This window comes from Bos indicus x Bos taurus, chromosome 11 (assembly GCF_003369695.1).
Source record: "Bos indicus x Bos taurus breed Angus x Brahman F1 hybrid chromosome 11, Bos_hybrid_MaternalHap_v2.0, whole genome shotgun sequence".
In the NCBI taxonomy this organism is placed as follows: Eukaryota; Metazoa; Chordata; class Mammalia; order Artiodactyla; family Bovidae; genus Bos; species Bos indicus x Bos taurus.
In genome coordinates, this window is record NC_040086.1 from 34,071,968 (window position 1) to 34,144,056 (window position 72,089).

Here is a 72,089-nt window from a genome sequence, read left to right on the forward strand (position 1 = left end):
AGCAACCATGATGTCCTTCAAAAGATGAATGCATAAACCGTCCCACATTCATACAAAACAATATTATTCAACAATAAAAGTAAGTAGGTTATCAAGCCAGGAAAAGACATGGATGAATCTGAAATGCACACTGACAAGTAAAAGAAGCCATTCTGAAACAGTCACATACAGTATAATTCCAACTATATGGCATTCTGGAAAAAACTAAAGACATGGTAAAAAAAAAAAATAAATCAATGATTACAGAAAAGGACACAGACTGATAAAGTGAGACATGGGGTATTCCTTAGGGCAGTGTAATTATTCTATATGACACTATAATTCTGGATAAATTACATTGTATTTTCCAAAACATATAACATTTTCCAGCACAGTCAACTTTAATGTTATATATTCATAAAAAATCATTTAGGAACTCAGAGAATCAAGTTGATTCTGTCAAACTGATGGAATGTACTGTATTAAAAATAAGCAACACAATCTTACTGTATACAAATGTATGAAATAACCTCGGTGAAGGTAAAAAGTTAACATACTGATCTAAATAACTTTGGACATGAGTAAAGTCAGTAAGACTAAACAAAGAAGAAGGTCTACACAAGCAATGAGTATACTGAAATACGCTGTACTATCTTCATAATTTGGCAATACGGAGTTCATGATCTGAGCCACAGTCAGCTCCCAGTCTTGTTTTTGATGACTGTATAGAGCTTCTCCATCTTTGGCTGCAAAGAATATAATCAATCTGATTTTGGTGTTGAGCATCTGGTGATGTCAATGTGTAGAGTTTTCTCTTGTGTTGTTGGAAGAGAGTGTTTGCTATGACCAGTGCGTTCTCTTGGCAAAACTCTTTTAGCCTTTGCCTTGCTTCATTCTGTATTCCAAGGCCAAATTTGCCTGTTACTCCAGGCATTTCTTGATTTCCTACTTTTGCATTCCAGTCCTTATAATGAAAAGGACATCTTTTTGGGTGTTAGTTTGGAAGCAGAGAGTGAAGAAGTTGGCTTAAAACTCAACATTCAGAAAACTAAGATCATGGCATCTGGTCCCATCACTTCATGGGAAATAGATGGGGAAAGAGTGGAAACCGTGTCAGACTTTATTTTGGGGCACTCCAAAATCACTGCAGATGGTGATTCCAGCCATGGTGAAATTAAAAGACGCTTACTCCTTGGAAGGAAAGTTATGACCCACCTAGACAGCATATTAAAATGCAGAGACATTACTTTGCCAAAAAAGGACCATCTAGTCAAGGCTATGGTTTTTTCAGTGGTCACGTATGGATGTGAGAGTTGGACTGTGAAGAAAGCTGAGCACTGAAGAATTGATGCTTTTGAACTGTGGTGTTGGAGAAGACTTTTGAGAGTCCCTTGGACTGCACAGAGATCCAACCAGTCCATTCTGAAGGAGATCAGTCCTGGGTGTTCATTGGAAGGACTGATGCTAAAGCTGAAACTCCAATACTTTGGCCACCTCATGCGAAGAGTTGACTCATTGGAAAAGACTCTGATGCTGGGAGGGACTGGGGGCAGGAGGAGAAGGGGACAACAGAGGATGAGATGGCTGGATGGCATCACCGACTCGATGGACATGAGTTTGAGTGAACTCCGGATGTTGGTGGTAGACAAGGAGGCCGGGTGTGCTATGATTCATGGGGTTGCAAAGAGTCAGACACGACTGAGGGACTGAACTGAACTGAACTGATCTTCGTAATTTTTTTCCGTATATCTAACACTGTTCCTCCAAAGGGACCTATAATTAACTATAATATTCTTATAGCTAAGTGACCTTGTAGTGGGTACAGTACATGTAGTGGATTACAAAAATATCTTCTGACAATTATTGGATATAGAAGCTTCATTACTGGATCCTGGGCTGGATTGGCACTGACATTGAAGCACCAAGAAGGTTTGTCATTATTAAAATGAGGGCAGATCATAGACATATAATAAAAATAGTCCAGACCTCATTCCAACTTACAGCAAATTTTCTGGGCTGACAGGCCCACACAGTGGTCATTTCTTTACTTTCCAAATGTATAATTGGATTGGCTAAGCTTTGTACTTAGCAGAACACTCACACTGGTTCTTAAATTTGTGGGATAAGAATCACTGAAGTGGGAAAGCTAAATTAAATTCTCTTCAATTCCTTCACCAAGTTAAGTTGCCATATAAATAATAATATTACCAGGTAAAACTTCTGCCATGATAGAGTTAATAGTAATAAAATAAAGGGGAAAAAAAAAAGCACATGATCATCTAAATAGATTCAAAGTATTTAACAAATTCTACATTAATTTCCAATATTTATGCTCAGACATTCAGTCATATCCAAATCTTTGCAACCCCATAGACTGCTGCCCGCCAGGCTCCTCTGTCCATGGGATTCTTCAGGCAAGAATACCGGAATGGGTTGTCATTTCCTTTTCCAGGGTATCTTCCTAACCCAGTGATCAAACCCATGTCTATTACGTCTCCTGCATTGGCAGGGATTCTTTACCATTAGCATCATTTCCAATGAAACACAGCAAACTCAAAGTAGAATAAAGTTGCCTGAAACTAATAAAGGACATCAATAAAATACCTAATGCTAATATCATAATTAATGGTGACAGACAATGCTTTCCTTAAGTTTAAGATAAAAAAGTACTTCCATTCTCAGTAACTATCTATTTAACATTATAATAGTTTCTAGTTAGTACTATCAGAATGAATAATAAATAAAATTACTCATATTGGAAAAAGGTAAAAATATCTACAGTTATATACACATGACATACTCCTCCATGTATAAAATCTTGAGAAAATCATATGCACACAAACACGTACTTATTTCCATTCGTTGAACTGATAAAAACATTTAGGAAGGTCACATAAGATCAATATACAAAAATCCATTGCATTTCTACTTCTGCTTCATCAACTATGCTAAAGTCTTTGACTGCGTGGGTCACAACAAACTGGAATATTCTTAATAAGGTGGGATTACCAGAGCCCACATTACCTGCCTCCTGAGAAACCTGCATGCAGGACAAGAAGCAACACTTAGAACTGGACATGGAACTGGACTGGTTGAAAAGTGGGAAAGGAGTACCTCAAGGCTGTATATTTTACTTTTATTTGGCTTACAAGCAGAGTACTTCATGCAAAATCCAAGGCCAGATGAACCACAAGCTGGATTCAAGACTGCAGGGAGAAGTATCAACAACCTCAGATATGCAGATGATACCAGTTTAATGGCAGAAAGTAAAGAGGAATGAAAGAGCCTCTTGATGAAGGTGAAAGAGGAGAGTGAAAAGCTGGCTTAAAACTCAGCATTCAAAAAAGCAAAGATCACGGCATCTGGCACTATCACTTCATGGCAAATAGATGGGGAAAGGTGAAAACAGTGTCAGATTTCATTTTCTTGGGCTTCAAAATCACTGCAGATGGTGACTGCACCCATGAAATTAAAAGACACTTGCTCCTTGGAAGAATAGCTATGACATACCTAGATAGTATATTAAAAAGCAGAGATAACACTTTTGTGACAAAGGTCCCCATAGTCAAAGCTAAGGTTTTTCCAATAATCATATGTGGATGTGACAGTTGGACTATAAAGAAAGCTGAATGCTGAAGAATTGATGCTTTTGAACTGTGGTGTTGGAGAAGACTTTTGCGAGTCCCTTGACTGCAAAGAGATCCATCCAGTACATCCTAAAGGAAATCAGTCCTGAATGTTGATTGGAAGGACTGATGCTGAAGTTGAAACTCCAATACTTTGGCCACCTGATGCGAAGAACTGACTCATTAGAAAAGACCCTGATGCTGGGAAAGATTGAAGGTGGGAGGATAAGGGGACGGCAGAGGATGAGATGGTTGGATGGCATTACCGACTCAATGGACATGAGTTTGAGTAAACTCTAGGAGTTGGTGATGGACAGGGAGGCCTGGCATGCTGAAGTCCATGGAGTTGCAAATGGTCAGACATGACTGAGCTATTGAACTGAACTGATACGTTGGAAGGACAGGGTGCTGAAGCTGAAGCTCCAATACTTTGTCCACTTGATTCAAAGAACTGACTCACTGGAAAAGACCCTGATCCTGGTAAAGATTAAGGGCAAGGAGACAAGGAGATGATGGAGGATGAGATGGTTGGAAGGCATCACTGATACAACGGACATGAGTCTGAGCAAACTCCAGGAGATAGTGAAGGACAGGCAAGCCTGTTGTGCTGCAGTTTATGGAGTTGCAAAGAGTTGGACATGACTCAGCAACTGAACAGCAACATACTCACAATGAACATTCTGAAAAAGTAATTTAAAGAAATTTATTCCTAGAAGCATAACCAGAATAGTACTCAGTAATAAATTTAACTAAAGAAATGAAAGGCTTTAATGATGGGATCAAGAGAGCAAAGTAGGAAGATCATGAGATCATCTTCTCCCACAGACACACCCAAATGACAACTACATATAGAACAATTTTCTCTGAGAACAACTGGAAGACCAGCAGAACAGCTCTTCTACAAAGATCTAAAGAAAAAGAAAACCAAACACTGAGATGGATAGGAGGGGAGGAGAAGCAATTTAAATAGGACTCACATACCTTGAGGGCAACTCAAAAGAGGAAAGCATATCATAAGCTCGGTGGTCATCCTTAAGGAGTGAATGGCTCACACCCCAGATTGTGTATCTTAACCCTGGGAACTCACACTGGGAAGACAAACCCCCTTAACTGGTTTTGAATACCAGCAGAGCTTAAGATCAGGAAAACTGAGGGAGTACAGGAAACTGTGACTCCACTTTTAAAGGGCATTGCACAGACTTACTTATTCTGAGTCTTAGTGCAGAGGAGTACATTAAAAAGTACTTGACATCCTAGCTGTCCCAGAATGTGCACCCTGCCCATCTCCTCCCCACCACCCAAAGCCTGCACTCAGCTCTGACTCCATGCCCAAACACCCACCAAGATGGTGGTTCACAATGTACCATGGGAGAAGCCCCAGCCTGTACAAGGCTCCAGTTCTACCTCTCCAGCAAAAGCAGCTGGACATACACTGCCTGCATAAGGACACTTCTACAAAAAAGACATGCCTTCAAGACCAAGAAAGGTAAGTAAATTGTCTAATTCATAAGGACTAACACAGAAAGTCAAACAAAATGAGAAGACAGAGAAATACATTCCAAACCAAAGAACAAGACAAAACTTGAGGAAAAAAACTAGCAAAACAGAGATAAGTAATGCACTTGATAAAAGAGTTCAAAGTAATGGTCATAAAAATGCTCATCAAACTCAGGAAAAGAATATAACACAGTGAAAACTTAAACAACAATGTATTAAAGACCTAAATATAAAAGCTATATAACCCCTAGAAGAAAACACAGAATATTCTTTGACATAAATCACAGCAAGATCCTCTTTGACCCACCTCCTAGAGTAATGGAAATAAAAACAAAAATAAACGAATGGGACTTAAAAGCTTCTGATGAGCAAAGGAAACCATAAATAAGATGAAAAGACAACCGTCAGAATGGGAGAAAATAACTGACAATGAAGCAACTGACAAACTATTAATCTCCAAAATACACAAGCAGCTCATGCAGCCAATATCAGAAAAGCAAACAACCCAACTGAAAAGTGGTGGAAGACTTAAACAGATAATTCTCCAAAGACACACATGAAAAACATGTGAAAAAATGCTCAACATCACACATTAGCAGAGAAATGCAAATCAAAACCTCAATGAGGTATCACCTCATACCAGTCAGGATGTTCATCATCAAAAAATCTACGGACAAAAAATTCTGGAGGATGTGGAGAAAAGGGAACATTCCTGCACCATTGGTGGGAATGTAAATTGATACAACAACTATGGAGAACAGTATGAGGGTTCCTTAAGAGACTAGGAATAAAACTACTATATGACCCAGCAATCCCACCTCTGGGCAAATACCCTGAGGAATGCATAATTCAAAAAGACACATATACATGTAAATGCAGCACTATTTACAACATCCAGGACATGGAAACAACCTAGATATTCATCAACAGATGAACAGCTATAGAAGTTGTGGTACATATATACCAGTGGAATATTAGCCATAAAAAGGAATGACATTGAATCATTTGTAGTGGTACGGATGGACCTAAAGTTTGTCATACAGAGTGAAGTAAGTCAGAAAGAGAAAAACAAATATCATATATTAACACACACATATGTATATATATGGAATCTAGAAAAATGGTACTGATGAACCTACTTTCAGGGCAGGAATAGAGACACAGATGTAGAGAATTGACTTGTAGAAGTAGAGGAAGGACAGGATGGAACAAATTTAGAGAGCAGCACTGACATACGTACATGACCAGGTGTAAAATAGATGGCCAGTGGGAAGTGGCTGTATAACACAAGGTGCTCAGCTCCATGCTCTATGATGACCTAGAGAGGTGGGATGGGAAGTTTGGGAAGGAGGCTCAAGATGGAGGTGATATATGTATACTTATAGCTGATTCATGTTTTCTTTTTTTGAAGCAAAGAGGTTTATTGGCTGTTGTACAGTGCAAGGTTAGCTCAGTAGAGCCAGGCTGCTGAAGCTTTGCTCCTTTCTTCTTTTTTTTAAATATAAATTTATTTATTTTAATTGGAGGCTAATTATTTTACAATATTATATTGGTTTTGCCATACACCAACATGAATCTGCCACGGCTGTACACATATTCCTCATCCTGAAGCCCCCTCCCTCCTTGCTCATCGTACCATCCCTCTGGGTCATCCCAGTGCACCAGCCCCAGGCATCTCGTATCCTGCATCGAAACTGGACTAGTGATTCATTTCATATATGATATTATACATGTTTCAATGCCATTCTCCCAAATCATCTCACCCTCTCCCTCTCCCACAGAGTCCAAGAGACTGTTCTATACATCTGTGTCTCTTTTGCTGTCTCGCATACAGGGTTATCGTTACCGTCTTTCTAAATCCCATATATATGCGTTAGTATACTGTATTGGTGTTTTTCTTTCTGGCTTACTTCACTCTGTATAATAGGCTCCAGTTTCATCCACCTCATTAGAACTGATTCAAATGTATTCTTTTTAATGGCCAAGTAATATTCCATTGTGTATATGTACCACAACTTTCTTACCCATTCATCTGTGATTCATGTTGTTGTAGGGCAGAAACTAACAACTTATAAAGAAATCATCCTCTAATTTTAAAAAATAGCACTTGGAAGAATCTAAAATATATAAAAAATGTTTGCATATGTTATCACATGAAAAATAAAGAATCTACACCTTTTTTAAAAAAAGGAAGGCATACAGATGAACAACAGGCACATGAAGAGGCTCAACATTACTCTCATCAGGGATATGCAAATCAAAACCACAATGAAGTATCTATAACCTTACAGTTATTAGAATGACTATCATCAAACAGACAAGTAGTAACAACTGATGGAAGGATATGAAGAAAAGGAAACCTCCTACATTGTGGGAATGTAAACTGGCATAGCCACTATGGAAAACAATATGAAGTTTCCTCAAAAAATTAAAAATCGAGCTACCATATGACCCAGAAATTCCACTCCTGGGTATTTAATCAAAGAAAATGAAAACAATTAAAAAAGACATAGGCACCAAAATGTTCATTGTTGCTGCTTCTGCAGCTAAAGTTGCTCCAGTTGTGTCTGACTCTGTGCGACCCCACAGACGGCAGCCCACCAGGCTCCCCCGTCCCTGGGATTCTCCAGGCAAGAACACTGGAGTGGGTTGCCATTTCCTTCTCCAATGCATGAAAGGAAAAGTGAAAGTTAAGGTGCTCAGTTGTGTCTGACTCTTAGTGACCCCATGGACTGCAGCCTACCAGGCTCCTCCATCCATGGGATTTTCCAGGCAAGAGTACTGGAGTGGGATGCCATTGTCTTCTCCCCAAAACAAACTAGTGGTTGCCAGATGGGAGGTGGGTGGTGAAATGGGAAAAACAGGTGAACAGGATTAAGAAGTACAAATTACCAGTTATATAATAAACAAATCCCAGGAATGTACTGAACAATACAGGAACTATAGGTAATATAATAACTTTGTATGGTGCATAATCTATAAAAATATTGAATCACTGTTTTGTAAAACTGAAATTAATATAAGTCAAATATACTTCAATCATTAAAAAGAGGAAAATGAAGTCTGTACAATGAAAAGTTCAAAAGATTGCTGAGAGAAATTTTAAAGATCCAAACAAATTAATAAGAATTCCATGTGTATGGATTAGAAGACTCCATGTTTCTTATGACTGCAACTCTCCAAATTGATCTATAAATTCAATACAATCCTCATCAATGTATCAGTAATCATTTTTGGTAGAAATTGACAAGCTGATTATTCAAATTAATATGTAAATGAAATAGCTTTAACAATTTTGAAAAAGAAGAAAAAAGCTTAAGGACATAAACTTAGATTCAGTACCAAAATATGATTCATAAAAGAAAAAAATTGTTTAATTTCAACAACAGTAAAAATTCCTGTGTTTCAAAATAGATTAGTAAAATTGAAAAGACAAGTCATGTCTGAAAACCATGTATGTAATAAAGGATCTGTACCCAGAATACACAAGTAACTCTTTCAAATCAGTATTTAAAAGACAAGAATTCCAACTAAACAGTAAACAAATAATTTGGCATTTCATCAACAAAGTTATATTAATGCCTATTCACATAGTCACATGAAAAGATGCTCAATATCCTTTGTAATTAGGAAAATGCAATTGAAAAATACAATGAGATACCACCACATATGCACAATATGGGTATTATCATAAGACACAAAACAACAAGTGTTGGCAAGGATGTAGAAAAATAAGTAGCATCATACATTTCTTGTGGGGATAAAAATGATTTAGCTGTTTTAGAAAGAGTTTGGCAGTTTCTTTTTTAAAAAAATACATGTGTATTTAAACATATCATATGGCCTTACCTTTCCATTTCTAGATATTTACTCAAATGCTTATGTCCATACAAAGGCTTGTACATGAATGTTCATAACAGAATTATTCATAACATCCCTAAGATGGAAATAATCTAAATGAATATTAATCAGTCAATGGATAAACAAAATGAGTTAAATTCATAGCACATTTTCCAGATGCAAAAATGTATATATTGGATGATTATATTACATGAAATGTCAAGAAGAATGAAAGCTACGGAAACCAAAAGCAGATAATTGATTGTCTAGGATTCATGAGAGTGGGAATTATTTGGAAATGTGTGGGAGACAACTAATGGGCTGATAAAATGTTTTAATATTGAATTGTAGTGATGCTTGAGAGTGAAAGTCAAAGTGTTAGTCGCTCAGTTGTGTCTGACTCTTTGCACACCCATGGACTGTCCTCTGTCTTTGCACACCCAGTCTCCTCTGTCCATGGAATACTTGCGACAAGAATACTGGAATGGGTTGCCATTCCCCTCTCCAAGATATCTTCCCAACCCAGGGATTGAACCCACGTCTCCTGCATTGCAGGCAGAATCTTTACTGTCTGAGTCACCAGGAAAGCCCATAGTGATGCTTACATAGTTCTGTAAATTTTAATTGTAAGCTTATTATATTCTAGTCTACAGTATATAAATGTTAACTCCATTACACTATAAAAAATAGATATCACATCCTGGCAGAAAATGGTAGAGAATAGTGACACTCTTAAAGATTTATAAAGATGGCTCCATTTATAGCTCTATTTTAATTCACCAGTCTAGCAACTATATATAGTGTGTTCCAATCAGATATCTCTCTGGGCATCAATGTACCTGTTATAGGCAGAATATTGATCCCTCAAAAAGGTCTACATCCAAATTTCTAGAACCTGTGATATGTTAGGTTTCACAGCAAAGGAGAATTAAAGTTGCAGATGGAATTAAGAATACCACTCAGCTAATCTTGAAACAGAAAAAATTTTCAGATTATCCGGGTAGGCCCAGTGTACTCACAAGATTCTCATAAAGTGAAGAAAAAAATAGGAATGCCTGTTAGAGTGATGCAGCATAAGACTACACCAGTTTTGAAGTTGGAAGAAGATCTTGAGCCAAGGAATGAAGACAGCCTGCAGAAGTTGAAGAAGGAAGAAAGAAAATGGAATTTTCCCTGGAGTATCTGAAACAGAACACATCCAAGCTGACACTTTGATTCTAGCTCAAAGATATCTGCTTAAGACTTCTGACCTCCAGAAATGTAAGATAATAAAAGTATGTCTAAAGTATGTCTAAAGTATGTCTAAAAGTATGTCTAAAGACATTAAATAAGGTAAATTTCAAACAGCTGTAATAGAAATCTAATGTGGCACTCATCCCCCAGCTGCTGGGAACACTGGCTACTAGTGACTCAGAAATGTCCCTGACTAGAAACTCCTCAATTTTAATAAATTGTCTAGGTAAGGTTTTACTTCCTTCCAGAGTGTGTCAATGATTAGCTAACACAGGGTTGCAAAGACCTTAGTTGCAATTAAACTGTAGGTCAGCATGTTTCTCTGCTTCTTCCTACCTTCGTTGTCTTAAAGTTATATACTCTGAGACCATTTTCCAAAAAAATCTGTATATAACTCTCCATCTTGGAATCTGTTTCTGGTGACACAGCTCCATTAACATAGATTCTGCAAAATGAGACAGCCTCTTTATTGACATTTACAGAAAAATCTCTGTCTCAGAATTTCAGTAGTTTCTAGAAAATCTTAACTTGGTAAATTTTTCTATCATAATTTAAAGTCCCCCCCCCAGATTCCTTCCACATTTTGATTAATAACTACATTTCCAAAGAGTAAACTGCTTCTATCGCACCCTGATTTCACCAAATAAGGCTTTAAAAATAAAGTATTACATTTTTATTCAAAACAGCAATTTTGGTAGGTGATGTGTCAATTCAACATGTGTATAGAAAAGCCAACTTTAAAACAAAGCTCTCTGCTGCTGCTGCTGCTAAGTCGCTTCAGTTGTGTCTGACTCTGTGCAACCCCAGAGATGGCAGCCCACCAGGCTCCCCCATCCCTGGGATTCTCCAGGCAAGAACACTGGAGTGGGTTGCCATTTACTTCTCCAATGCATGAAAGGGAAAAGTGAACGTGAAGTCGCTCAGTCGTGTCCGACTCCTAGCGACCCCATGGACTTCAGCCTACCAGGCTCCTCTATCCATGGGATTTTCCAGGCAAGAGTACTGGAGTGGGTTGCCATTGCCTTCTCCACTTAATATCCTTGCCACAGCACATTATAAAACAAAACAAACATAATAAAACAAACAAGGAATAAACCAAAATGTCACAAAATTAACTTAATGTTTGTTTATAATGTATAGAGAGATTCACACATAATAGAGACATAATATCTTTTTCCTTTGAAAACATTATTTTAGGTTGGTAATTCAGTATTAAATCTAGAAGAGAGCTTTCTATAGAATTGACTGATCATTGTTATGTATTAGGACCTACTCCTTTTTGAGTGACAGCAGTATAATTAATTGCTGTTCCTGACTCACAGATATCAGATATTAGGTTTCACATGAATAAACAGTTAATAAAATTTATAAGTCTTGCAGGGAGGTCAGGAATCTGAGCAGTTCTATTATTTTTGCTTGATTTTTCCCCTTTGTGAAATATAGATAGCTTGAAAAGTACTGATTCACCTTTTTACATTTTTATTCATTTAATGAACTTTTATTGAGAATAATCAGGGAATATTGTTATGTATTTGGAAAAAAGTACATCTTTATTACTGAATTCCTTGTTCAGATGATTTAAAATTAGAACTGAAAGAAACCTTAGAGTGATTCCAATGTGCCAAAAATTTTGTTCAGAGAAAAAGTAGACTTCAGTGTCCTCATTCTATATGTTAGGAAATAAAGACTTGAAAGTATATGAGATGCCCCTCAAGTTTATATATACACATAGTGGTTGCAGAGGCAGGATGGGAAACTAATACATCTAATGGTATTTCTACCAAAAGAGACCTTAAAATATAAGAAGGAAGGGAAAAGGGGGAGATTCAATGTGTGAGAGAGACCTAGCCTCTTACGGCTGACTTGATAAATGAAGGAGGACATGTCAAAAACTTAAGAAGAAAGTAAACTCTGCTGCCAACCAGAGATTTTGGAAGGAGATGCCAAGTCCCAGATAAGAACTGCAACTTCAGCTGACATCTTACTATCAGCCTTATGAAACTCAGAGTACTGAAACCAACTATGTAGGCTGGAAACTTGAACTACAAATGAACATTGTTTCAACCGGGTAAGTATGTGGCAAATTGTTATACAACAGTAGCAAACACTTTATTTACTATTTACTTTTTTTTTTTTTTGCTGTCTGACCAATGAGTAAAAACTTTCTCCTCAGTGTTTTTGTTGTTGTTGTTGTTTGTTTGTTTGTTTCTAAATTCAGAGCAGAAACTAATCCTTTCAACACTTTAATTATGGATATCTGGACTCCAGAACTATAAAGGAAATAAACATCTTTTGTTTTAATCTACTATGCTTGTGGTAATTAGCTAGAGCAGCTCTATGAAACTAATACAGTGTGGTAAATAGCATTAGTGACCCTGATTTTTTGACCCTCTATAGGTACACCTTGGCATGCGACTTCTCACTAAAGTAGGAAAATGTACTTCACTAAATCTTGACTCTGGGCTTGGTCACCTGATTTGTTAGCCTAAAGGAATAAGACAATTGTGATAGTGAATCAGTTCTAAGCTAAGGCTCACAGAAACATTGTGTGTTTCTACTTGTTCTTTTATACTTTGTTTGTTGTTTAGTCATCATGTCTGACTCTTTTGAGATCCCATGGACTGTAGCCTACTAGGCTTCACTGTCCATGGGATTTCCCAGGCAAGAATACAGATGGATTGCCACTTCCTTCTCTAGGGGATCTTCCTGATTCAAGGATCTGACCTGCATCTCCTGTATTGCAGGTGGGTTCTTTACCACAGAGCTACCAGGGAAGCCCTCTTTTATGCTGCAGCCAGGTTCAAAGAAAAAAGGTGCTTGGGCCAGTCCTCTGGGTCTGGAAGAATGATGAACAAAATCACTTCAGCTAAGCCCAATCTAGATCAGTTGGCTCCTGGCCAACATACAAACTGTGAGCAATAAGAAATTGCTGTTTTAAGTCACTATATTTCAATATGGTTTTTACACAGAATTGCTACTAATATAATGAGTAAATAACTCTCTTCACAATACAAAATATTTGCTAAGGACTTTTAAAAGTTAATGATTTATATTTAATGTCCTGTTTAAAGTAGTTTTTACTTGAGAGGTAAAAGAATGCATAAAACATGTAATCTCTTCTCCATATTGGCAGGCCCTGGAATTAGTACTATGTAATCCTTTTGAAATTACCACCAACTGGATTTTGATATTGTAATATATTCATCATCAGTGTTTATATTAAGCACATGATGGCATCTCATGTCCAGAAAAATCCATCAGTTAGTTCAGTTCAGTAGCTCAGTCATGTCCGACTCTTTGCGACCCCATGAACCACAGCATGCCAGGCCTCCATGTTCATCACCAACTCCCAGAGTTCACCCAAACCCATGTCCATTGAGTCTGTGATGCCATACAACCATCTCATCCTCTGTCGTCCCCTTCTCCTCCTGCCCTCAATCTTTCCCAGCATCAGGGTCTTTTCAAATGATTCAGCTCTTCACATCAGCTGGCCAAAGTACTGGAGTTTCATCTTCAGCATCAGTCCTTCCAATGAACACTCAGGATTGATCTCCTTTAGGATGGACTGTTTGGATCTCCTTGCAGTCCAAGGGACTCTCAAGAGTCTTCTCCAACACCACAGTTCAAAAGCATCAATTCTTTGGCGCTCAGCTTTCTTCACAGTCCACCTCTCACATCCATACATGACCACTGGAAAAACCATAGCCTTGACTAGACGGACCTTTGTTGACAAAGTCATGTCTCTGCTTTTCAATATGCTGTCTAGGTTGGTCATAAGTTTCCTTCCAAGGAGTAAGCGTCTTTTAATTTCATGGCTGCAGTCACCATCTGCAGTGATTTTGGAGCCCAGAAAAATAAAGTCTGACACTGTTTCCCCTGTTTCCCCATCTATTATTTGATCATAATAGTCTCTGACTTATACTAGTCTCTGTTCAGTTCATAAACACAAGTAGGTAAATTCCAAGCTCCCTAATAAGATACACAAGGCTTGCATGGTCTAATGCTGCTTATTTACTTGTAGCAGACAAGTTTGTGCCTCATATAACATCTCTGTAGCCCATCTCTGATTTCATATGCAGCTACTGTGGAGAGCTCATATCCACAGTTTATGTTTCCAACTGATCTCTTGATGGCAACATCCCATCTGAAATATACATTGGAAATCCTTAACTTGCCCTCCAGTCCAAGGATTCTCCTCTTGGGGTGGAATACAGTGCCAGGCTGGGAGAGTTCCCACAGAAATATGGAGGAATTAATGCCTTAAGACAAGATCAATTGATAGTAGTGCCTATAAGTAAATATCCCAGCCTTCTTTCCTTTAGGATTGTAAGGTATGGAGTTAGAGTAGGCGAGGTTCAGAAAAAGAATGAGACTGGCACTCTACAGGAACAGATCACCTTTAATGAGGCAAAAAGGGGCAACAGTCAGATTAGTGAGCTGCTGCACTTATCTAAGAAGAGTAAGTATATATACGCATGTGTGTAGAAAGCTGCCGTCTTAAGGGGGCCTGTTCTTCTCCAAGGTTGCTGGGAGTAGTTATCTCTTAAACGGCTGGGGCAAGGAGTTCTGGAGATTGGCCAGAGGCTGGGCCAGCTTGGAGCTGGGCATAATTAACCTAATGTCTATTTTTTTCTTTGGGTGAGAGAGTTCTCTGTCTTGCCAGAATGGTGGGGAGGACCTAGAGGGGAGTTTTAACTCCAGGTTACCTTGAGCCAGGCAACTTTCCTTCATTCTTGACTTTAAGGAATATATATAAAAAGAGAAAGAGATGTGGGTGCCGTTAATGTTCAGGGCTTCTTTGTGCTGATAAATGAGGGTCAGGGGTTTGTAGTCTGGGAGGAAGGAAGTTTAAGGCCCGTAGTGTTGATTTTCTATTCTCGCCATCAGGGTTTCAAACAAAAGAACAGTCTTGACTTGGTCTCAAGAGATGGCCCAAATCCGTTCTTGGAGAAAACTTTGAAAAGATTGAAGAGACAGGGTCCAAATAAAAGGAGTAAAATGATAAGTACCAATGGTCCCAAGAAAGGAAGTAACCAAGGGAGGGCCTGTTGGAACAGGTTTTGGGGAGTGTAAAGGTTTTGTAATTCTTTTTTGTGGCGTTCAATTCTAAGTTCTTTGACTCTGTCCCGGACTATGTCCATTTCATTAACAAAATAGCAGCAGTCTTTTCCTAGAAAAAGGCAGGTCTCTCCCTTTTTTTGTGGTGAGAAGGTCCAGGGCTCGCCTATTTTGTAGGGCCACAGAAGCCAATGAGTTAATTTGTCTTTGGACTGAAATGAATGGTGGGGAGGACCTGGAGGGGAGTTTTAATTTCCTGGTTACCTTGAGCCATGCAACTTTCCTTCAAGGAGGATATCTCAAAGAACTATTATTTATCTTTCTCAGGAGGTGTGATGAAATTGAGCCCCTATTATAAAATAATTATTCTTATTTCAGTTTTTTCTTTTTAATCGAATCACCCTTCCTGTGCTTTCAATCCTGCTTTATGGGATCACCTTTCTAATAAAATACCAACATCAATGTCTACATCACTGGCTTGGGCTCTGCTTTAGAGGGAATCCGAACAAAGACTTCCCCACCCCAATCATCTCTCTGACTTTTTCTCTTATTTCACTTTACTCATTTTCATCATTTTAGCTAAATTGGAACTGCTTGGAACAGTCTCTCTTAAGACCTCTTCTTTTACCTTTATCTTAACTTCATTTAGATTTTCTCACAATTTTAAAGTTATAGCTTAGGTACCAACTTTTTCATGATGTTCCTCCAAAGAAAGCAGGTACACTTTCTCAAGTGCTACTGTGGTGCAGTTGGTAAAGAATCTGCCTGTGAATGCAAGGAAATACAAGAGAAGTGGCTTCGATCCCAGAGTTAGGAAGATCCCTTGGAGAAGAAACTGGCAACTCACTCCAGTATTCTTACCTGGGAAATCCCATGGACAGAGGGGACTTGCAGGCTACAGTCCATGGGGTCTCAGAGTTGGACACAACTGAGCACCTAAGCACACACGGTACCAGAATTCATATATCATTATACTGATAACCTTGAATAATAATAAAATATTACTTCTTATTCTTTTAGTTCCTGCTAGCTTATATACTTTTCATTATTGTAATAAAGGATAGGAAATTTTGCTATCAAGTGTGCCAAAAAGTAAGAGCATTATGTTTGGAGGTGTTAGCTATTCTCCCTTGTTAAACAACATTTCAGACATTTAGCACTGTCCTCAGATACTACATTTGTTACTCAAAACCATCTCTACTGACAGCTTTGCTTTTATCTTTATCTTCTATGAAGGTCTCTAAGTGTAAAATTATGTTTCTGGATCAAACCTAGTAACATTGAAAATGCATTATAATTTAATCCATTTATTCAACAAGCAGTTAATTTCATCTGTATGTCAGGCCATGCAATTAATATTGGTGATACACAGTTAAATAAGACACTCCCTGCTGCTGCTGCTGCTCCTGCTAAGTCACTTCATTTGTATCCGACCCTGTGCGACCCCATAGACAGCAGCCCACCAGGCTCCTCTGTCTCTGGGATTCTCCAGGCAAGAATACTGGAATAGATTGCCATTTCCTTCTCCAATGCATGAAAGTAAAGAGTGAAAGTGAAGTCACCCAATCGTGTCTGACTCTTCACGATGGCATGGACTGTAGGCTACCAGGCTCCTCCATCCATGGGAGTTCCCAGGCAAAAGTACTAGAGTGGGTTGCCATTTCCTTCTCCCTATGCACTTAAAAATCCAGTAGTGAGATTCAAGTGATGAAGTAAGCCTTTGATCTAAACACAATCATTATCTGTTCTGTAATAAAGAGAAATCTGTAGCAAAGACAAATTAGGCAATGTGTGCAAAGTAAAGCAAAAATGTAAGAGTTAGAATTCTAACTCAGATAGTCCGAATCTGTAATTCATATGCTTGTAAACCACATTTCAGATGTAATATGTAAGAAGTTACCAGAGTGTCTGGGTGAATGAGGAAAGAAGGCAGTAGTTAATTGGAAAGTGTTTTTAGTTGTTGATAATTGATACTGTCCATAATTAACCACAAAGGCTTACACGGCACAGTTGTTACAAAATAGAAGTCACAAATCTTACCAAAGTTACTATTTTACTTGAGTCTATTCACACATGCAATCTAAAAATTTTAAAACAGAGTTTTACCTCAGAAGTGTATTTTTAAAACTCACAAATACTATTGCATGACAATAGAGAAATGCCATATATTTCTAGAGAAAACTCATTGTTTTGTCAGAGGCCATTCTTTTGATGTTTTTTATTTGCAGCCCTGGTGGATGCTAGGGTGCACTCCCTGGGCTTTGCTATTTCCCTTGCCTTTAGACAAAGAGAGGCCACCATGCTCAAGAGCAGGCTTCATTTTGGGGGGCAGTCCACATGCAGACACACAGGCCAGATTTTCTTGCCTCCATTTGTTGCATATCTGCTGGGTTATCCCTGATCCATGTTGCATGTCTGCTGGGTTAGCCCTGATCCCAATTTCTTTGCAGCACTGTCTGGGGTCTTTGGTGTGACTGCACCATAGATCGTTTCCTTCTGCCTAGCTTTGCCTCTTTCACGACCCCACAGAAAACACCCTCCCCCCCACACACACACAATTTCTTCATGTATAAGGGTCTGAAATGTGTCTGTATCCTACTTAGAAACTACCAGTTACTCTGTTACCCTTTCAGGAAGGCTAGCAGAAGAAAGGAGATTCCTAGTTCAGAGCTGTGAAAGAAACAGGACTTCTGGTTCAGAGCCAAATGAAGTTATTACTCATAGCAAAGCAAGCAGCATGAGAATAAAGCTTGAATCAGTTCTCCCATGACCCTCAAGCCCAACAATGCAAATGAAAGGTCAGATGGATACCTGCACACACTGTGTATTCCCTTAAAGAGGAACATGTAGCTTAGGGAATCAGGTTCTTTAAAACAAGCCATGGAAGAAGCCGACTCTTCCTCATGAAGGGAGACATCATGGCATGCCTCAAGATTTCTTTGTACATATACAGTCTTGAGAAATGTCTTGTTTAAGAGTAGTCAAGGTCTCATGTTCCAGGCACTCCAGGTAAAACAGTACAGGATTGCTTAGGGTTCTCCCAATACTTTGTACCAGAATTTGCTTCCCAGGGACATCAATCTATCAAAACAATACCTCATGTAAAACGGACACCACCCGTAACTAGTTTTTCAGCTGTTCTCATCATCTTCTGACATATAGCTTGTATATTAGTTATCTGAATATTTCTTTAAAAACTATAGTTGTAGTATAAACTGCTGAGTGTGTTGACAGTCATATCGTGCTTCAGTTCTACAAGAAAAAAAGTATGTGTGTATATATATATATACACACACACATATATATGTGTGTGTATATATATATAAACAAGTTTTGAAAAAAAATTACCTTAGTGTCCTGGATACCAGAGGGCCGCGGTTCCAGAGCTGTTCTCAGGAGTCTCGTACACGTCACATCAAGTAAACCTCAGTCCCCTCAGACTCCTGACCGCTCACAAAACTTGGAGGCATAGTGAGGTCTGGGCTCTCTCAGGAGCACAGTCAGGGGACTAGAAACTGGATCCCGCACAGATGTCGAGCTCTTGCGGGACTGCCCTGACAGGAGCCGGACACCCCAGGCAGCGAGCTGCGCATGCTCGGGCTGCCTCCAGAACCAACGCTCAGGAATCTCCCGGGGCGGCAACACCAACCTGTGAGGTGTAGCTGTGGAGCCACAGTCCGAGTCCGCCAGCTTCTGAGGCCCTGAAACCTAATACCATTCTGACTTGCCCATCCTCCAGGTCAGTTTTTAATTATACAGAATTGTTAAAGTTTCCCAGGGGAAAAGAATTGCCACACATTGTACTTCCAAACTCGTTTGAAAAAAAAAAAAAAATGAAACTTTGAAGTTACTTTGTATCGTTTCAGCACTGAGGTAATTTGCCTAAATGCTTCTGATAAATTAATGAAATTTTAAATCTTAAACCTTGCTGAGGCTTTTATACTTATGACAAGGTCTTTTTCTCTGAAGAAGGGGAGGGAAAACGAGTGAGCTTTGTTTTTGTGTGGATATATGGATTTCTGTTTCTCATATCGAAACCAAGAAAATGGAATACATGTCTTGGATAATGATTGGATACTACCGCTGTGAACAATTCTAAAACTATCTTGAATTTTTCTGTGTATTTCCTTGAAAATATGTAGCTTTCAAATTATTTAAAACTATTTTAGGGAGATAATTATTTTTATATCTAAGATAATTATTTTTATATCCCCCCTTCCCCTGCATTGTAAGAAAAAACTTAGTGATATAAGGAAGTATAACAATTAACAGGAAATATATAGAAAACCAGTAAAGATTTCTCAGTGAGAGAGAAAACGTTCATGTAAAATATACTTTGGTTAGAACAGAGGTGATAGCTGCATTGTATCAACACATACAACCTGTGTGTTATCAAATTTCTTTTTTTTTTTTAACCTAAATAGATCAGGTATTCAATATGTCCTTGCAGGCAAAAAAAAAAAAAAAAAAAAAAAAGGCACTATACTTTTATACATTGATTTCACCAAAATTCAGTATTTTATATATATATATATATTTTTTTTTTTTTTTGAGTTGGAAGAGGGCTTGCAATATTTAATGAGTAGGGTTTAGACCAGGTTTTAGGCTAATGTGTTACTCCGACTTTGTAATATAAAGGTTCAGGATCAAGTTTTGATATAGCAAGAAGAAAATGAGCCTTGAGTGCTTTGACCAAATTCTTGCCATGAATCATAGAATATCCCTGTAACAGAAGGTTGAGTGAAACCATTACTACTTCTACCTTGGGCCTTGTTTCTTACCAGTTGCAGGAGAGTTTATTGAAAGAGAGAGCTGAAAGAACACCTCAAGAGAGGTAAGCCAGGCCAAGGAAGGTAATGGCCAAGGAGGGCTGGGGTGTACAGCTTTTAAGGCAAGGTTTTTTGCATAATCCAGGTGGTTGTTGATTGACAGTCTTAATTAACAGCAGCTGCCAGTTATATAATAAGAGGCCCTATTGAGCAGGCCCTGCCCATGATTCAGTCAGTTATAATTAGATGTATTTATCCATAGAATATTTATGAACATTTTAATAAGCCCAATGGCTGCCAAAGGTTATCTAAGGATAAGGTAATGTGAGACGTGCACATGTTCCTCCACTTGGCTAGTGGGGGATTTTTTCCAGGCCCATGACCATTTTGGAGGGCTGATAGGGGTCTGTTTTGGGCAGGGTGGTAAATAGCAGGATTAGGGACTATTGAATATTCAGCCCATGGGGCTGCCTGTCATATGTGCGTAGCTAACTTCTTATCTAACAGAACTTTTTTTGTTTGTACCAGAACTGACTATTAGGGTCCAGAGCTGGAATCAAAGAGACTCTGATATTTGATAGTAATGTGGCAACAATTATGGAGAAGGAAATAGCAACCCACTCCAGTATTCTTGCCTGGAGAACCCCAGGGACAGAGGAGCTTGGTGGGGTGCTGTCCATAGGGTCGCATGGAGTCAGACATGACTGAAGCGACTGACCATGCATGTATGCATTGGAGAAGGAAATGGTGACCCACTCCAGTATTCTTGCCTGGAGAATCCCAGGGACAGAGGAGCCTGGTGGGTTGCTGTCCATAGGGTCGCATGGAGTTGGACATGACTGAAGTGACTTAGCAGCAGAAGCAGCAGCAGTGGCAACAATTTGATCCAAATTCCCTTATAAAGCCCACTCAGAAATGGAAGATCCTTGTGTGTCCACAATCAAATTGCACTAAATTCTCAGTAACTTTGAGGAAAGTTTTCTTTAACTGTGGGCTTCCAGTATTCTTGCCTGGAGAATCCAATGGATGGAGGAAGAGTCTGACACGACTGAGCGACTTCACTTTCACTTTCACTTTCACTTTCCCTGATAGTTCAGTTGGTAAAGAATCCGCCTGCAATGCAGGAGGCCGCAGTTCGATTCCTGGGTCTGGAAGATCCATTGGAGAAGGGATAGGCTACCCACTCCAGTATTCTTGGGTTTCCCTTGTGACTCAGCTGGTAAAGAATCTGCCTGCAATGTGGGAGACCTGGGTTCAATCCCTGGGTTGGGAAGATCCCCTGAAGAAGGGAAGGGCTACCAACTCCAATATTCTGGCCTGGAGAATTCCATGGGCTGTATAGTCCCTGGGGTCACTAAGAGTCGGACATGACTGAGCAACTTTCACTTTCACTTTTCCTTAACTGCCTATCTCACATGGCAAATCTGTGAGCCTCTACTCCACAGCTGAGGATAGGGACAGTATTCTCCTTTTCCTTGGATGATACCATCCCATTATGAGGGTATTGAGTGAGTATAGTAGACTTCTCAGCTTACATCTCTGAATATGGAACTTTTGCCCAATAAATGAGTTGAGGAAAGGCCAATAAAGACCAGAAAAATCTCAGCCTAGAGTAAATCCTCTGCTCAGTGGAAAGGGTGGGTTGAGGAAGGAAGCCCCTAAGTTGTTTCAACACTCACCAGGAGTTTAGCCTCTGCTGTTTGGGGGTGGAGTGGAGAAGAAAAATTCAAGTGGCCTGCCCCTTATGTTGAAATACCATATCTTTGACTGAGAGGTAAAGGGAGAGGGAAACCCTATTTTACTGGTTGTACTGCCTAGATCAATGTTTCTATTATCATACTTTTTTTTTTTTAACAGTCAAGCCTTATTACTTTAATAGAGATAAACATGCATATCAGTGGTCAGGGCATGAAATTGAGAAGGTAAGCCCAGATTCTAGGCTGCTGATAAGCCTAAAAATGTTGATGAGAGAAACTTGTCAGAGGGACCAGGCATGTTGGGGGCTGTGCTTACCACAGAAGGGTAGGGAGAATAGGGGAATGAGGGAACAGGTCATAGTCAAGTGCCATAGACTTGCAGTGTTCTTACCAAAATTTAGTAAATTTTCTAAAATAAATATTTCTTAATTTTCTCTGTGTCATTAGAATAATTTTCAGAGTCTTTGAATTGTTATCTTTCTTAAACTTTTTACCACTTGTTACCAGTGTTTCCCTGGGACTGGGTCTGCAGAGATACTCAAGTTTCTGCCATCCCAAACATCTAAATTTGATAAGTGCATTCTTAATACAGCCATTGGAGCAGATTCAGATTTTTGAGAGATAGTTGAGATATCAAGTTTATCAACCCACAAGAACTGAGCCAATCAAAGCAAATTATTTTATAGGTTCTCAAAAATTCAAAAATAAATCTTGTTCAGTCCAATAGTTAATTTTTTTGTGAGTCAATTTTGAACACCTCCAAGCATATTTATTTGGCTTAAAATTGTTGATATTAACCATATCCTTCCCTACATGCTAATTTTCTTTAATAAATTATGGTCTATAAAATTTATGAATTTAGTCTAAATTATCAACAAAACAGAAATCATGTATGTGGTATACAACATACAATTTGTAGACTGGAAAATACAGAACTCCTGCATTAGTCTTTGTCCTACCCCTATGATCTAAGTGACTTTGAATGATTATTCTTTCAAGTTATACCCTTATCTGGAACTTGAGATTTGCCTAGATGATCTCCAGGTCAGTTGGAACTTTAACAGTCTTTGATTCTGGAAGATAATAGCCTGACATTCAAATAGAAATATTAAGGAGAGAGTTGGAGATAAGGGATTAGAAGCTTACTGAGAGTTCAGAAGTAGAGCTTTATATTAAAGACTGATTGTTATTGACTTTTTTAAGAGAAACAAGAATAGATTTGCTTTTTGTAGAAAGACAAATGGAGAAAAGAAAATCATCAGAAAGACAGACACAAGTACAATGAAAAATCAGGACATTTAAAAGTCTTTGAACTTAAAGATAGTTTCAAGAAGGAAAACTGTTCAAAATGGTCATGAGACAATCCACAGCATATTTAGAAAAAAGGACTTTTGATCTAACAGTTTTGCAAAGCATATAGCAGTTTTGAGAGTGGGGAGAGAAGTAGTAAGTTTGTCAGAAATAAAGGAAAAACTAAATAAAGAAGAAACTAAAACTTTGATTATATAAGAAAAAGAAGTGATAAGACTGTCCTGGAGCTTTGATTACATATACATTCGCAAGCAGCTAGTAACTATGGCACCCCACTCCAGTACTCTTGCCTGGCAAATCCCATGGACGGAGGAGCCTGGTAGGCTGCAGTCCATGGCGTCACTAGGAGTCGGACACGACTGAGCGACTTCACTTTCACTTTTCACTTTCATGTATTGGAGAAGGAAATGGCAACCCACTCAGTGTTCTTGCCTGGAGAATCCCAGAGACGGGGGAGCCTGGTGGGCTGCGGTTTATGGAGTCGCACAGAGTCGGATAGGACTGAAGTGACTTAGCAGTAGCAGTAACTGCGTCACTTGAAATAAGTTTAAGAATCCTTTTCCTGAATTGTATTTCCTTTATTTTTTCTGAATTAACCTCTTTTTTATGTTAGAGGGAACCTATTTATATAATTATTGGATTTGGTGTATAATTTATTTTTATCATATTCATATCTTCATAGATAAATAGTATTTCTATTATGACTCCTTTATCCTCTGTTTTATGGATTGCATCTTATTTTTGTTTATGTAACTAGTTCAGTTATAATTTATAAATTTAGTTATATTTGAATGACTATATTATATAAAAGAAATCTTGATAAATCAATTTGATTAATTGTTCATCACTAGAAACAGGATATCCAAAACAATATCATGATTTTAAAAGAATATGCTACAGCCTACACAGTTTAATTTTAAAAATTATGTATGTACTTTTATTATTTTTTTCTCAGTCTTCCATTTCTCACTTTGGAATTTACCACACCCCATCTGCTGGTAGGCTGTAACACTCCTACAATTTTCCTCAGCCTCTTTCTTGGCAAGATTTCCTCTAAATGTAAGTATTGATACAAAATTCCAGATTATTTCACTGATTTTTCTTCTTTTCTAGTGAGACATCATCTTACTGATATTGAGAACTTGTTCCATTTTAAGTAGCTTATTGAGAAGAAACTATATTCTTTCATGGTTATAATCTTTACATCTTTTTTTAACCTGGAGAAGAAATTTTGAAGGAAAGATGCAAACCCAACCTTTAAGCATCTGAAGGGCTATCAGATGGACAGGAATACATACTTTTAAAAGGGTAGAACTTGGACAAAGCAGTAGAAGATGCAGTATTTTGACTCAGCATTGGGAGCTTTATGACAATGGAACAGATAGCCTCCAGAGAGAGCAAACTCTCCCTAAGTGATGCTGAGGGGATCAAACATCCTCAAGAAGAAATCACTGGACTAGCAAGAGGCTATATCAGACATATAAAATTTGCAATCAAAAGTCACTTTAGAAATACATAGCTTCTTACATTTATGAATGAGCTAAAGTGAAATGCCCATGATCATTCATCATAATGAACCCTAACTTAACTGATTATTATATTCACCTGCATTTTGTTGTGTGCTTGTGTATGTGCAGTGGGGGCATGGTTGTTGGTAAGCTACAGTTTACTGACTCATCCCAAGACTGCATAATTGGAATTCCTGTGGATGGGTATGGAAATGTAGCTTCCAAATCCACTAAGTTTGGCAACTGCTGATACTGCTAAGGATACCAGGTTCTCAGTCACATCTTCTTTTAACCATTTGGTATTGGTTAAGTCCCTTCCACATAAAATATGACTTTTTTCTTTAAAACAGTATTTCTGTAATCAGTGAAATTTGTGATCTATTCAAGACTCTTGAGAGTCCCTTGGACTGCAAGGAGATCCAACTAGTCCATCCTAAAGGAAATCAGTCCTGAGTGTTCACTGGAAGGACTGATGTTGAGGCTGAAACTCCAATATTTTGGCCACCTCATGCGAAGAGCTGACTCATTTGAAAAGACCCTCATGCTGGGAAAGATTGAAGGCAGGAGAAGGGGATGACAGAGGATGAGATGGTTGGATGGCATCACCGACTCAATGGTCCTGAGTTTGGGTAAATTCTGGGAATTGGTGATGGATAGGGAGGCCTGGTGTGCTGCAGTCCATGGGGTCTCAAAGAATCAGACACAACTGAGCGACAAACTGAACTGAACAATGTTATTTTGGGACTCCCAGGTGGCTTAGTGGTAAAGAATCCATCTGCCAATACAGGAGACATGGGTTCATCCCTTGGTTGGAAAGATCCCCTGGAGGAGGAAATGGCAACCAACTTGAGTATTCTTGCCTGGGAAATCCCATGGATGGAGGAACCTGGTAGGCACAGTTCATAGGGTTGAAAAGAGTCAGAAATGACTGAGCACAGTTATTTTAAACTGGATCAACATAGGTTGTCCAGTTAGGCTGCATTCAACTTTAATTATAAACTGTTCTGTGAAATATAGAACTTAACAAGAAATTATCCTAATATGAGACTAAACAAATGTGAGTGAGGCCAGGAAACCACTCTAAAAATAAATAAAATTAAATCTAAACATACTCTAATCTAAGAGTTGTTAACAGATACAGAGAAGTAGATTACTGATTTATGTCTATTTTTTTGCTGCTGCTGCTGCTGCTGCTAAGTCACTTCAGTCGTGTCCGACTCTGTGTGACCCCATAGATGGCAGCCCACCAGGTTCCCCCATCCCTGGGATTCTCCAGGCAAGAACACTGGAGTGGGTTGCCACTTTCTTCTCCAACGCAAGAAAGTGAGAAGTGAAAATGAAGTCGCTCAGTCGTGTCCAACTCCTAGCTAGTTCCTACAATTTGTTTTGATATCCCCTTCATAGCTGCTGCTTTCTGCTGTCTTCTAAGACTTGTTAATTTTTGTTATAATCAACTCCAATATCACCTGCAGGCTCTAAAGCCATGAACTTTTGGAAGAGAGAGATTCTAATTTGTGAGTGTCCTGCTTGAGAGGTCATACTAGTAGCTGGTTAAAGTATAGCAGAATTGGTTTGATAGTGCTGAGTTCAGAGGAAGTTGGATGAACTACATTCTAGATGTGTAGTTAGTCTATATTAAGTTAAATATGTTTCATTCAATTATTTGATGAGGTGATCATTTTGTAATGCTGTTTTTAACAAAACTCGTCATTTGATACCACTAAATCTTCCCTCTATGTCTTTCTTTTTAAGTCATATCTTACTCATCCATTTATGTTAAGCTAGTTTATCTACCTGTGTATAAACACTTACATAAATCTCTTCTTGTGTAGCCTTAAAAATCTAAATCGTTTTTTTGATCTCTAGTTTTCTCATGTACAAAATGACTGAATTTTACTTCTTGTCCAGGGAAGCTTTATCCTCTCTAATTTGACATTCTCTTGAAATAACTTACTCAAGCAAAGAAATGAGCTTATGTTTATAACTCAGTCATTGGTAAGGGCCTAAGTGAGGAATAGAAACACAGCACATTCTCTTAAGATCTTTAGAATGAAAAGTCTTAAATTCACACTATTCTAATGTAATTCATTTATGTTTTCTACTTATTTAGTCATACCTATTTAGTATATGTGTTATCTGCTATTAACAATTCACTTTGAGTTTTAGGACTATTATATAGATAGATAAATAAAGACCTTCCCCATTTAGATAAAGTTAACCAATCTTCTGGTATAGCTAGGACCAATGTCATATGTCCTTATTATTTTTAAATTATCTAGATTCTCCTTAATTCTCTGGTTGAAAAACTTTCTATGGTAGTCATTTTTTTTAGTACATTTATTTATTTTTATTGGAGTATACTTGCTTTACAATGTTGTGTTATTTTCTGCTGTACAGGAAAGTGAATCAGTTGTATATATACATATATTTATTGAGTACATTTTGAATGTATCTCTAGCTTTATGTATTACTGCTTTGCCCCATGAGCTTTTAACTGATTGTCAGTTTTTATAACATGTCAAAGAGAGCCATTTACCCATTTGACACTGCCTGTCAGTCAATCCTTATGAAGCTGTAAATAGTGTGAAAATGTCATTGTTCACTAAGTTGAAAAAACAGTGTTAAATTTTTCATCAGAAATTTTTAGAGCAACAATAACCAACAGAGACAAGTTGGGAAAACACAAATGCACACAAGTTGGAATAACATATATGTATAGTTGATGTATTTTTATCTTTCTTAAGAAGAATATTAAAATTTCTGTCATTAGTATATAGGTGAAGCGTCAAAATATTAGAAATAAGAGAAATGTGAGTATATTCTGTAATTTATTTTTTAAAATATTTATTTATTTGGCTATGCAAGATCTTTTACTTGAAGCATATGAACTGTCATTTGTGGCATGTGGGATCTAGTTCTTTGACCATGGATAGAACCCAGGCTAGGAGTGTGGAGTCTTAGCTACTGGACCATCAGTGAAGTCCAGTCTCTGTAATTTAAAGTGTAAAATCAACCCAAAATAAACTAAAGCAGACATATTAAAATTGCTTGAAGAAACATAGTAATACCAATGTCAATTTAAGCATATTAAATTACTCAAATACAGAAATAAATCAAGGGGGGAAATGACCCATGATCATGTAGCATCCATGGATGGACTAAAAAGGTGTACTGGTAGTACCTTGAGCTGATGAACTGGGAGTGATACAGCCTTTTGACGAAGACTCCATATTATAAGACTGTTGTGAACAAGCCTGATTCTGAAATATAGTCTTATCCTAAATAGGTTTCTACACAGTGAAACTAGTCTGATTATTCCAAAAACTATCTCCCATTTTTGGTGATAATTCTCATAGAAAAATAACATCACATTATGGAGAATACAGGATTGTTAGCTGGGTGGCATGTTTTGAATATTATGAATGCATATAACATTTAATAATTTGGCTTCATGAACTAATACGATTTGGTAAAAAAGAGGTTTCCCTTGAGAGAAAAATCTATTGTCATTTTACGAACAAAAGTCAAGTTTCTGAACATGTAAGACTGACCTGGGAAATGATAAATTCCCCAAGGTCTATGTGGAGAAGGAAATGGCAACCCACTCCAGTACTCTTGCCTGGAAAATCCCATGGATGGAAGAGCCTGGTAGGCTGCCGTCTATGGGGTTGCACAGTGTCGGACATGATTGAAGCAAGTTAGCAGCAGCAGCAGCAGTAGCCAAGGTCTATGAGATATCTTAAGGGATCTTTTAATATTCTTTCCCTCAGGAAAGGAGAACATAACTGTGAACATCTGATTCAGACTTTTAATTTCTACATTTCTATATCAAAACAAAGCAAATGCTTTCAAATTCACAAATACTTTGATTCAAGATCTAGCATAATATTTATTGTTGTATTTTGCACATCCTTATCTATGAGGCCAGTGACCTTCCTGAATAAAACTATATTCTTCATATAACTCAGCATCAATTCTAAGAATGTTTGCTATGTGTATTTTAATTACATATATATTTAAAGCTATACAAGTTATTGTTACTGTTATTTTTCTGCAGAAAGTATTTAATTTTGAAGGGGTCATTTTGTCCTTAATCTTATAGTCACAATTTGGGATATTTTTTTTAGTGTTTCTTAAATTCATATCTGGTTCTGATAAATTTTATTAGTTGGTATTTGTGTATGTAAAATATCTGTCTTTTACACTCACTTCTGAAGAAAATCTGATTGGATAAAGACTTTCCTACAGTCTGCATAAAGACTTTCAGCTAGTCCCTCATCATCCGTTCAAATATGAAGTTATTTAATTGTCTTCCAAGACAGAAGGCAGTGTTTCATTGTTTCATTGAGAGGTTAACAGTCAATCTTACTAAGCTACTGAAGGTAGTATATCCTTTCCTTTTGTTTGAAAAATGATAATCTTAAGGATTTTCTATGTCTTTTCTTCAGTACGTTTATACTTATGTGCCTAGTTGTGATTTTCTTTGTATTTGTAGCAATTGTTGAATATATGGTTGGATATCTTTCATCAGTTTTGGAAAATTACCACCTATGATCTCTTCAAGTATTTCTTATGTTACCAACCTTTTTAATCCACACTTGCTACTTCACTCAAAGCTAATATAGAGCAATTAAGTCTCTAATTAAGGGTATATTATCTTCATTTAAACCCAATCTCATGTTTGCTCAATATCAGATATTGTATTTTAAGTTCAAATTTCCCTTTGCTTCGTTTTTGAAAGTTTCCATTTTCTGCTGAAATAACAATGCATTTTATTTCCTAGAACAGAGTTGGCAATATTTTTATTATTTTTTTTATTTTATTTTATTTATTTTTTATATATATAAAGAGCAAGACCATACATGTTTTAGTCTTTGTGGGCTATGTACAGCCCTGTCCCATAATTGTCTTTGTGTTACCATCATTATTGCTACTGTTGTGTCTTTGTTTTTACAAACCTTTAAATGTGTAAAAAATATTTAGCTCACAGACTGTTTATGAATCACAGCTGGTTTAAAGTCCATGTCTTATAAGACTATTATCTGGATACACTATGATTTTGTATCTATTTATATTCTTTCTCTTGATTTTTTAAGTCAGATCACTTGGTCATCTTATAAGTCAGATTATTTTTTATTGATAAATAAGTTTGATAGATAAAGAACAGAATGATATAATTTCATTCCAGGTAAGATATAAGTTTGTTTCAGGCATGTAGCTCTAAGTCAATTAGCAATCCTGGATTACCAGAATATACTTAGTTATCAGAATGATTTAAAACTGGTCTTTCAAATGATGTCAGCAAGATGGCCAAATAAGACATTCCTCCTTGTATCCCACCCCACAACAACAGTCCTTCATTCATACACAACATGTTGTGGGCACTGTGGGATCCAACACCATATACCAAGGAATCCAGGAGGAGTTTCACCCACTCATGCATCAGGCAGTAGGTGTACAGACTTTACTCACAGCTGTGAAACCTGCAGTAGTCTATAGTCTGGTTCCAGCCTGTCTCAGTGTGGTCCAGGAGTCCCTGGAGAACACTGTTTTAAACAATAACCCACATATGAAAGGACTTTTATAGAAATCTAAGAGGCCAGAAGAAAAATTCCAGTATACCACTGAAGCAAAAATATTCAAGTTTAGATTCGTTTAAGAGAGTAAGAGGAACAGTTTGACTTTATCCACATTATATCTCCCTCAAGGTATTTAGCAAAACTAAATGTCAAGAGACCTTTCTTAGCCCAAGATTTTTCACACTGGGGAAAGTGAGGCCTTGTGGGGAGTTTGGAGTCCCAGTTGTGTGGGACACAGCCAAAGATGTCCTTGTCTCTCTTGCCCCATGTAGGGCATTAAGTCATGAGCTACAAAACTAAAGGTATGAAGAGGCTGGTAGAGCAGCAGATAATGATGCTCAGGGGGTAATTAAGGGAGACATATCTTATTTACCATATTGCAGCCTCCATCAAGAAGCCCATAAATGAGCTGCTGGAAACGATTTGCCTGTAGTTTCTCACAACTGGCCCATGGGCACCACCAGTGCTCTGCAAGCCAGACCCACACACCCCCAACTCTGTGGCTCTCTCCCTGCACGTGTCCTGATAGTGATAAAAGTAAACTTTGAAAGGTGTCTAGTGAGAACATGCAGAAAATTAACACAAATATATAGAACAGAAAGAGACTACAAACTTGAACTTACACACTGTGATCAAAGGGGATACAAGAAATGTTCATTATATTCAAATCAATAATGTGATATGCAGATTAATAGAGTGAATAAAAAAATTGTATGATTTTTATCAGATGCAGAAAAAGTCAGTTGAAAAAACATAACATTCTTTTAGGATAAAAATCTTCAAAAAAGTAGGAATATAAGGAATATACATCAACATAGTAAAGGCCATACATAAAAATCCTACAGTTGAGAGAGTTTGATAATGGAAGGTGGAGAGCTTTTCCTCTAAGGTAACAAACAAGACAAGGGTGTCCACTCTTACCACTCCTATTCAACATACTATTTGAAGTTCTAAACAGAGTAGTTTTGCAATAAAAGACATCTAAATCATAAAGGTAGAAGAAAAGTATCTGTTTTCAGATAATATGACCTTATTTATGGAAAGTCCTAGACTCCACCAAAAAATTATTAGAACTAACGAAAAACTTCAGTAAAGTTGCAGAATATAAAATCAACATGTAGAAATTATTTATGTTTTCATATCCTAACAGGAAAATATCTGTAAAAGTAAAGAGGCATTTACATTTATGATATCATGAAAAACAATAGAATGTTATTGTTGAGTCGTTAAGTCATATCCAACTATTTGCAGCCCCATGGACTGCAGCATTCCAGGTTTACTTGTTAACAGGTTAACTTCCTCTACTATCTTCCGCAGATTGCTCAAATTCATGTCCATTGTGTTGGTGATACTATCTAATCATCTCACTCTGCTCCCCCCTTCTCCTTTTGCCTTCAGTCTTTCCTGGCATCAGGGTCTTTCCCAGTGAGTCGGCTCTTCACATCAGGTGGCCGAAGTAGTGGATCTTCAGTTTCACCTCAGTTCTTCCAATGGATATTCACGGTTAATTTCCTTGAGGATTGATTAATTTGATCTCCCTGCAGTCCATGGGGCTCTCAAGAGTCTTCTCCAGCACCACAATTCAAAAGCCTCAATTGTTTAGCACTCAGCTTTCTTTATGGTCCAAATTTCCCATCCATACATTACTACTGGAAAAACTATCACTTTGACTAAATAGACCTTTATTAGCAAAGTGATGTCTCTGCTTTTGAATACACTGTCCAGGTTTGTCATAGAAAGAAGAAAACATCTTTTAATTTCATGGCTGCAGTCACTGTCCACAGTGATTTTTGAGACCAAGAAAATAAAATCTGTCACTGCTTCTACATTTTCCCCTTCTATTTGCCATGAAGTAATGGGACAAGATGCCATGATCTTAGTTTTTTTGAACACTGAGTTTTAAGCTAGCTTTTTCATTCTTCTCTTTGACCCTCATCAGTAATTATTTAGTTCCTCTTTACTTTCTGCCATTAGAGTGGTATCATCATCTTTACTGTTAAGCCACCAGTTTGAATCCACCTGCAATGCAGGAGACACGTGTTAGATTCCTGGGTCAGAAAGATTGCCTGAAGGAGGAAATGGAAACCCACTCGAATATTCTTGCCTAGAAAACTCTCATGGATAGAAGAGACTAGCAGCTACAGTCCATTGTGTTGCACACAGTCAAATCCAACTAAGTGACTAAACACACACTGGGTATATATGTATATGTGTATATACATACATGCATTTATATGAACATAACATGTAATATTTTGTCATGAGAAAAAAGGGAATATATGTATATGTGTGTGTATGTACATGTGCACATACATGCATATATGTATATACATATGTGTATATGTGTATATAGATACATGTGTTTATATAAACATAACACATGATATTTTGTCATGAGAAAAAAAGGGAATACTGACATTTGTGACAAGTTGCATGAACCTTGAGGACATTATACTAGGTGGAATAAATAAGACAGTGAAAGATAAATACTTTGTGATCTTACTTAAATGCAGGATTTATAAAAGCCTATTTCATAGAAACAGAGTAGAATGGAGGTTGCCCAGGGATAGGGGCAAGGGAAATGGAAGATATGGGTAAAAAGTCTATAAACGTTCAGTTACAAGAGGAATAAGTTCTGGGGATCTAATGTACAGCATGGTGACTATAGTTAATAATACTGTATTATATAGTTGAAAGTTGCGACGACCCAGAGGGATGGTATGGGGAGGGAGGAGGGAGGAGGGTTCAGGATGGGAACACATGTATACCTGTGGTGGATTCATTTCGATATTTGGCAAAACTAATACAATATTGTAAAGTTTAAAAATAAAATAAAAAAAAGTTGCTACGAGAGTAAAGCTTAAATGTGTTTGCCATAAACATGATAATTGTGTGGGGTGATGAAGGTGTTAATTGAGCCTACTATGTTAATTATTTTATACTATTTAAGTATATTAATTCATATACTTGATAAGCTTAAGTTGGACACCTTAAGCTTACACAATGTTATGTCAATTATATCTCAATAAAACTGGAAAAGAACAGCACATTGGTCCCTTGGAGAACAATTCTATTTCTAATTCACCCACATATCTAGTGTATAGTATTTTGTGATCCTAGATGAAAATAGTCCCTTGGACTGCAAGGAGATGCAATCAGTTCATGCTAAAGGAAATCAGTCCTGAATATTGATTGGATGGACTGTTGCTGAAGCTGAAACTCCAATACTTTGGCCATCTGATGCAAAGAACTGACTCATTTGAAAAGACCCTGATACTGGGAAAGATTGAAGGTGGGAGGAGAAGGGGACAACAGAGGATGAGAAGGTTGGATGGCATCACTGACTCGATGGACTTGAGTTTGAGAAAACCCTGGGAGTTGGTGATGGACAGGGAGGCCTGGCATGCTGCAGTCCATGGGGGTCACAAAGACTCGGACACGACTGAGTGAATGAACTGAACTGAGATGAAAAGCAAGGGGATTTAACCTGCTCCTTTTCTTCCCTTGATAGGGTCCAAACTCCAGTGTTTGTCTTCCAACCCAGGAGTCTCTCAGAATGTTTAGTTTCTCAGTATCTCAGGAATCTCTTCTAAAATTAACATGTGTCTCTAAAGGAATAATGGCCCCACAAATTTCTCTCATTTCTTTGGATATTTGTTCTCTTGAACTTGCCCAAGTAATTCTGCAGCACTTTCATAGCTATGATAATTTCAAATAGATGTGCTTTTTTTTTTTTTTTTCTAAGACTTTCTGCTTACTGGTAGCAGAATATTTGGTCTGAATGTTTTATCTTTACATCAAGGAGTATTTTAAATTCACCCACATACCAAACAACTTAGACAAGTCCAAAGAAATAGCAAAAACATATTCTTGTTTTAAAAATTATGTTATCGATGTATAAAGTAAAAATGGTGTCTTTTTCAATAGCTTGTTTATATTAAGACTAATATAAGAACTGGGTATTTTTCTTTATATTCCAATATTTTTTTTTCCCCCTCAATATGATGCTGTCCTCTTTAAAAGCACTCAAATATCCTCTTCCAGGAGTACCCAAGTTAATTTTTTTTTCTCATTCTTGTTATTGCTTCATACCAAAAAAACGATCAGTAGCCCTTTTTTTTGCATGTGTTTTATTCTACATAAAATAGTCTCATGCAATTTAAAAAGTATTCTTAATACCAAAAATATCGCAGTAAAATTGCTGTGGTATTACATTAATCAGTAATGCCAGTGCTTTTAGAAAGAATTTATGAATATCTATAAAAATGAAACAATTATACATCTCTGGATGTATCCTTGGCTTTCCAGAGATAATCTTTGTATTTTATCCATCAATCCCCAGTTTCTTATCTCAGGGTTACATAGAAATTTTGGAAATTTACAAAATGGTGTGATATACTAGGGCTTCCCTAGTGGCTCAGATGGTAAAGCGTCTGTCTGCAATGCAGGAGATCCGGGTTTGATCCCTGGGTTGGGAAGATCCCTGGATTAGGAAATGGCAGCCACTCCAGTATTCTTGCCTGGAAAATCCCATGGACCGCGGAGCCTGGTAGGTTACCGTCCATGGGGTCGCAAAGAGCTGGACACGACTGAGCGACTGAGCGACTTCACTTTCACTTTCACTAGGCTTTGACTTATATGTAATGAAAGTTTCTGATAAGAAGAAATTTCCAGATCTTTTAATGTAAGGATTAAGCAAAAATGCATCTAATGGAAGAATTGATAATGTGTTTACCTGAGTACTCTTGGGTACCAAGATGTAAAAATGAACTCAGATACATTCATATAAAATGTGTTGTGTATTGTAAACTTGTGGCCATCATGGAAATGTAATTTGGGTGCTAGTCTGCAGGAAGGCTCAAGGAAATCAGACCCAGAAGGGTGGGAGCCAGAGACAGTTACCTCTGTAATTCTGAGAAGCTGCATCATATTTGGCTCTCTCTCCTTCTCTCACTCTATCACTCATTGTCATCTTCATCTCTCCTTTCTAATGTGAATCTTCTCTTTTCTGCTCACTTCTCACCCAGTCAACTCCCTATTTTATACTTAACATGGTTTTTGCTTTCTCATGTATTTCTCTTCCTTGTGAATTTGGAATGCTTTTACAAAAGTTCAAGTCCAAAATCCACATTATCATTCTACTCAAATACTTAACAAAGACCAACTGCAATCTCATCATTCATTTCAGGTTTTCAAGGGAAATAAACTGATTGGTTCTCAACTAGGGAAATAATGTTCAGATCATAACTTAGGTGTTAACTTTGGTCTATCAGTCTTGCCTGAAGGATGGCAAACATTGGAAAATTAGGTAAATATTATTATGGCTACATGCTAGAGATTATGCGTACTATTGTCTGGTACCAGATGAGGTTAACTTTTAGAATGAAAGAGATAGGGATGTAGTATCAGCTCTCTAATGCTGTATTCTAAGCTAAGTTAACAGGATTCTGTCTGGCTTTGCCCTCAGCAGGTAGGTCAAGTTCACAAACTGTTGGCCTATGAGCTTAGTATGTCAGAGAATGCATTCATGCTGAACAGCTGAGGTATTTTGTTTTGTTTTATTTTGAATTTAATATCTGTATTTGTGGCATGCACTTCCTGAATCTATAAAAGCCATATATGCCAGCAGGTTGCTGTTATTGACTTGTCACAGAAAACATTGAAATTTACAACCACAATGTTAGAGTCCATAATATGTATGGAATTTGCCAAGATTATTGTTATCCAGTTGTTGAAATGCTTGGCCTATGGAGACAGCCTTACAACTAGGCAGGAAGGATGCTTTCCCTTTACATAATGTGAACTGAATATTATGATGGAGTGTTTTAATATGCTGTTTTATTTAATAATGACAGAAACTCTGAAGATATTTATTATTATCTGTATATGGGGATTAGGAATAGCAATTCTGGGCTTGAGTCCAAGTTCTGCTTACCATCCATGTTTCCTTGGAAAGATGCTTAAACTCCATTAGTCTTAATTTCCTCCTTTGTAAAATGGTGGTGATAATACCTGAAATATAGGTTTAATGTCAAAATTAAATGATAAAAGTGTTTAAAATTACTTACATGTAATAGATAATTAAGCATTTCCTTGTCTTTGGCTCGGTGATTTTAGACAATACAAATTTAATTATTTGATGAATCATCTATCATCACCTCTACTCTTGAGCTGTGTGGTTACTACTTAAGTTGGGAAGATATTTCCATAATTTTTTTAAGCTTCTGTATACTCAGGACCAGTGATACAAATTTGAGTACTGACTGTATTAATCTACTTGTTGTATTAAAGAAGCTATTTAGTCAGAGGAATAGTAGTGAAGTCACTTAAATTCATTTGGGTCAAGGGATTGTGGTTCTACAACATTGTTTATTTTCAGTGTTTTACTGTTCATGAAGGTCAGCACTGCCTTTTTTGAATTTGCTATTAGTTCTGTGTTAAAATTGTCACACTCTAACTGAATTATTTCAGTATCATATCAATAGATCCAGGACAATCCATAATATTTCTCTTTTCAAATCATTCTGTTGGAGCATACAATTCATTCTCATATCATGACAGGTATAAATACGATTACCAGAAGCTATGTGTCCTAGGAGATGGTTTATTTTCTTGGGTGCGTTCATCTCCTCTGGGAAATTCATTCCAACTTACCTTTGCATGAGAAACAGCTTGTTGTTTCAAGTATTGTTCCCTCCTAATGACCTTTTTTATTCACTTGTGTGTTTGACTTGGAGACATGGGAGATTTCATTTGAGGAGTGGGTTATGATTTTCTTCGTCTGGAGCTTTAAGTGCTTGGGGCATGTCAGGAGAAAAAAAAAAAAAAACTCTTGAGGTGGTCAGGGCCAGATGGCTTTATAGGTTTACATTTAATCTGAAGATGATGGGAGGACATTGAAGGACTTTGAGCAGGTTAATGGGCTGACTCTGAATATTCCATATTTCCTAAGTGCCTCCCACATAGTCTTTTGTGAGTTTTACTTTATGTTTTTGAGAAGGTTTCTTGATCACAGTGTAAAAGATATGTTAGAGCAAAAATTGGAACTGTTGTAACTCTCAGTTCAGTTCAGTTCAGTCGCTCAGTCGTGTCCGACTCTGCAACCCCATGAATCACAGCACGCCAGGCCTCCCTGTCCATCACCAACTCCTGGAGTTCACCCAAACTCATGTCCAACGAGTTGGTGATGCCATCCAGCCATCTCATCCTCTGTCGTCCCCTTCTCCTCTGCCTCCAAATCCCTCCCAGCATCAGAGTCTTTTCCGGTGAGTCAACTCTTCGCATGAGGTGGCCAAAGTACTGGAGTTTCAGCTTTGGCATCATTCCTTCCAAAGAAATCCCAGGGCTGATCTCCTTCAGAATGGACTGGTTGGATCTCCTTGCAGTCCAAGGGACTCTCAAGAGCCTTCTCCAACACCACAGTTCAAAGTATCAATTCTTCAGTGCTCAGCTTTCTTCACAGTCCAACTCTCACATCCATATATGACCAATGGAAAAACCATAGCCTTGACTAGATGGACCTTTGTTGGCAAAGTAATATCTCTGCTTTTTAATATGCTATCTAGGTTGGTCATGACTTTCCTTCCAAGGAGTAAGTGTCTTTTAATTTCATGGCTGCAGTCACCATCTGCAGTGATTTTGAAGCCCCAAAAAATAAAGTCTGACACTGTTTCCAGTGTTTCCCCATGTATTTCCCATGAAGTGATGGACCAGATGCCATGATCTTTGTTTTCTGAATGTTGAGCTTTAAGCCAACTTTTTCACTCTCCTCTTTCACTTTCATCAAGAGGCTTTTTAGTTCCTCTTCACTTTCTGTCATAAGGGTGGTGTCATCTGCATATCTGAGGTTATTGATATTTTTCCCGGCAATCTTGATTCCAGCTTGTGCTTCTTCCAGTCCAGCATTTCTCATGATTTACTCTGCATATAAGTTAAATAAGCAGGATGACAATATACAGCCTTGAAGTACTCCTTTTCCTATTTGGAACCAGTCTAGTGGGCCTTGATTAAGAGCTGAAATAAAACCATGACAGATATAATACCAAGGAAGGAAAATAATTTAAAAATAGGAGAAGAAAGAAAAGGGGAAAATCAGATTCTCAACCATAATATTAATGGAGAAAAAGAGCACTTTGCAATCAGAGGGTAGTTTCAGTTTTATAAAATAGTGTTCTTACCATATTCCTCTTTCTGTCTGCTCTCTGGCCCAATTCCTTTACCTTTTCAAATACCTTCCAAAAAAACTTTAATTATAGGGAAAAGTGTATGGTGCCAGAATTAAATATCAGATATTTTTTAGAACATAAATACATGGCAATGGTAACATTCTTATATCATGAATATCAACTAAAATATGGATTTTTACATTACAGATTTCCCAGATTGCATGCTGGTATGGTAGAGATATGGAAATTAACATTATAAAGCTGAGAGTGGAGCTAAGACAATATATATTTCAAAGGAGAAGAAAGTGATAGAGAAGGAGATAGGAAAGCAGATGGAGGAAGCTCAAGGTCCGTTTTTCATTCACTTCTATCTGTCCTATGTAAAGGAACCTATTTGTTCACCACTATCTATACAGATGTTGGTTTAGCAATTCTGAAGAAAGATCCTAGTTAAAATGTGTTCCTCCCCAACTTGCTATGATGATCATATACTCCTTTTCAAAATAGAGGCCATTGGGTTCAGTTCAGTTCAGTTCAGTTCAGTTGCTCAGTCGTGTCTGACTCTTTGTGACCCCATGGACTGCAGCACTTCATGCTTCCCTGTCCTTCACTATCTCCCAGAGTTTGCTCAAACTCATGTACATTGAGTCAATGATGCCATCCAACCATCTCATCCCCTGTTGCCCCCTTCTCCTCCTGGAGGTAACTGAAATGGTGGCACAATTACAAATAAATCTGTCTGTCTTATCTATCTAGGATATAGATCTATCTATCTTTCTATATATCTATCTATCTATCTATCTTCATAATCTTGCCTCTCCCAGTAAAGTTCTTTATCTTAGTAGTTCCAGGCTCATTGTTTTGGTAGGGCAATAACACAATTGCCCCAGTCTCCACCCTTGCTATAAAGAATGAGGCATATACAGAGTAAAGCAGTTTAGACGCCTAAAGTAGGAATGAACCTGGTGTTGCAAGGATGTGTACAGAGACTCCTGTGGCTAGAGCATAATAAACAGAAGATTTTTTGGTGTAATTAGAGGCCAAAAGATAAACAGGAATCAGATAATATAAAGTCTCTTAAGACATAATAGAGAATTTAAATTTTATTTAGGTGCAAAATAAAGCTATTGGAGTATTATAAGCAGGGGAGGGAAATGATTTGATTGATATTTCATTTTGACTGGTGTTTGAGTAGAAAGAAGAATAGAAGGGAGATCAAACAAGAGACTGGGAAAATGCCAAGGAAAAGATAACGATGGTTATGACCAGGTTGGTAGTGATACAGATGGAGACAACTGGAGAGATTTTGGTAATGTTCTGGAGTTAGTGTCCACTGAACTTCTAAATGGTTCAAATGTGTGGATTATGGGAAAAAGAGAAATTAAGAATAGCTTAACTGGTTATCCATGTCTTTAAAAAGAACAATTTCATGGAAGTTGTAGAGACACAAGTTCAGGATGACTAGTTGAGGTAAGAATTAGAAATTGGAAAAAAGAAGCAGTGATGAGAGAACACTGTAAGGAATTTTCTGTGGAAAAAACAGGGAGATGGGATGGTTGTTGGAAAAAAATAAGAGGTCTTGGTAGGAGTTGTTTCTTTTTTGTTTGGGAGCTCCTATTTGAGTATTTGAGGCTTCCCACATGGTGCAGTTGTAAAGAATCTGCCTGTCAATGCAGGAGACACAAGTTCAGTCCCTATGATCCAGGAAGATCCAGGAAGATCCCCTGGAATAGAAAATGGGAACCCACTCTAGTATACTTGCTTAGAAAGTTCCATGGACAGAGGAGCCTGGTGGGCTATAGTGCATAGGGTTGCAAAGAGTCAGACGCACTGAGCACACACGCACTCACTTATTTGAATACTCACAGAATAGTGATGAAAATAATCAAATAGAGATTAACTGAGGATATTGGGAACAGATAGAAGAATTTTTAAAATATAATTTTATTTAGTTCTTTTTTTTTTTTGGCTGTACTGGATCTTGTTGCTGCATGCAGGCTTTCTCTAGTTATAACAAGTGAGGGACTACTTTTTTTTTAATTTAAATTTATTTATTTTAATTGGAGGCTAATTACTTTATAATATTGTATTGGTTTTGCCATACATCAACATGAATCCACCACGGGAGTACATATGTTCCCCATCCTGAACCCCCCTTCAACCTCTCTCCCCGTACCATCCCTCTGGGTCATCCCAGTGCACCAGCCCCAAGCATCTTGTATCTGTGGAGAAAAGGGAACCCTCTTATCCTGTTGGTGGGAATGCAAACTAGTACAGCCACTATGGAGGGACTACTTTCTAGTTGTGGTCCACGGTCTTCTCATTGTTATGGGTAAGTAAAGAATTATTGAAAGGTTAAAAATGTGTTTGTGTTTGAATTTTTAAAATTTACCTATTGACAGATTTTACCATGCTTTAAAGAAAATTATCACAGCATATGAAAAGTCAGTGATAAAATCAGTCTTGCTTTTTCAGAAGTCACTAAGAGAGTAAGCCTTGCATGCTGCAGTCCATGGAGTTACAAAGAGTTGGACAAAACTGAGCAACTGAACAACAACAAAGAGAGTAAGTTGGAAAGTTTTCCGTAAATCAAGTTCTTCTGTTCCCTCCTATCTATGCCAATACTTTAATTTTTATTGCATTATTATATAGAAAGGTTTTGAGATAGTCCACCCCCTTTTCCTCTACTTATCTTTTTTCAGTAGTATTGATTTTTGATTTTTTATGTATGACTATAAAATTGTTGGGTCATCATTTCATAGTATTTGTGGAAAAAAGTAAAGGAAAAATGAAGCAAGGTTTTAAAGCAAGGTTTGACAGTCCATTTTGGGGGGTGATGGGGGGAGCTCTTAGAGTTTGGGAAAAAGAAATGAACCATCATATCAGATATCAGAGGACAGTAGTTCTGCAGGTAGCAGTCCTGATCCAGACCTAACCACAATTCAAGAAATCATAGTATTTGCACTTAATAATTTGGTGTTCTTTGTAGTAGATAATCACAGTGTTTGAGTGAGATTGAACTGAATTCACCATTGATGCTTTAGCCAGTGATACAGAATTGCCTGAGAGGATATTTGCAGCTGGTTTCAAGGGAAGTGTGAACTCTACAAACAGTTTCTTTTACTGTGTACAGAACTTGAAGGTTTCAGTATTAGGTTATAGTTGTGTTGAAATCTAAATGATAAATGCAGACTGGGTTACTCACCTTTCGTCATTAGTTTGCAAAAATTTCTCTTGGGTGTGTTTATGGTATAATTCCTTGATGGATACAGTTATGCTAGGATAGAGTCAGAGTCATCTGTGTGCATGCAGTGTATGTTTTAAATGTGCTTGCCTTAAATTTGTAATTCTATATACTCTGTGACTCTCTGGCAGTTTTATCTTTTAAATCCAGACTCTAGATCTAAGTATTTAACCTGTGTGTTTAATTAGAAGTTTTATTTGACCTTCTAATTATGTTTGAAGGCAGATGGATAGAATACAAGGTTTTAGAAATGGACTCTTTTATTTGAACTGGAAAATGTGTGTGGGGCATGGAGATTTGCATAGGTAAATACTCAATTTCTGTTTTGGCTATAAACCAAAATGTCACCTTCTTTATTTGAATAGAACTACAAATAATGTAAAATGTCATTCAAAAGAGCTACAACATAAGTTTATAGGATTTTTTTTTTTTTAATGTCAAACCTATCAGATATTTTAGCATCCCTGGTTAAGATCCTTGATTTCCAATGATCTCAAAGACAATTCTAAAGTAGTAAAAGCACTTTGAATCTCCTTCTGCAGTAAGTAATTTAATCTTAAAACCTTTTTTCAAGTTCTGATTCCATTGGTGCTACTATTCGATGATCTATAAAGCAATCATTAGCCACTAGTCATATATACAAATAATCAGCTTCTCTATAAATTTAGTGATTTCAGCCTGAGGAGGGTTCAGTTTTTGGCAAACCAATATTCCATTATTTGCATTACTTGGAAATGGTCAGAAAATGACATAAAAAAGATGTTTAACATCTTGTAAGTAACTGGAGGAATTTAGATCTAGCCTCTAGTCAAAAAGCCATTGTATTATATAGAGCAGTCCATGAAAGAACATTTTGGGAACAGTAAAATGGCTAAGATTTATTCATCCGTTTACTTATTCAGCATAAATACTATCGACTCAGTGACTATTATGTGTCAGATACGCTTCTAGGTAAGGGGAATATAGTAATAAATAGGCTAGACAGTTTTTTTGCCTTTTAGGAGCTTATATCCTAATGGGAAAATAGACAATATACAAATAAATATATACTATGTCAGGTACAGCTTTGTACACACAAGTACAGTGGAGGGCATAAGGGATCTCTGGGAAAAGGATATTGGTATTGTATTAGATTCATTAAGAAAAATTGAGGGCAAGAGGAGAAGGAGGTGACAGAGAATGATACAGTTGGATGACATCACTGACTCAATGGGCATGAGTTTAAGCAAACTCTGGGAGATAGTGAAGGATAGGGAAGCCTGGTGTGCTGCAGTTCATGGATTGCAAAGAGTCAGACATGACTTAGCGACTGAACAGCAACATCAGGAAAGGCTTAATTGACAAGGGAAGGAAAAATCTTGCATCTCTTTGGGAGAAAAACATTTCAGGCAAAGGCTAAATCAAATACAAAAGTCCTGAATTTACATGTTGTTGTTGAGTGGCTAACTTGTGTCCAACTCTTTGAGACCCATAGACGGCAGCACACCAGGCTTCCCTGTCTTTCACTATCTCTTGGAGTTTGCTCAAACTCTGTCCATTCAGTCGATGATGCCATCCAACCATCTCATCCTTTGTCACTCCCTTCTCCTCCCACCCTCAGTCTTTCCCAGCATCAGGATCTTTTCCAATGATTCAGCTCTTTGCATCAGGTGGCCAAAGTGTTGGTGCCAAAGTGTTGGAGCTTCAGCTTCGGTATCAGTCCTTCCAATGAATATTCAGGGTTGATTTCATTTAGGATTGACTGGTTTGATCTCCTTGCTATCCATGGGACTCTCAAGAGTCTTCTCCAACACCATAGTTGAATTTGCATAGTGATTGACATTTGGAAAGAAAAGTGAGGCCAGTATAGCTGGACTGGAGTGGAAAGTATACAAGATTATAAGATAGTAAGGCCTGAAGATCTAGATTTTATAGGTGACCATATGTATTCTGGCTTTTATTCTGAGCGAAATGATTAGTGATTGGATGGCTTTAAAAGGATAAACAACACAGTATGACTTATATTCTAAAATAATAGCTCTGATTGCTATGTGAAGAATAAATGTATAAGGAGCATAGAATGGACACAAAGGAAATGTTTAAAAGGTTATTACAATAATTTGGGAAATAGATGGTGATGGTAGAGTAAATATAATAGATTTTTTGTATCTATTGAGGATTGAGCTAACAAGTGTTTAAAGATGGTTATACATGAGGTATGAGAGAAAGAAGGAGAAAAATTACATGATACTTTTTAGTGTACTAACATGGAAAACTAGAATAACTATTTACAGAAATGAGAAATAGAAGCAGGCTATACAAAAAGCAGGTGTTTTTTTCTGGATATGTTGAGTTTGAAATGTCTGTTATACATTTAAATGAAAATACTGAATAGGTAGCTAAAGATATGAGTATGACATTCAAGGCAGATTATAGACATAGATTTGCTAATTATCAGCATACAGGAAATATAGGTGGTGTTCAGTGCTTAAAGACTTGAGAATATTGTTGGAACTGCACTTTCTTTTTTAGAGAGGGAGGAAGCTCAGTTCCCCAACCAAGGGCTGAGCCCAGGCCCTGGCAGTAAAAGCCCAGAATCCTGACCACTAGGCAACCAGGAAACTCCCTGAAACTGAGTTTTATAGAGTAGTTGAGGATTGAACCTGGGAGCACTTTAGCTTTGAAAATTTGAGGATGATGCTCAGTCGTTCAGTCATGTCTGACTCTTTGCAACTCCATGGATTGTAGCCTGCTGGGCTTCTCTGGCCATGGGATTTTCCAGCAAGAACACTGGAGTGGGTTGTCATTTCCTATTCCACAGGATCTTCCCAGCCCAGCGATTGAACCCACATCTCCGGCATCTCCTGCATTGGCAGGCAGATATATTCTTTACCACTGAACCACCTGGGAAGCCCCCAAATTTGAAGAGACTTGTTAAAAAAAATCTAGCCAAAAGAAATGTAAAAATTGGTTATTGAAGTGAAGCAAAGTTTAATGAATACACAGTATCATGTTAAACAACTGATAAATTAAACTGAATATTAACTTTTGATCATAGAAGTTGGTCAAATGAATGTTATCAGAGTCCTTGACAGAAAGTTTGTAAACAAGAAAGAACAATTCAGAGACAGAAACCTTCACATTTTTTTGTTAGGGATATTGGCACTCATAAATGAATTACTACTATATTAAGGTATGTATATAAATAGAAGGAAGACTTCACTCTATCAGTTCAGTTCAGTTGCTCAGTTGTGTCCAACTGCGACCCCATGAATTGCAGCACGCCAGGCCTCCCTGTCCATCACCAACTCCTGGAGTTCACCCAAACTCATGTCCATCGAGTCAGTGATGCCATCCAGCCATCTCATCCTCTGTCGTCCCCTTCTCCTCCTGCCTTCAATCCCTCCCAGCATCAGAGTCTTTTCCAATTAGTCAACTCTTTGCATGAGATATAATTGTATGTATGATCAGTGTTTTATAATTCTTGTAGAGTACTATATTGTGTTTGAAGGACAAAATACAGAGATTAATATTTTAATCTTATCAAGTAGTTTTGAATACTCATATTAAATCTTTCCCCAATCCTCTCCACTGCACTTATTTTCTAGCTAAGATATTAACTATTATTTAAATATATTGATATGTCATCTTTGTGAAGATTAAAAAAAATAGTATGTTTTCCCAACTTTCATAGTGGTTGCCTAAGGTTGAATTTTAATCAGAATGTTAAAAAACGTTCCCTTCTCCTATGCTCCCCACCTCCGTGCTGACACATTGTTTTAGAATGTTTATGGTGGAATGCCTCCACCATAAACACAAGGTATCACTAGATATTTGTAGCCTGTGATATTCTTGGGGTAACTATAGTAATAATAATCTTTATTCTCAGTTCAACTGCTGACTATAATATCATAATTTCCCATATTAAAACCCTTACAGAAGTAAAGGTGTACACATCTCCAAGCATAAACGTAACTGACCTCAGGACCTATGGCTCCATATAGCATGTCCAGAGTTCAAGAAATAATTACAAAGTCCACTCAAAGACAAGAAAAAACACAGTTTAAAAAGATTTAAAAATTTCCATAATTAATCCCACACATGATACAAATATTGTTACTATTAGGGATTTAACATAGCTATTATTGTTAGTCTCAGGTGCTCAAGATAAAGGTAGACAACACATAAGTAAAGATAGGTAACTTATGCCTAAGGAAAAAAAAAACTATAAGAAATAATAAAATGGAAATGCTGGAAATCAAAATCATAACAATCAAAATGAAGAATGCCTTTTTCAAGCATATTAGAGGACCCAAAAGCATTAAGGAATGAATCAGTGATAGCAGGAGAGTATAAATTACCAAAACTGAAAAAAAAAGAAACAACCTAAAGAAAGCAGTCAGAACAGAACATTCAGAGTCTTTTGGACAAAATAAAATAATCCTATGCACCCAACATAAGAGCACCTCAATACATAAGACGAACACTAACATACTTAAAAGGAGAAATTGACAGTAACACAATAGTAGGAGACTTTAACACCCCACTCACACCAATGGACAGATCATCAAAACAGAAAATTAATAAGGAAAACAAGTCTTAAATGATACATTAGATGAGATGGATCTCATTGGTATCTTCAGAACATTCCATCCAAATGCAGAAGTATACACCTTCTTCTCAAGTGTTGATTTCAACACAAAGTATAAAATGGATATTCATGTGTATATGTGCTCAGTTGTGTCTGGTAGAAGGGATACAAAAAATAGACCCCTATATATGCTGTCTACAAGAAACCCACTTCAGACTTCAAGACACATATAGAATGAAAGTAAGAGGATGGAAAAATATTTTCCATACAAATGGGAAGCAAAAGACAGCTGGAGTAGCAATCCTCATATCAGACAAAATAGACCTTAAAATAAAGATTACAAGAGATAAGGAAGGATGAAGTGAAGTCGCTCAGTCGTGTCCGACTCTTTGTGACCCCGTGGACTGTAGCCCACCAGGCTCTTCAGTCCATGGGATTCTTCCAGGCAAGAATACTGGAGTGGGTTGCCATTTCCTTCTCCAGGGGATCTTCCCCACCCAGGGATCGAACCCAGGTCTCCCGCATTGCAGGCAGATGCTTTAACCTCTGAGCCACCTGGGAAGTCCAAGGAAGGATATTACATGATTATCAAGGGATCAATCCAAGAGGAAGACATAACAATTGTAAATATCAATGCAATGGCACCCCACTCCAGTACTCTTGCCTGGAAAATCCCATGGATAGAGGAGCCTGGTAGGCTGCAGTCCATGGGGTCGTGAAGAGTCGGACATGACTGAGTGACTTCACTTTCACTTTCCACTTTCATGCATAGGAGAAGGAGATGGCAACCCACTCCAGTGTTCTTGCCTGGAGAATCCCAGGAACGGGAGAGCGTGGTGGGCTGCCGTCCATGGGTCACAGAGTTGGACACGACTGAAACGACTTAGCAGCAGCAGCAGCATGCCATTTCCTTCTCTAAGGGATCTTCCTGACCCAGGGATCAAAACCGTATCTCTTGCATCTCCTGCATTGGCAGGCGGATTCTTTACCACTGTGTCACCTGGGAAGGCAAATTCATACTAATATAAATAAATGAATAGGTGGAAAGATGGAGAAAAGAGGACAAACCAATCATACAGAATTTCAGATGATATGTATAGATGTTCCCCTTCAGAAAGTGGAGTTTAATCCACCTAGCCTTAAGTATGGACTGGACTTAGTGACTTGTTTAGAAAGAGTGGAATGTGGAAAATGGAAAAATCATAATAAGAGGATATTATGAAAAACCCAATACTTATACATTCAGTCACTTAAAATTCAGTTCTCTGAAAGACACTAAACTGTGAAAACTCACTGAAAAATAATTAGGATTCTTAAATAGTGAGAAGGAGGGAGAGAGGGAAAGGGAAAAGGGGTGGGGAGAGAGAGAGTGAACACCATGTCATATCACTGGTAGAATACACGTGCGCACACTCACACACACGTGCACACACAGTTGCTATTCAAAGAGAGATTATAAAGAGATATATAATCTATATTATGTATATAATATAGATATAAATTATATACACACATATATAGATAGTTATAGGCATATAAATAATCGAATATGTTGTTAGCTGCTTCTCCCCACCAACAAAGAAAATTCTAGGTCCAGATGATTTCACTAGCAAACTCTGCCAAATATTTAAAAAAGAAATAAAATGAATTCTACAAAATTGCTTGCAGAAAGTTAAAAAATAGCGAATGCTTCCTAGCTCATTTTACGATGGCAGCATTATTGATAAGAATGCAAATCATTAAACACACTTAAAATATGACTCAGATATTTCACTCTTAGAAACTACCAAAAAAAAAAAAAATGTATCCACAAATAAGAATTTTAATGATTGTTCTAAGGAGCATTCGTTATTTATAACCATCCCAAATTTGAAACAACCTTCCCAAATTTGAAACAACCACATGTCCATCAACTAGTGAATAGATAAACAAATTTAAATAAGTTATTTTACATACACAGACACGTGTGTGTGTGTATACTGAAATACTATTCATCAATAAAATAAAGAATAAAGACCTGATATATGCTACATACGTGAACATCAAAAATGTCGAAATATGATGCTAAGTGGAACAGATTACTACATGAACAGATTACTATATGTTGTATAATTCCATTTTTATGAAATTCTAGAAATGGCAGTATTGTTACAACAGAAAGTAAATTAGTAGTTGCCTTAGACTAATGTAATGGAAGGAAATTCATTGCCCATCTGCAGGAGGAAACTTTTTAGGACAGTGCATATATTTTACATCTTCACTGTGGTGGTTATTACATGACACTATATACACTTACTAAAATTCAGTGAACTGTATGTGTAAAGAGAGTAAATTATGTTTTATGAAAATTACACACCAGTTATTGCAGAAAAAGTAAATACACTGTCAGATACAGGAATAAATATGTCATTAAGGGTAGTGCTGCTCCACTTTGAACATTTATTCCATGTTTTAATAACAGCAATAAAGATGAAAATATAATTATTTCAAGAAATTCAAACTGTCTAGAAGGTATAATTAGATGATTCAGATTGAATAAATTAATTATCTACCTTATAGTTTATGGAATTTTCTTCAGATGTTTTTACCCTTTGTCTTGGAAACTAAGATGAGTATCTTTGTAGAGTCTACTGCAGTACCTTTGAAATTCCTCCTTCTTGTGACAACGAAGTAGGTTTTAAAAAGTGCAAAGATGGTAATTATTTATGGGGCAAGGTTTCCTCTCACATTTTCACTTCCCTCCTCTATGATTCTTAATTATTCTTTTGTGAGATGGTATTGGGTATCCTATAATTTTACCTTTTGTCCTTTTATAATTATCTCACGTGGTGGCTCCTAGAAAAAGGCACTCCAAATCAGCATTTTCAAAAACAAACTAGTATCTAACCATTCTTCACAACAAAATCTTTGCCAAGTCAGGCCCAGTTTTGTGAAACAAGGAATGATTCTTTGCCCCAGTTGAAGCCACATTTAGAATGTTTGTGGAAGTCTTCAGTCTATTCCTTAGTGGAATGAAGAGGCCTCTTTCATTTCCATTGACTTAAATTTCTGGCAGGTCTAGATAAGTCTGTTTGGAAATAACTTTTTTTTGTCACATTTGATACTGGTTTTCAGTCTATAAAAAGTAGAGATGGAAAAAATGTGTGGGTTCAAAATTGACTATCAAATGTTGTGTCTCCAAAAATACATTTTAAAATATTTTTGAAACCTTTGTGTTAAAACTTAGTGAACAATCAAGTGTAGAAAGATATGCCCACATATTACCAGACGTGACTGACTGCTGTGATGATGTTACCATAATATTTAGGGAAGAACAAAATGTGAATCCATTCATTATCAAAACATCCTGAATGAATCATGTGTATTTGCCTGTACATCACTTTTAAGTATGTTTAATGAATTTTTCATCTTTAATTTAAAATGGTATTTTGTTACTTCTCTCAAAGCATACTTATTGGGCACCTTCCATGTATCTCTGTCCTAGACACTGATCATATAGCAGAGAAAAAAAGTGACACAGCTCCCCACCTATGAGACCTCTTATTCTAATGGAGATGAAAGATTATTATTTAAAAAACCCCATAAAACAAATATATAGCTACAGCCTGGAATAAGTGCTAGGAAGCAAAAGTGTGCTGTGAGAGAGTGGAACTGACAACACAAAGCTTTGGGAAATGAATGGAAGATCTTGCTGCAACCTTGTCGTTGAATTTGGTGTGGTATGCCGGTGTTAGCAAAAAGAATTGCATAAGTGGAGATGTTGAAGCCAATTTCTAAGCTAATGTTAGCAACATAGAGAATAAGCTCAAAGAACTCCTTGGGGCTGAAACATAGGGACAAAAAGTAGATTGACCTAAAGTGAGTATGGAAAGATAAAGGTAGCGTGTCTGGTAGAGCATTACAAAAAATGTGGTAAAGAAAGAAGTGGGTAGCATATCAAAATATTTGACCACATAGGCCAAATTGATTTTTTTTTAATTTATTTATTTACTCTAATTGGAGGATAATTAATTTACAATATTGGGATGGTTTTTGCAGTACATCAACATGAAATTGGCCATACGCATACATATGTCCCATCCCTTCTGAACCCCCTTCCCACATCCCTTCCTCCCTCTCTTTTACATATGGAAATGTGTATGTTTCAATGCTATTCTCTCAAGTCATCTGACTCTTTCCTTCTACTGTGTCCAAAATTTTGTTCTTTATTTCTGTGTCTCCTTTGTTTCCCTACACATAGAATCATTGGTTTCATCTCTCTAGATTCCACATATATGTGTTAATGTACGACAACTGTCCTTCTCTTTCTGACTTACTTCACACTGTATAATAGACTCTAGGTTCATCCACCACATTAAAACTGACTCAAATGTGTTCCTTTTTATAGCTGAGTAATATTCTGTTGTGTATCTGTACCACAACTTCCTTATCCATTCATCTGCTGATGGATAGATGTTGCTTCCCTGTCCTAGCTGCATATGTCTTTTCCAATTCTGGTTTCCTCAGGATATATGCCCGGTAGTGGGATTGCTGGATTGACTACTTCTGCTTCATTGACTATGAGAAAGCCTTTGATTTTGTGGATCATAACAAACTGTGGAAAATTCTTCCAGAGATGGGAATACCAGACCACCTGACCTGCCTCCTGAGAAACCTGTATGCAGGTCAAGAAGCAACTGTTAGAACCAGACAGGGAACAATGGACTGGTTCCAAATTGGGAAGGAGTACATCAAGTTTGTATATTGTCACCCTGCTTATTTAACTTATATACAGAGTACATCATGCCAAATGCCAGGCTGGATGAAGCACAAGCTGGAATCAAGATTGCCAGAAGAAATATCAATAGCCTCAGATATGCATATGACACCACTCTTAAGGCAGAAAACAAAGAGGAACTGAAGAGCCTCTTGATGAAGGTGAAAGAGGAGAGTGCAAAGCTGGCTTAAAACAACATTCAGAAACTAAGATCATGACATCCGGTCCCATCATTTTATGGCAAATAGATAGGGAAACAATGGAAACAGTGACAGACTTTATTTTGGGGGGCTCCAAAATTACTGCAGATGATGACTGCAGTCATGAAATTAAAAGACACTTGCTCCTTGGAAGAAAAGTTATGACAAACCTAGACAGTGTATTAAAAAACAGAGATGTCACTTTGCTAACAAATGTTCATATAGTCAAAACTCTGGTTTTTCCAGTAGTCATGTGCTCAGTTTCTCTGTCGTGTCCAACTCTTTGTGACCCCATGGACTGTATCCCACCAGGCTCCCTGTCCCTGGAATTCTCCCAGCAAGAATACTGGAGTGGGTTGCCATTTCCTTCTCCAAGTAGTCATATATGTATATGCTAACTGGACCATAGAGAAGGCTGAGTGCCAAAAAAGAATTGATGCTTTCAAACTGTGATGTTGGAGAAGACTTGAGAATCCCCTGGACTGCAAGGAGATCAAACGAGTCAATCCTAAAGGAAATCAATCCTAAATATTCACTGGAAAGATTGATGCTGAAGCTGAAGCTCCAGTACTTTGGTCACCTGATTCAAGGAGCTGACATATTGGAAAAGACAGTGATGCTGAGAAAGATTGAAGGCAGGAAGAGAAGGGGATGACAGAGGACAAGATGGTTGGATGGCATAATTGACTCAGTGGATATGAGTTTGAATAAAGATGGTGAAGGACAGGGAAGCCTGGCATGCTGCAGTCCATGGGGTTGCAAAGAGTTGGACATGACAGAGCAACTGAAAAACAACAACAGTGGTTTTATTCCTAAATCTTTAATAAATCTCCATAAATTCTCCATAGTGAATGTATCAGTTTGCATTCCTACCAACAGTTTAAGAGGGTTCCCTTTTCTTCACACCCTCTTCATCATTTATTATTTGCAGACTTTTTGATGATGGTCATTCTGACTGTTGTGAGATGATACCTTGTGGTTCTGATTTTCATTTCTCTAATAAAATGAGTGATGTTGAGCATCTTTTTGTGTGTTTATTAGCCATCTGTATGTATTCTTTGGAGAAATGTCTGTTTAGATATCCTGCCCATTTTTTGATTGGGTTGTTTTTATTCAAGCTGCATGAGCTGCTTGTATATTTTGGAGATTAATTATTTGTCAAGGGAGGCAAAAATACATGATAGAGAAAAGACAGTCTTTTTAACAAATGGTGCTGGAAAAACCGGTTTAAATTAGTTTAAAAACTAATTTAAAATAATGAAATTAGTACGCTTTCTAACACCATACACAAAAAATAAACTCAAAATGGATTAAAAACCTAAATGTAAAAGCAGAAACTATAAAATTTTTAGAGAAAAACATAGGCAGAACACTCTCTGTTGTAAATTACAGCAAGATCCTCTATGACCCACCTCCTAGAATAATGGAAATAAAAACAAAAATAAACAAATAGGACCTAATTAAATTTAAAAACTTTTGCACAATGAAGGAAACTATAAGCAAGGTGAAAAGACAACTCTCAGAATGGGAGAAAATAATAGCAAACTAAAAAACTGACAAAGGTCAAATTGGTATCCACCATTTCTCAATTATCTCAAAGCTTTTCTTTAGCTTGTTTTCTTGAATTACAGCTTTTGATTATGTGTTTGGCTTCTCTCTCAACCTCTGCTTCTTTATTTTTGCTTTGAGTATTGTTATAAACATATCTGATATATGTAGTATACTTTAAGCATTTGCAGTAGTTATTGTTTTATATTCACATTGTTCTGTCTTTGGCCGATAGGAAAAATCTTGTTTGGCTCTTATGTCACCTTGATATGGCTCCCTTTAGTCTTGCACTTAGTCGCTTGCTTCCTGGAATAACATAGTGGCTGAAACAGTAACCTACTGTTCTAAGTGGAACTAGTTTTCAAGACTACCTTCTGAATCTTAAGTGGGGTCATTGCTACTATATTATTTTTGTTTCTAGGTCTTTTCAGTGATACATTTTTATATTAATATTTCTATTTCAAATGTAGCATTGTAGAAATTATTTTTCAAATATTCTTTTTTTTTGAAATTTTTATTAGGGTATAGTTGGTTTAGAATGTTTTGTTAGTTACAGGTGTACAGTAAAGTGAATCAGTTATACATATATCTACTCATTTTTAGATTATTTTCCCTTATAGACCTTTACAGAATATTGAGTAGAATTCTGTGTGCTATATAGTAGATTCTTATTGGTGGTGGTGGTGGTGTAGTTGCTAAGTCATGTCTGACTCTTGAGACACCAGGCTCCTCTGTCCATGGGATTCTCCAGGCAAGAATACTAGAATGGGTTGCCATTTCCTTCTCAGGGGATCTTCCTGACCCAGGAATCAAACCTGAGTCTCCAGCATTTTAGACAGATACTTTACCAACTGAGCTATCCTTATTATCTATTTAATTTTCTTCATTTTATATGTGTATCTCTTTTGTCTGAGATTGAAAAGGTGAGCTCCAAATAATGCAATAAAGTTCTTAAAAACTACTCAATCTACTGATGGGATTGTGATTATCATCCTAAGGGTGACACACTGCCCCCTTCCTCTGGCTACATTTGACAAAGGAGGAAGTCATTTTGTGTTGATATATGATGGCAGGAATTCAGTTCAGTTCAGTCGCTCAGTCATGTTCAACTCTTTGCGATCCCATGAATCACAGCACACCAGGCCTCCCTGTCCATCACCAACTCCCGGAGTTCACTCAAACTCATGTCCATTGAGTCAGTGATGCCATCCAGCCATCTCATTCTCTGTCGTCCCCTTCTCCTCCTGCTCCCAATTCCTCCCAGCACCAGGGTCTTTTCCAATGAGTCAGAATGTGGTCCACTGGAGAAGGGAGTGGCAAACCACTTAAATATTCTTGCCTGGAGAACCCCATGAAAAGTATGAAAAGGCAAAATGATAGGATATTGAGAGACGAAGTCCCCAGGTCGGGTAAGTGCCCAATATGCTACTGGAGATCAGTGGAGAAATAACTCCAGAAAGAATGAAGGGATGGCAGGGATTACTTCTGGTCACTTAACCTCAAGAAGGTCAAGGATGATAAAAACCCTGAAAAACACCATACATTTTACACATTTACATTTTGCTCAGCCTAAAATGCTAATACCACATCTGTAAAGAAGCACATAGAAGCAGAGAGGGGTACCAGAAAGCTAAGGAAACAATTTTCAGAGCCTCTCACTTGCAGTGGTTCCTTGATAGGGTCTCAGAGTACTCTAGCATTCCAGAAATATGTGCACATGGTCACATATCCCTTTTTAAACTAACTGTAGTAAACTGTTTTATCTGAAATTGATGAAGATCTCTTCTCCTTTACTCTGGCTTTGACTTTACACTCATAATTCCCTTTATCTTTGGCAGCTTTGAAGTGGCTACAGACATTTGGGGATCCAACCAAGGGGATTTTTTTTAATGTGGATGTGGTTGGCTTTTGTTTAGTGGATTATACGTGTATGGTTTGTTATCATTACCACATACGGTTGAGTTGTTGCTCCCAGTCCAGTATCGGTGCAGCTTCTTATGGCTCTCCACAGTGTTCACTGTGCCTGCTCTCCTGCATCTGGAAGAGATGTTGCATTCTGATATAAGTATGCCCTGTGCCCACCTCCAGAATTAAATAAGTAGGAGTGAAGATTCAAAGCTAGTCTATGGAAAAATCTTCCAGTCGTGGTATTGTTCAAGTTGTAATTGACTTATTTGGTTTTATGGATTCTAAGTCAAAAACCAAAGTTCTATCCTTGGAAGAAATTTCTTAGTAATGCAACATATACAATTTTAAATTCTAGTAGTGTGTGTATATGTGTTTTCTTTTTTGATGGTACTTGTAAAAACTAAAATATATCAAAATTCTTGTGTTTGAAAGACTGAACATAGTGGTATTTAAATATCTGGTATATTTGGATATGAAATAGCATGCTTCATGTTTCAAAACTATTAACAATAAAAAAGCAAATTTTGTTTACCATGCCAAAGGGAAGATTAAATTATTTTCCTGTCCTCTTTCATGGAAAATTTTTATAAAATTCTTGTCAAATGAAGAAAGGAAAAATACAATAGAGGTATACCAGGTACTTAAACTAAAAACAGATTTGCTGGTATTTGTCAATGCATTGAAATTTTGAGTTTTTGTTATCACTTTCATTTTAAGTAAATATTATTTCATACTTAATTTTGTATATTATTTTCCTAAAGATCTCATACTCTCAATTGTATAATATCAGACTCTATAAAACCTGGATCTTTCTTCATATAGAAAGAAATAGAAAGCCCTGTGTATTAGTCTAGTGACAGATGATAGTGATTTATACTTGTTTGGTGAGAACAAAGGCACGGATGATTAAAAGAAACGTGGTAGATAAAATATACTATATTCTGGAAGCTAGAGTCAATAATGTTATGAAACACATAGTAAAGGAAAAATTTTATTTAAGCCAAAATCTCCTATTTTGGGGGGTAGGGGGGTTGCCTGGTATCTCAGATGGTAAAGAATCTGCTTGCAATGCTGGAGACCCGGATCTGATCCCTGGGTTGGGAAAATCACCTGGAGAAGGGAATGGCTACCCACTCCAATATTCTTGCCTGGAGAATTCCATGAACAGAGGAGCCTGGTGGGCTACAGTCCATGGGATCGCAAAGAATCAGACACGATTGAGTGACTGTGTGTCCAGTGATCCCATTTTTTACACATCATTATTTTTCCTCATAGGATTAACCATTTTTTACACATTATATTTCTCGTTCCTAAAAATCTTTGTAAATTATTTTGGTTAGACATCATTGTACTTGAATTATAGGTAAAAAGACAAAGTTCTGGAGACTGACTCTCAAAGTTGTTGAGCTTAGTGTTATCAGTATAATCATGACCTTTTCTATTCCATGCTGAGCTGTTCTACAGTGATTTATTCAAAGCTGCCATACAGTAGTTAAATTTCTCAAAAAAAAAAAAAAAAGTCTCTAAAAATCAAGAAGAGGAATAGCTGAGGCTAGAAACTTTGTGGTCTAAACTTAAAACTTATATATATATATATATATATATATATATATATATATATATCTCAAAACTATTTACTTGAAATCCAATGGTAAAATAATTGTCTTTCATTACAAGCAGATTTCTCCTTTTACCAAGATAAAAAATCAAAATACAAATATACAATATTTTTATACAATAAAAAAGTCTAATTCCTTAATATTTTACTTATTTGTTGATCTAAATCTATTTTGTTTTCTAATATGCAGTCAGTGTCAACTGCCAGAGGTGAAGCAAGATTTTGATATTTCCCTTTAAATTTCCTCTGCTAGACTTGATCACTGAAATTCACTTGAAATTGTGGTTTGTACAACTGATCATGTTTCTGTACTTATCCTGTTATTTATATTTCTCTCATCAAGCACTCTCCACTCTCCCTCTCTGCCCTAGCCTCTTTCAAATATGTGTTCACTTTCCTTTTCTAAGCACTAGTCCTACAACCATATCATTTAAAAATATAATTGAGTTGGGAGTCAAAGGCCAGGGCAATTCCAGATCAGTATTTAAGTTGGAGCACTGTGGCGATAATTAATTTATTATAAGAAATGGTACTGGGGTTTCAATAGGCTGTACACTGACTTCCAAACCTCTGGTGACTCAATATAGGAACAGAGAATAAGGCAGTGGTGTGCCTTACTTTGCCCTCATGGTGCATGGATGGAATGTTTGTAAACCATGTCTCTTGTTGAATACAATAAAAGAGTGGTTTCCAGAAAAGAAAAACTTATAGTAATTTATTTTATAAAGTAATAATTTATTTATAAAATACCTAACCATCCAAAGGTTAATAGAGTTTTGCCAAGAGAATGCACTGGTCTTAGCAAACACCCTCTTCCAAGAACACAAGCGAAGACTCTACACATGGACATCACCAGATGGTCAACACCAAAATCAGACTGATTATATTCATTGCAGCCAAAGATGGAGAAGCTCTATACAGTCAGCAAACACAAGACAGGAAGGTTACTGTGGCTCAGATCATGAACCCCTTATTGCCAAATTCAGACTTAAAGTGAAGAAAGTGGGGAAAACCACTAGACCATTCAGGTATGACCTAAATCAAATCCCTTATGACTATATAGTGGAAGTGAAAAATAGATTTAAGGGCTAGATCTGATACAGTGCTTGATGAATTATGGACGGAGGTTTGTGACATTGTACAGGAGACAGGGATCAAGACCATCCCTAAGAAAAAGAAATGCAAAAAAACAAAATGGCTATCTGAGGAGGGCTTATGAATAACGATGAAAAGAAGATGCAAAAAGCAAAGGAGAAAAGGAAAGATATACCCATTTGAATGCAGAGTTCCAAAGGATAGCAAAGACAGTAGGAAAGCCTTCCTCAGCAATCAATGCAAAGATAGAGGAAAACAATAGAATGGGAAAGACTAGAGATCTCTTCAAGAAAATTAGAGATACCAAGGGAACATTTCATGCAACGATGGGCTCAATAAAGGACAGAAATGGTATGGACCTAAAAGAAGCAGAAGATATTAAGAAGAGGTGGCAAGAATACACAGAACTATACAAAAAAGATCTTCACAACCTAGATAATTACAATGGTGTGATCACTCACTCTCACCTAGAGCCAGACATCCTGGAATATGAAGTCAAGTGGGCCTTAGAAAGCATCACTATGAACAAAGCTAGTGGAGGAGATGGAATTCCAGTTGAGCTATTTCAAATCCTAAAAGATGATGCTGTGAAAGTGCTGCACTCAATATGTCAGCAAATTTGGAAACTCAGCAGTGGCCACAGGAGTGGAAAAGATCAGTTTTCTTTCCAATCCCAAATAAAGGCAATGCCAAAGAATGCTCAAACTACCACACAATTGCACTCATCTCACACGCTAGCAAAGTAATTCTCAAAATTCTCCAAGCCAGGCTTCAGCAATACATGAACCGTGAACTTCCAGATGTTCAAGCTGGTTTTAGAAAAGGCAGAGGAACCAGAGACCAAGTTGCCAACAAATGCTGGATCATCAAAAAAGCAAGAGAGTTCCAGAAAAGCATCTATTTCTGCTTTATTGACTATGCCAAAGCCTTTGACTGTGTGGATCACAATAAACTGTGGAAAATTCTTCAAGAGATGGGAATACCAGACCACCTGACCTGCCTCTTGAGAAACCTATATGCAGGTCAGGAAGCAACTGTTAGAACTGGACATGGAACAACAGACTGGTTCCAAATAGGAAAAGGAGTATGTCAAGGCTGTATCTTGTCACCCTGCTCATTTAACTTATTTGCAGAGTACATCATGAGAAACACTGGGCTGGAGGAAGCACAATTTGGAATCAAGATTGCTGGGAAAAATATCAATAACCTCAGATATGCAAATTACACCACCCTTATGGCAGAAAGTGAAGAAGAATTAAAGAGCCTCTTGATGAAAATGAAAGAGGAGAGCGAAAAAGTTGGCTTAAAGCTCAACATTCAGAAAACAGAAATCATGGCATCAGGTCCCATCACTTTCTGGCAAATAGATGGGGAAACAGTGGAAACCACGGCTGACTTTATTTTTGGGGGTTCCAAAATCACTGCAGATGGTGATTGCAGCCATGAAATTAAAAGATGCTTACCTTGGAAGGAAAGTTATGACCAACCTAGACAGCATATTAAAAAGCAGAGACATTACTTTGCCAACAAAGGTCTGTCTAGTCAAGGCTATGGTTTTTCCAGTAGTCATGTATGGATGAGAGAGTTGGACTATAAAGAAAATGAGCACCGAAGAACTGATGCTTTTGAACTGTGGTGCTGGAGAAGACCTTGAGAGTCCCTTGGACTGCAAGGAGATCCAGCCAGTCCTTCATAAGCGAGATCAGTCCTGGGTTATCACTGGAAGTACTGATGTTGAAGCTGAAACTCCAGTACTTTGGCCACCCGATGTGAAGAGCTGACTCATTTGAAAAGACCCTGATGCTGGGAAAGATTGAGGGCAGGAGGAGAAGGGGACGATAATGGATGAGATGGTTGGATAGCATCACCGACTCAAAGGACATGGGTTTGGGTAGATTCTGGCAGTTGGTGATGGACAGGGAGGCCTGGCTTGCTGCGGTTCATGGGGTTGCAAAGAGTTGGATATGACTGAGCAACTGAACTGAACTCAACTGAATTAACCATCCACTCATTTTTCTTGCCTGTATATTTCAAAACTCTATATCCTACATCTCCCTGCCTCTTCAGAATCTTATTTCCAGACTTAATCACTCTTCTTTCCAGCAATCTTAATTTCTTAATTTCCTTTCTTTCTTTCTTATTGAAAGGCTTTATGTATCACTCAAACCTGGTACATTGCTTTGTTTTCGCTGTTACTTTCTTTGGCTAGATTGCCACTTTCTTTTCCTGGAATATTGTAACTACATTTGAGCTGGTTTTTATGCTCACACCTTTCCCCTAACTGTGGCCGGAGATTGTATCCTTTACACACCTTTTTAAACATGAATTTTCATTAGAGTGAAGCCGAAATCCCAAATCTTACTAACTCATCTCAAGTTATTCTTCCTTTTATTTCTTTCACTCTACATTGTCTCTTTTCAGTTCCTCTGATGAATTATTCCCCCTGTTTTATGTTGCCAGATTAGTCTGCTCTCATATCTCAAAGTTTAGTTTAATTATCTTGTGTTCAAAGAAGCCTGAAATGATAAATCATATTGGGTTATATAATTTTGGGTTCTATGTTATTTAATAACACTTTGTATTTTTCCTAACACCCTGTTTTTAGATTGTATATACATTTCTATTATGGTTAGATAATAAATTGAAAAATTGGCTTTATAATGTCGACCACAATAGCTAAAATAAAAGCTCAGAGCAGGGCTTGCATCTGTTTTGCTTAACACTACATCTCCAGTATTTCAAAATTCCTTTTATGCAATTAAGAGTTGAATGTCTTTATTGAATGAGAAAAGAAATAAATCATATCATTTCAAAACAGAAGACTTTTGATGATATCCTTTTCAAAATTCTCTTATACCTTGACTTCTATTGAGCTGCATCTTCCAAAATTTGCTTCTGTTTGTTTCTCTTTATCTTTTTAATGTATTTGTTTTCATAGCCTTTAAATAGATAATTTTTGTTTCTGTTTTTTTGTTTTGTTTTGTTTTCTGATTTTTTGAAGATTAGGGCTTGGCTTCCTTTTTCTATCCAGTTTACACCCTATCAGAGAACTCCTCATTTTAGTTGCCTCAGTTACCATGGAATTTATTGGAAAAAAGGAATTGTACTTGTTCTGTGATTCAGCCATGTATTTAACACTTGAATCTTCACAGTCAAACAAATATTCATTAAACTAAAGTTAGATATGTTTAAGATCGGGAATCTCCTTTAATTTGAAGCAACCAATCACAATTTTTCAAATGGTTAAACAAAAATTTAATGGTGTTAATTTCCATCTCATTGTAGTTTCTGTACACACACACACACACACACACACAGTCATAATATTTAAATATATTTATTGTGACCCCCTGGGTGTTTGTTATTTTAACCAGTTCCTACTTGCTGTGGTTTTATGTTTTTTCACCACTCTTTTCATTTGCCTTTGTCTCTAGGTCTTCTGATATAGGATAACTCTTGTGAAAAGTAACATTATTCCAGACCTGTTCTATCCAGTTTTATATTTGCTACCAATAACTACACATTTAATTTTTCATCACAATCAAGAAAGCTTCATTATTAAATATCTGAAACTGTGATATATATTTTCTCTGTATTTTCAATTGGTCATATATTTATTAAGGGCTTTATCAGTTTTTCCATATGTAGATAGAATAATCTCAAGCATAATTCTATGCTTAATATATTATGTTTTTGAAGCTATTTCATTATAATCTCACTCTTGTCTTCAGATAATGGAATGATAATTTGATGTAATTATTATTAGTTCCTAGATACAATTACTCAGCAAAATTTGTTTACTCTTGTATATGGTGGGAAACAACTACATGAATTACATGGTAGAGACACACCGATGTACAAGATAGGTTTTGAAGAGGCAGAGGAGGAAGAGATCAGATTGCCAACATTCACTGAATCATGAAGAAAGCAAGAAAGTTCCAGAAAAACACGTGCTTCATTGACTACACTAAAGCCTTTGACTGTTTGGATCACAAAAAATTGTGGAATATCTTAAAGAGATGGAAGTACTAGACCACCTTACCTATCCCCTGAGAAACCTGTATGCAGGTCAAGAAGCAAAATAACCAGACGTGGAACAACTGACTGGTTCAAAATTGGGAAAGAAGTGTGACAAGACTTTATATTGTCACCCTGCTTAATAACTTACATGCAGAGTACATCATGAGAAATGCTGGGCTGGATGAATCATAAACTGAAATCAAGTTTGCTGGGAGAAATATCTACAACCTCAAATATGCAGATGATAATCACTCTAAGGTCAGAAAGTGAAGAGGAACTACAGAAGGCCCTTGATGAAGGTAAAAGAGGAGAGTACAAAAGCTGGCTTAAAAACTTAACATTCATGAAACTAATAACATGGCATCTGATCCCATCACTTCATGGCATATAGAAGGAGAAAAAGTGGAATCAGTGACAGATTTTATTTTCTTGGACTCCAGAATCACTGTGGACAGTGACTTAAGCCATGAAATTAAAAGATGTTTGCTCCTTGGAAGAAAAGCTATGACAAACCTAGAGAGCATATTAAAAAGCTGAGACACCATTTTGCCAACAAAGCTTTGTATAATCAAAGCTATGGTTTTTCCAGTAGTCATAAACAGATATGAGAGTTGGGCCATAAAGAAGATTGGTCATCAAAGAATTGAAGTTTTGACTTGTAGTGCTGCAGAAGACTTTTGAGAGTCTCTTGGACTTCAAGGAGATCAAACCAGTCAATCCTAAAGGAAATAAACCCTGAATATCCATTGGAAGGAATGTTGCTGAAGCTGAAGCTCCAGTACTTTGGCCACCTGATGGGAAAAACAGACTCATTGGAAAAGACTCTAATGTTGGAAAAGATTGAAGGCAAGAGGAGAAAGCGGTGGTAGAGGAAGAGTTGATTAGGTAGCATCACTGACTCAGTGGACAATTTAAACAAACTCTGGCAGATTGTGGAGGACAGAGAGCTTAGAGTGCTACAGTCCATGAGGTCTCAAAGAGTGGGACCCAACTTAGTGACTGAACAACAACATACAAATATTTTATTTATGTAGCTCATTATAATACTTATATTTTCCAAATTTTTTTTGTTCTTTCAATCTGACACTTGGAAATTTCTCTTCCTTTTGATAGAGCTTCCCTGCTTATTTACTTTGTAGTCACAAAATACCTCATGCTATACTTATCTACAGACTCTTTGATATATAGTATTTGTTATATTTGTTTATTTTCACTATAAAATGTAACCAAATACTTCAAGTTATATAAGGAGACTAGCAATAAATAATGCAATCACAAAAAAATCTTAGCCAGAACCTTTCATGAAGAAAATAAAACATATAAGGAGATGATGTACATATATATGAAAATTTAACAAAAGCTGAGCAGGTACTCAACAGTGTAGCCCAATCTCTATGAAACTGTAGCTCTGAAGAAGAAATTAACAGTGTTGACCTTAGAGCCACACTATCCAAGTCAAATCTAACTTAAAATTTCCCCATCCAGGATTGTGATATGGATGAGAAGAGTTAGTATATGTAAATTCCTTACAATATTGAATGGCACAGACTATTCAGTTATTACTTTACTACCAGGCACATGGAGAACATGAAATAAATATTGTTAAATGACTAAATCAAAGAATGGATAGAAATTGACGTGGTTATGAGGTGGGAACATTTTAGAGAAGGTAAGTCTTTCTTGTTCATCATCGCTTTACACTCAATTATAATTTTTATAATAGAACTATAATGTCTAGAAAGGGCATGAATCACAGATATCTTATAAATTAAATTTTAAGTATCTAATTTTATGGTATCAGAAATCATGTGCAGAATAGAATCATTAATTTTACTTAAAAATGCCTTTCAAAAAATTTTAAACATTTAATTAAGCCAATTCTACTTTTAATGTTGTCAAATGTTCTCCCAGTTCCTTTTGGCAATTGATACTACAGAAAGCTATGCTTTCTAAATCAAACTTCAACATGCTTCTACATTATTAATGCTAAAATTGTGCCTTAGGGAAATGCATAAAGATGTTACAGTAAAAGTAAAGATTGTTTAGTCAGCTGTTTATAAGTACATCTGGTGTACAGGCTAAATAAATCCTAAAGCCTGAAGCAGCATAATGAAAATAGAAACACTTGGACCAAAAAATGTCCATTTTTGTATATACACATATCCAAAATCTATTTCTAGACAGAATATTTTATAGGACATTCCTCCAAAGTATTTTCTAGGTTTTCTCATTTTAAAATTAAAATGTTACTTATTTTTTTTCTTGTTTTTTGAGCTTTTTCTAGGAAAGTTTGTGTACATTATTTTTTTTTAAAGAAAATAAAATGTGAGATTTTAAATAATAAAGTTCAGCATTATCACTTCCTTTAGATATTAGAAAAAAGTTGTATATTCTTTGCATGTTAATGGAATTGTTAATGAATTTATTTTATTGAATATATTCATTGTTTATTAATGTGGTACATATCAGGAGATATAAAAAAGTATATACCATATTTTTTGAATACTGGTATTTTAGACTCTCAAAGAATGGCCAGTAAAATTAGCATAACCATGTGATTTTTTGTTTGTTTGTTTTTGTTCAAATTATGACAGTATTTAAAGTAAAAACCAGCATGATTCAAAATTCTGCTAGAAGAATAGATATTCTAGACCATATGGGGTAATTGGCCAGTACATATATTTGAGTTAAAATAATACTACTTCAGAAGTGTACACTAATTTAGGAGGTTACTAAAATGGTTAAATGGCCCCATGCTAATTAAGCAAATCTCAAGGTCATATGGGACTTGCAGAAATATCTTCGCTAACTCCCCATAGGATGTTTGGAATATTCTGTGCCATTCAGTATTGTAAGTAATTTACATATACTAACTCTTCTCACCTGTTTCACAATCCTGGATGGGAAAATTTTAAGTTAAATTTGACTTGGACAGTGTGGCTCTAAGGTTGACACTGTTAATTTCTTCTTCAGAGCTACAGTTTCATGGAGATTGGGCTATACTGTTGAGTACCTGCTTAGGTATTAAGGAGCTGAATGAGAATGTACTTACACTTGTCATAGAACAGCACTTAAATCATGTTTTTACCTTATGTGGACTACATGGAATCATGTAAAGAGTTCTGTCTCTTTTTGGGGTTATGTTTAGATTATTCAAATGACTTGAATTTGAGTATCAACACCCACAGAACTGAGATTTCAAATGAGCCTGATGGTGCAGCAAATTCAGTTTGGATGAGACAACAAGTCCAGATGCAAATGCATAGCTATAGCAGCTGTGGTTTCTGTGCAGACATATTGCTGATCTGTTTTAAAATCATCAACCCCCAAGCCTAGTGCTCATAAATTAATTATGTTTGGAACTCTTATAGAGGCAAAGAAAAAACTTAAAGCAAAATGAAACAACAAAACTAAGTTGTTCTACAGAACATTCTCTTCTTAACTAGAAACTTACAGATAAAATGCTTATTCAGATGATATTTAGGTTGTGTGTGGAGTATAAAGAAATTAATAATGGTTCAATAAAGCCCACTCAGTAAAATATATTTGGATCATTGGTAGGTACTCAGCCCTTAGTCATACACTCTGAAAGCCAGGAATCCCTGAAAGATTGCATTCTTTAAAACTAGAATAACAGGACACATTCCCAGGGAACAAATACCTTGCATTGTTGAATTCTACAATGAGAGCTTTGTGAATTGAGGAAGAATACATTTGCTAGAAAGGTTTTTGATCCTGTTAGGACTTATTTATAAAGGTCCAAGTCAAAGGGGATTGGGGTCAACAATAATGAGGAAGGACAGTCATTAAGAGTGTGCCACATAATTACAGCTCTCATAAAGGCTGGGCTGTTATACTCCATGGTCTTTTGTTTAATGTTGCATTATGCTTTTTCAATTTTAAAATATATATAACCCTTGTGTCTAATTTTAAAAATACTCAGTTCTCCCTATTTATGTTTTGGCCACAAGTATGTAAATCTTACATACTTATTCAATCAGTATCCATGGATAATTAAATAAGCTTTACTTGCCTAGAAAGTAAAACAAACAAACATTTATTATTATTTTTTTAGTACAAAAAAAAAAAAAGATCCTTCCCAGATTTCTTTTCTTTTTACCATTTAGGTGGTGGGAAAATATCTCAATTTTGTATTCTTGAAAGAAGGACAACATTTGGGGTATTACAAAAAATGCATTTTTGTATGGCGGTGAGGTCTTGACTTCTTCCATAATTTTATCTCTAGGCCTTATGGAACAAAGAGGCTACTCACCAGGTCAGAGCTCAAAGATTTTCTAAATATCTTTAACAAGAATTTTGAGTGCCACTTTTTTGTTTGTTTTATTTATTTAAAGGCAAAAAGGCTTCTAAAATTTTGTTATTCTATTTACCTTTCAAGGGGCCAATCTGGGGGGCTAAATAATTGAGTTTTATTTTAGGCCAGTATGAAGAAGAGTGATTTGGTAAAATACCACTGTTCTTGCCACCAGCTCCAACCCCTCACCACCATCATTCTTTTGTAAGGTTGTACCTTGGGGGAGAGGGGCTTAGAAATTTTACATAAATAAATGAATCAGAGGATGAGATGGTTGGATGGCATCACCAACTTGCTAGACATTAGTGTGAGAAAGCTCCAGGAGTTGGTGATGGCCAGGGAAGCCTGATATGGTGCAGTTCATGGGGTTCCAAAGAGTTGGACATGACTGAACAATTGAACTGAACTGAACTGAAGTGAGTCAAAGTTCAATCAGCTAAGTCACTTCAGTCGTGTCCGACTCTGTGCGACCCCATAGACGGCAGCCCACCAGGCTGCCCCATCCCTGGGATTCTCCAGGCAAGAACACTGGAGTGGGTTGCCATTTCCTTCTCCAATGCATGAAAGTAAAAAGTGAAAGTGAAGCCGCTCAGTCGTGTCCAACTCTTAGCGACCCCATGGACTGCAGTCTACCAGCCTCCTCTGTCCATGGGATTTTCCAGGCAAGAGTACTGGAGTGGGGTGCCATTGCCTTAACTGAGGACAATTACCTACTTTTTCAAATGCAGAGTTCCAAAGAATAGCAAGGAGAGATAAGAAAGCCTTCCTCAGTGATCAATGCAAAGAAATAGAGGAAAACAACAGAATGGGAAAGACTAGAGAGCTCTTCAAGAAAATTAGAGATACCAAGGGAATATTTCATGCAAAGATTGGCTCGATAAAGGACAGAAATGGTATGGACCTAACAGAAGCAGAAGATATTAAGAAGAGGTGGCAAGAATACACAGAAGAACTGTACAAAAAAGATCTTCACAACCAAGATAATCATGATGGTGTGATCACTCACCTAGAGCCAGACATCCTGGAATGTGAAGTCAAGTGGGTCTTAGAAAGCATCACTATGAACAAAGCTAGTGGAGGCGATGGAATTCCAGTTGCGCTCTTTCAAATCCTGAAAGATGATGCTGTGAAAGTGCTGCACTCAATATGCCAGCAAATTTGGAAAACTCAGCAGTGGCCACAGGACTGGAAAAGTCGGTTTTGTTTCTAATCCCAAAGAAAGGCAATGCCAAAGAATGCTCAAACTACCACACAATTGCACTCATCTCACACACTAGCAAAGTAATGCTCAAAATTCTCCAAGCCAGGCTTCAGCAATACGTGAACCATGAACTTCCAGATGTTCAAGCTGGTTTTAGAAAAGGCAGAGGAACCAGAGATCAAATTGCCAACATCCACTGGATCATGGAAAAAGCAAGAGAGTTCCAGAAAAGCATCTATTTCTGCTTTATTGACTATGCCAAAGCCTTTGACTGTGTGGATCACAATAAACTGTGGAAAATTCTTCAAGAGATGGAAATACCAGACCACCTGACCTGCCTCTTGAGAAATTTGTATGCAGGTCAGGAAGCAACTGTTAGAACTGGACATGTAGCAACAGACTGGTTCCAAATAGGAAAAGGGGTATGTCAAGGTTGTATATTGTCACCCTGCTTATTTAACTTATATGCAGAGTACCTCATGAGAAACACTAGGCTGGAAGAAGCACAAGTTGGAATCAAGATTGCCAGGAGAAATATCAATAACCTCAGATATGCAGATGACAACACCCTTATGACAGAAAGTGAAGAGGAACTAAAGAGCCTCTTGATGAAAGTGAAAGAGGAGAGTGAAAAAGTTGGCTTAAAGCTCAACATTCCGAAAACTAAGATCATGGCATCTGGTCCCATTGCTTCATGGGAAATAGATGGGGAAACAGTGGAAACAGTTGTCAGCCTTTATTTTATTGGGCTCCAAAATCACTGCAGATGGTGACTGCAGCCATGAAATTAAAAGATGCTTACTCCTTGGAAGGAAAGGTATGACCAACCTAAATAGCATATTGAAAAGCAGAGACATTACGTTGCCAACAAAGGTCCATCTAGTCAAGGCTATGCTTTTTCCAGTAGTCATGTATGGATGTGACAGTTGGACTGTGAAGAAAGCTGAGTGCCGTAGAATGATGCTTTTGAACTGTGGTGTTGGAGAAGACTCTTGAGAGTCCCTTGGACTAGAAGGAGATCCAACCTGTCCATTCTAAAGGAGATCAGTCCTAGATGTTCTTTGGAAGGAATGATGCTGAAGCTGAAACTCCAGTACTTTGGCCACCTGATGGGAAGAGTTGACTCATTGGAAAAGACTCTGATGCTGGGAAGGATTGGGGGCAGGAGGAGAAGGGGACGACAGAGGATGAGATGCCTGGATGGCATCACTGACTTGATGGACATAGTTTGAGTGAACTCCGGGAATTGGTGATGGACAGGGAGGCCAGGCATGCTGCAATTCATGGGGTCACAAAGAGTCAGACACGACTGAGCGACTGAGCGACTGCACTGAACTGAACTGACCTACTTTTTCATAGTGTGTGGTAGTTTCATATTCTTGTAGACTCCCAGCATTTGGATATGCACAAAAGGACATAACAAAATATGTCTCAGAAGCAAAGAAGTGAAATTTTTTATCAAGGAGACACCTTGATAAATGGAGTTGAGGTAGGATTTCTGGCTTACTAAACTATGGGATTGAGAGATATGTTCATGTGTTCCCAGCGCCCTAGTGAAAGAATATGGAGTCTTGAGAGGAACAGTAGACTAGATGTGTATTGGTTTTGAAGAAGATAGACCATGGAGTATGAGAAGTAGGTCAAAAGGCTCAGAAGTGAGTCCCATTAAACATTCAGAAAGATAGATGGTACCTCAGAGGCCCTCAACCCAGCAAAGAACAGAGCTAAGGCCTGCCCCTCCCCTACATTCCCAGGTAAAATTTAGTCTTACACTCTTTAATGTCACTTGGAGAGGAACAGAGGAAAAGAGAGGAAATATGAAAGGTTTCTGAAAGTAAAATCTAAAGTTAAAAAAAAAAAATTATTGATTCAAGTTAGTTTATAAACTTGCACCCAATTTCCTGTTCTTTGTTTCTCTGTTTTTCTCTACTGTTAAATTAGTTGGATGAACTGACTCAAATCCTTTTAATTTTGCAACTTCTGTTATTAAACTCTCTCAGCATGAACTGTGCATCTACTAAAATCCCTTAGTCAACTCACACTCTCACTTTCCTAAGTTACCAATTCATACCTTCCTCTCTCCTTATACCTACCACTGGTAACCCCATGTTTTGCATCTCTTCACTGAAGAGAAGAAATCACCAGAAGAGAAGTTTATACTTATTTGTCCCCTAATTGGTATCATTCCTTTCATGCTTGGTCCCCTCCCATATTTATTCTTTAAACAGAAACCAGAATGGTGTTTTGAATATATAAATCAGATTGTGTCACTCCCTAAGTGCCTTCCCATTGCACTTTGGATATGTCCAAACTCTCCCCAAAGTTTATAATGCCATACAAGATCTTCAGTATTGAGGTTATAAAATATCAGTAACCTCAGATACACAGATGACACCACTTTTATGGCAGAAAGCAAAGAAGAACTAAAGAGTCTCTTGATGAAAGTGCAAGAGGAGAGTGAAAAAGTTGGCTTAAAGCTCAGCTTTCAACTAAGATCCTGGCATCCAGTCCCATCACTTCATGGCAAATGGGTGGGGAAACAATAGAAACAGTGACAGACTTTATTTCCTTGGGCTCCAAAATCACAGCATATGGTGACTGCAGCCATGAAATTAAAAGACACTTGCTCCTTGGAAGAAAATCTATGACAAACTTCGCATATTAAAGAGCAGAGACATTACTTTGCTAGCAAAGGTCCATCTAGTCAAAGCTATGGTTTTTCCAGTAGTCATGTATGGATGTGAGAGTTTGGACTATACAGAAAGCTGAGTGCTGAAGAATTAAGGTTTTTGAACTGTGGTGTTGGAGAAGACTCTTGAGAGTCCCTTGGATTGCAAGGGGATCCAACCAGTCCATCCTAAAGGAAATCAATCCTGAAAATTCATTGGAAGGACTGATGCTGAAGCTGAAACTCCAATCCTTTGGCCACCTGATGTGAAGAACTGACTCATCGGAAAAGACGCTGATGCTGGGAAAGCCTGAAGGCAGGAGGAGAAGGGGTCAACAGAGGACAAGAGGTTTGGATGACATCACTGACTCATGAACATGAGTTTGAGCAAGTTCAGGGATTTGGTGATGGGCAGGGAAGCCTGGCATGCTGTATCCATGGGGTCACAGAGTTGGACCCGATGAGTGACTGAACTGAACTGAACAAAATCTTACACCAGAAAGCCTAAACAATCTAATCTTATGTTTATCTGCCCTTTCTCACTGTATCCCACTCTATCCTTCAAATTTTCCTAAATATTTGAACGTGTTCCCATGCCAGGTACTTTAATCTTACTGTTCCTTCTATCTGAAACACGTTTTCTACTGAAGGATCACAATATTCAAGTGAAGTCTTCAGAGAATGCTTAATGGACACTCATCTAAAATAGGCCTGCCATCACCACTCTCTATCTCCCATACCCTTTTTTATTTTCTTTTTGGCACTTACTCCTTTCTTGCTTATTTCTGTTTTACTGAGAGATAAAACAGTTTCTGACATACAAGAATTGTCTTAATAAATATTTTTAAATCAACACATACATAAAATCTCTTATAAAAGGATTATTAATACTGCATGACAATTATTACAACTAAGCAAAGAAATTAAGGAGATGATTTAAACAACATCATTGAAGTAAAGGACTTAGATAAAAATAATTTATCTTTTTTAACGATTATTTGTATTTGACCATCTTAGTAATCTGGACAGAGTGACCCAGATGAGAGGAAAAAAAGCTATGGCTTAAATCCTTGGTGATTCAATTAGTTTTTCCCTATTTGCAGTCACAGAATTTACCATGACCAATCAGCCATTTTATAATTATCTCCTCTTGTTCACTTTCAGCTGGAACAATACTAATCTGTTCCCAGAAATAGAAAACTATTCCCAAATGTCTGGTCATTAATATCATCATCATATCCTTATGTGCAAAGGGATAGTTTACAGAAATAAGAGGAATTATAAGGTTTCACTATATCACTGACCTAACCAAACACAATGGCTCCTTTAAGAATCCCATTTGGACGAAGGAGAGAACTCTCCTTAAAGATAATCATAAAGCAAACCACTTGGTTCTCTGTTGATTTCAGATAAATCAACTGAAATCAGGTTTTTTCCTACTGAATTTTGGCATATCAGCTTCCTGCAGAAGAAGTTGATTACATAATATGGAGAAAGTAATAAGAAGAGAGAAATCATATAATGTTCAAAGCTGTAAAGAGGTCTTCTGCAAGGTCGTTTAAACTCAGGTGAAATTCCAGTTGGGTCTCTTTTGTTCTGTTTACCACAGTGCTGGGAATTGAACTTGGCAGTGAGGAGCCCTTTTGCCTTCTGAACAACTGTGGCTGGAATCCATTCCTCACACAGAAAATAGAAAATATCTTCGATGCACATAATTCAAGTCTGGAAATGGTTTCAATGCTAAACAATTGTTTTTGAAAGGACCCTGTGTTCCAAATAACTGCAATTTAACTGCACATTCAGTGCTCAGCTATAGCAATAAATTGTAGATCTTTCAGTTTTACTTCAAATGTCATTATTTGGCCCAATTTTATTCACATTCAGTGCAGTTTTAACAGTCTACATGATTCCTGTTCATGGATTAATGAGAGCTTATTCTTATTCCCCAAGAGAATGCTGTGTTGAGTTTATAAAGCTGTTTTTCAAAAGCAAAGGGAAATGATAAGATCTTTCAAATGCATATATGAGTCACCTCAATCATAATTGTAGCTTCAAAACTGAAAATCAAGTATCTCATTTCAGCTTAGCATGTATACAGTTAATGCTGGCCAGTGATCTTTTTAGGAGACCTGAGGTGTGGTATTTATTATGTATATTGCTATACCTGCAGAAAATCAACCTGTCCTTCTGGAGCTAATACAAAAATTAAATATTAAATTCAGGCTGTATTAAGAGGGCTTTTACAGTTATGCTTGCCATCTTTTGCCTAACAGTGTTACATATTCAGCCCTGCACATTTTCAGCAGATTACCATGTATTTTATGAGTGAGATTAAACAAAAAAAAAAGAATGTTTTTTTAAATCTTACATCCACCAGTCTATATTATATAGTCAGAAGAAACAAGAGGAGATTGCTGTCCTATTAACTATGGAAATATGACCTACAATCCATTGTGAAACTACTGAGAAAGAATGTGATATTCCCCAGCCATTCAAGAATGGTGGTTTCCTAGGGGGAGGGTGAAAATACTCACTAATTTTTTCATATATATGTGTTTTATGTATGGATTTTTATTTTTCTTGTATATATGGTATTTATTTGGGGAATAATATAGTTGTTGTGTGTTTTTTTCCTTTAAAAGCAATAGTGTGCAGAAGTTAAGAGCTTAGTTTCTAAATGTAAA

General features: G+C 37.1%; 1 long non-coding RNA gene across 1 annotated transcript; it reads left to right on the forward strand.

The window, feature by feature from the left end:
- The first annotated feature begins 18,836 nt into the window (after positions 1-18,836).
- On the forward strand, positions 18,837-42,712 carry LOC113901196. The gene is made up of 3 exons (XR_003513345.1): positions 18,837-18,972; positions 23,966-24,069; positions 40,738-42,712. It is a non-coding gene; the product is annotated as an uncharacterized LOC113901196 (long non-coding RNA).
- Positions 42,713-72,089: the final 29,377 nt, after the last annotated feature.